Genomic DNA, 72,089 nt, shown 5'->3' on the forward strand with positions numbered 1-72,089 from the left:
GACACCATGTTTGAATGTTAAATGATGAGACAGAGGCATTGATGTGAGTAACCAGTCTTGTTCAGTACATCACAACACATCCGGGTATCTCAAGCACCCCAGTAAAACACAAGAGTTGCAGTAATGAACATTTACCAACAGATGGCAACACTGTGCCATCTTACACCCATAACAGTTAGCAAGTTTGGTGGGTTAATGACCATCAGCAGCACCAGAGCTTGGAGAAGCCTAATTACCGTGACCACAGTAAAAATTTAGCATGACCGTTGAGTCATAGTAATCTCCTTTTATGCACTCTGGACAGTAAATTGGTAGGACCCAACTTGCTAAAGACCATCGGGTCGCTAATGGACTGATACTCAGGGCTCCATTGTTCTTCTTAACCACTCCTGACATCAATTCAAATGCAATCGATAATCACAGCAAACAGTATCTTGCTTTTAAAACTCACCTCACTGTGATTGATCAATTTGAAGAAAGAAGTTTAACAGCAGGTTGAAACTAAGTGGAAAACATGGTCGTTGTGGGTGTTGTTTCAATGGCGAACACAACGACAGTGCTTTCTACGGTGATGATTAATTCAAAACACCCATACGCATATTTGAACTTATGCAAATGCATAGGCCTTTGAGCACTTCAAATCAAAGTTTATTTGTCACGTGCGCCGAATTCAACAGGTGTTGTACATGCTTACTTACAGGCTCTAACCAATAGTGCAAAAAAGGTATTAGGTGAACAATAGGTAGGTAAAGAAATAAAACAACAGTAAAAAGACAGGCTATATACAGTAGCGAGGCTATAAAAGTAGTGAGGCTACATACAGACACCGGTTAGTCAGGCTGATTGAGGTAGTATGTACATGTAGATATGGTTAAAGTGACTATGCATATATGATGAACAGAGAGTAGCAATGGCGTAAAAGAGGGGGTTGGCGGGTGGTGGGTGGGACACAATGCAGATAGCCCGGTTAGCCAATGTGCGGGAGCACTGGTTGGTCATTGAGGTAGTATGTACATGAATGTATAGTTAAAGTGACCATGCATATATGATAAACAGAGAGTAGCAGCAGCGTAAAATAAGAGGGGTTGAGGGGGCACACAATGCAAATATTCAGGGTAGCCATTTGATTTCCTGTTCATGAGTCTTATGGCTTGGGGGTAAAAACTGTTGAGAAGCCTTTTTGTCCTAGACTTGGCACTCCGGTACCGCTTGCCATGCGGTAGTAGAGAGAACAGTCTATGACTGGGGTGGCTTGGGTCTTTGACAAATTTTAGGGCCTTCCTCTCACCGCCTGGTGTAGAGGTCCTGGATGGCAGGCAGTTTAGCCCCAGTGATGTACTGGGCCGTACGCACTACCCTCTGTAGTGCCTTGCGGTCGGAGGCCGAGCTATTGCCGTACCAGGCAGTGATTATATCCAGTCAGGATGCTCTCGATGTTGCAGCTGTAGAACCTTTTGAGGATCTCAGGACCCATGCCAAATATTTTTAGTTTCCTGAGGGGGAATAGGCTTTGTCGTGCCCTCTTCACAACTGTCTTGGTGTGTTTGGACCATTCTAGTTTGTTGTTGATGTGGACACCAAGAAACTTGAAGCTCTCAACCTGCTCCACTACAGCCCTGTTGATGAGAATGGGGGCGTTCTCGGGCCTCCTTTTCCTGTAGTCCACAATCATCTCCCTAGTCTTGGTTATGTTGAGGGATAGGTTGTTATTCTGGCACCACCCGGCCAGGTCTCTGACCTCCTCCCTATAAGCTTTCTCGTCGTTATCGGTGATCAGGCCTACCATTGTTGTGTCGTCTGCAAACTTAATGATGGTGTTGGAGTCATGCCTGGCCATGCTGTCGTGGGTGAACAGGGAGTACAGGAGGCGACTGAGCATGCACCCCTGGGGAGCTCCAGTGTTGAGGATCAGCGTGACAGATGTGTTGCTACCTGCCCTCACCACCTGAGGGCGGCCCGTCAGGAAGTCCAGGATCCAGTTGCAGAGGGAGGTGTTTAGTCCCAGGATCCTTAGCTTAGTGATGAGCTTTGAGGGTACTATGGTGTTGAACGCTGAGCTGTAGTCAATGAATAGCATTCTCACATAAGTGGTCCTTTTGTCCAGGTGGGTAAGGGAAGTGTGGAGTGCAATAGAGATTGCATCATCTGTGCATCTGGTTGGGCGGTATGCAAATTGGAGTGGGTCTAGTGTTTCTGGGATAATGGTGTTGATGTGAGCCATTATCAACTTTTCAAAGCACTTCATGGCAACGGACGTGAGTGCTACGGGTCTGTACTCATTTAGGCAGGTTGCCTTTTTGTTCTAGGGCACAGGGACTATGGTGGTCTGCTTGAAACATGTTGGTGTTACAGACTCAATCAGGTCACTGGGCAGTGTCACTGGGCAGCTCGCGGCTGTGCTTCCCTTTGTAGTCTGTAATAGTTTGCAAGCCCTGCCACATAAGACGAGCATCGGAGCCGGTGTAGTATGATTCAATCTTAGCCCTGTATTGACGCTTTTCCTGTTTGATGGTTCGTCGCAGGGCATAGCAGAATTTCTTGTAAGCTTCTGGGTTAGAATCCCGCACCTTGAAAGCGGCAGCTCTACCCTTTAGCTCAGTGCGAATGTTGCCTGTAATCCATAGCTTGGTCGGGGTATGTACGTACGGTCACTGTGGGGACGACGTCATCAATACACTTACTAATAAAGCCAAAGACTGATGTGGTGTACTCCTCAATGCCATCAGCAGAATCATGGAACATGTTCCAGTCTGTGATAGCAAAACAGTCCTGTAGTTTAGCATCTGCTTCACCTGACCACTTATTCATAGACCAAGTCACTGGTGCTTCCTGCTTAAAGTTTTGCTTGTAAGCAGGAATCAGGAGGATAGAGTTGTGGTCATATTTACCAAATGGATGGGGAGGGAGAGCTTTGTAGGAGTCTCTGTGTGTGTAGTACAGGTGATCTAGAATTGTTTTCCCTCTGGTTGCACATTTAACATGTTGATGGAAATTTGGTAGAACCGATTTAAGTTTCTCTGCATTAAAGTTTCCGGCCACTAGGAGCGCCGCCTCTGGGTGAGTGGTTTCCTGTTTGCTTATTTCCTTATACAGCTGACTGAGTGCGGTCTTAGTGCCAGCATCTGTCTGAGGTGGTAACTAAACAGCCACGAAAAGTATAGCTGAAAACTCTCTAGGTAAGTAGTGTGGCATGCAATTTATCACAATATACTGTACTTCAGGCGAGCAAAATCTAGAGACTTCCTTAGATGTCATGCACCAGCTGTTGTTTACAAATATGCACAGACCGCCCCCCTTGTTGTTCTATCTTGACGGTGCAGCGTATATCCCGCTAGCTGAGGGGTGAGGGAGGAAGGAATACTTTTTAAATGGACCGCCCTTGCCTGGAAATCCGTCACTCGTTCATCCCGCAATGGTTGATTTATATGCTCTACAGTCAATTATAATTTATGTCTATTTATATTAACCCATGGAGTTGGTGGAATAATCCTTTAATTCATTGCCATGTTCTCAGCTGGGCCAGGGGCGCTTTAAATAGGTCAGGTGGAAATGTCTGACAGATCTCAACTCCATAAAAGGAGGAAATTGCCTTCGCCTGATCTCGCTGCTTTCTCTTCCTTAACTCCGTCTGATCCAGAAGTTCTGTGCGTCCATGAATCCACACTACTCAGTAAATATACCACTTTATGGTTAAAGGAATTCCTGCCTCAGTCTCATCCATTCCTCTGTCACCTGACACGTGACCAACTGTTCACCTTCACTGTCAGTCATCCTTCCTGTCCAGCTACCCACACAGATTCCACTAATCTTTCAATGGTCCTTCGAGCTGGATGATGACTGAACCAAAGAGAGAGAGAGAGAGAAAGAAAGAGAGAAAGAGAGAATTAGAGAGTGCACACTTAAATTCACACAGGACAACGAATAGGACATGAAGTACTCCAGATATAACAAACTGACCTTAGCCCCCCGACACATAAACTACTGAGGCATAAATACTGGAGGCTGAGACAGGAGGGGTCAGGAGACACTGTGGCCCCATCCGAGGACACCCCCAGACAGGGCCAAACAGGAAGGATATAACCCCAGACACTTTGCCAAAGCACAGCCCCCACACCACTAGAGGGATATCTTCAACCACCAACTTACCATCCTGAGACAAGGCCGAGAATAGCTCACAAAGATCTCCGCCACAGCACAACCCAAGGGGGGGCGCCAACCCAGACAGGAAGATCACATCAGTGACTCAACCCACTCAAGTGACGCACCCCTCCTAGGGACGGTATGAAAGAGCCCCAGTAAGCCAGTGACTCAGACCCTGTAATAGGGTTAGAGGCAGAGAATCCCAGTGGAAAGAGGGGAACCGGCCAAGCAGAGACAGCATGGGCGGTTCGTTGCTCCAGAGCCTTTCCGTTCACCTTCCCACTCCTGGGCCAGACTCCTGGGCCAGACAATCATATGACCCACTGAAGAGATGAGTCTTCAGTAAAGACTTAAAGGTTGAGACCGAGTTTGTGTCTCTTACATGGGTAGGCAGATCATTCCATAAAAATTTAGCTCTATAGGAGAAAGCCCTGCCTCCAGCTGTTTGCTTAGAAATTCTAGGGACAATTAGGAGGCCTGCGTCTTGTGACCGTAGCGTACGTGTAGGTATGTACGACAGGACCAAATCAGAGAGATAGGTAGGAGCAACCCCATGTAATGCTTTGTAGGTTAGCAGTAAAACCTTGAAATCAGCCCTTGCCTTGACAGGAACCCATTGTAGGGAGGCTAGCACTGGAGTAATATGATCAAATTTTTGGGTTCTAGTCAGGATTCTAGCAGCCGTATTTAGCACTAACTGGGTAGCCGGAAAGTAGAGCATTGCAGTAGTCTAACCTAGAAGTGACAAAGGCATTCAGATGGTTTTGTCTGGCTAATAGCCTACACAAACAGAGCACCACAGTATGAGTCATAATACCCATAAAACCTAGCGGTCAAACAGGGAAATGGTTCCAATCGTTTTTCCACCATTCATTTTCCCATATGGGATTTTAGAAACAGCTCAAATAAGGGCTGTGTTTCGTGTAGGCTTACCCTATAGTGACGTTTTGATAATCTCTCTCGGACAAGAGGACTTTTATCAATACATCAGTCTGTATTTACTCTCATGGTATGGGCAGACATAAGCTACGGACAACGAACACAATTGCATTTTATCCATGGCAATTTGAATGCACAAAAACACTGTGATGAGATCCTGAGGACCATTGTGAGGCCCATTTTTTTAAGGTATCTGTGACCAACAGATGCATATCTGTATTCCCAGTCATGTGAAATCCATAGATTAGGGCCTAATGAATTTATTTCAATTGACTGATTTCCTCACATGAACGGTTATTCAGTAAAATCAATGAAATTGTTGGATTTATACTTATATTTTATATTTTTATACCATTTTATACCATTTATATTTTTGTTCAGTATAATTCAATCCAATTTTTTATTATTATTATTTATTTTTGGGGGGAACGGTGTCCTGTCCACGGGACTGTTAAGCTAACGTAGGCTAATGTGATTAGCATGAGGTTTTAAGTAACAAAAACAATTCCCAGGACATAGACATATCTGATATTGGCAGAAAGCTTAAAGTATTGTTAATCTACAGAAATGCAATGGTTCATTGGATCAGTCTAAAAATTTGTACACACACTTCTGCCATCTAGGGGCCAAAATCTAAATTTCACATGGGCTGGAATAATACATTATGGATTTTCTCTTGCATTTCAAAGATGATGGTACAAAAAAAATACAAAAGAACGGTTGGTTTTGTCTTTGTATTTTCTTTTACCAGATCTATTGTGTTATATTCTCCTACATCCCTTTCACATTTCCACAAACATCAAAGTGTTTCCTTTCAAATGGTACCAAGAATATGCATATCCTTGCTTCAGGGCCTGAGCTACAGGCAGTTTGATTTAGGTATGTCATTTTAGGTGAAAATTGAACAAAGGTGGCGGATCCTTAAGAGTATTTCTAAGTTTTTTTTTCACTATTTCCTAGTAGTATCTATTTGGGTCTGTGATTCTCTCCATTTTTTGTCAATTTAGAGGCCTATTGCTACAGTATCAGAATGCATCGCCTTGCAGTTTTGTGTGCAAATGTTTTCACCGCAGCTTGTAGGTCCAGGTTGCGGGCCCAATTGTTTTCTGTACTGAGTATTGACAACCCAGACAGTCTTTCCTGAGACGTTGTGCTTCTGAGGTTGTTCATTATGAGTTTTAGTTTAGAGAACGATCTCTCTGCAGAAGTGACAGTTGTAGGGACGGTTAAAAATAGTTGGATTGCAGTAGCAACGTCAGGGAAACTGGGCAGAAGGGATTGGTGCTTCATCTCATATTCTCCTTAATTTCCAGCCTCAACACGTTACGGAAAGATAATAACTGTATAGGAAGTTCTGGGTACTAGTCGTCTGGATACTGGGCAGCCAATAAACTGGCAGATGCAAACAGATTATAATCTTTAGCGGACAACAGTTCTTGACGGCTCAATCAAAGAAAGAGGGTTGCGATTTCATTCATACTGGTGAACCGGCGTTTGAGATGTGTGGTTGCAATATCAAAGTAGCATTGAACACAGACACTGTAAAATGTTCCTCTGCATTCTGAAGCCTGTTTTTATGCATCACTTGGTCCTGCCTTTTGTTTATCCATCCCACTCTCTGTATCCGAGTTCGACTTGCTGATTCAACTTACTTTTTTGAACTTGATTGACAATTAAGTAAGTAGGCTGGGGCAGGCTGTCTCCTTCCGTTGAGCAATAGGCCAATTAGACGCATGACAATGATAGGCCTATTGTCTCTGACTGACCTACTACCAATGTAGATTATTGTAAATCACAAAACACAAAAGCTTCCTACATGTGGAAATTAAAAAGGTTGAGATGATTAGATTAGATTCTGGGTGTGCTGTTCCTACATTTTGTTTTCACTAGCAAAGTGCAAGCAATTGTTCATTCAGGTTATGGGTGTTTCCTCTTGAATTTGGTAAAAAGGGAAGTGAATTCGCTCATTTGCTTGATAGCAACCCTCTTGTGTGTATCAGACACACAGTTTTTCTCTTAGAGATTATATTTCTCACCCATCTACACACAATACCCCATAATGACAAAATGAAAACATTTCAAATTTAGAAATCTTTTAAAAAGTATTGAAAATTAAATAAAGAAACATCTATTTTAGCCTACATAAGTATTCACACCCCTGAGTCAATACAGTACATGTTAGAATCACCTTTGGCAGAGATTACAGCTGTGAGTATTTCTGGATGTCACGTTCTGACCATCGTTCTTGTGTGTTTTTCTTGTTTTAGTGTTGGTCAGGACTTGAGCTGGGTGGGCATTCTATGTTGTGTGTCTGGTTTGTCTATTTCTATGTTTGGCCTGATATGGTTCTCAATCAGAGGCAGGTGTTAGTCATTGTCTCTGATTGGGAATCATATTTAGGTAGCCTGTTTTGTGTTGGGTTTTGTGGGTGATTGTTCCTGTCTTTGTGTTTGTGGCACTAGATAGGACTGTTTCGGTTTTTCACGGTTCTTGTTTTTGTAGATTATTGTATTTTCATCTTTATTAAAGATGTACAAAAATAACCACGCTGCGTCTTGGTCCGATGCTTACTACACATCTTCTTCAGAGGAAGAAGAGAACCGTTACAGAATCACTCACCACAACAGGACCAAGCGGCGTGGTGACAGGCAGCGGCAGCAGGAGCAGCGAAAGGAGGAATGGACATGGGAAGATGTTTTGGACGGCAAGGGTTGTTACACTTGGGAGGAAATACTGTCTGGAAGAGATCGCCTCCCATGGGAACAGGTGGAGGCACTTAGGAGAGCAGAGGCAGCCGGAGAGAGGAGCTGACGACACGAGGGAACACGGTTGGCAAGGAAGCCCGAGAGTCAGCCCCAAAAATGTATTGGGGGGGCACACAGGGAGTATGGCGACGCCAGGTAGGAGACCTGCGCCAACTTCCTGTGCTTACCGGGGGGCTAGAGAGACCGGGCAGGCACCGTGTTATGCTGTGGAGCGCACGGTGTCTCCAGTGTGGGTGCATAGCCCAGTGCGGTACATACCAGCTCCTCGTATCGGCCGGGCTAGAGTAAGCATCAAGCCAAGTGTCATGAAGCCGGCACTACGCATCTGGTCTCCAGTGCGTCTCCTTGGGCCGGCTTACATGGCACCAGCCTTGCGCACGTTGTCCCCGGTTCGCCTGCATAGCCCAGTGTGGGCTATTCCACCTCGCCGCACTGGCAGGGCGACCGGGAGCATTCAACCGGGTAAGGTTGGGCAGGCTCGATGCTCAAGAGCTCCAGTGCGCCTGCACGGTCCGGTCTATCCAGTACCACCTCCACGCACCAGCCCTCCGGTGGCAGCTCCCCGCACCAGGCTTCCTGTGCATGTCCTCGGCCCAGTACCACCAGTGCCAGCACCACGCACCAGGCCTATAGTGCGCTTCGCCTGTCCGGCGCTGCCAGAGCTCCCGCCCCTCATTCCAGAGGCGCCAGAGCTCCTCAGTCTAGCGCTGCCAGAGCTTTCCTCTCCAGTGTTGCTGGAGCTTCCCGTCTGCACAGCGCCATCAGAGTCGCCAGTCTGCCCAGCGCCGCCTGAGCTACACGTCTGCCCAGCGCCATCAAAGCCGCCCGTCTGCCCAGCGCCGCCTGAGCCGCCCGTCTGCCCAGCGCCGCCTGAGCCGCCCGTCTGCCCAGCGCCGCCTGAGCCGCCAGTGCCGCCAGTCTGCAAGGAGCCGCCAGTGCCGCCAGTCTGCAAGGAGCCGCCAGTGCCGCCAGGAACCGCCAGTGCCGCCAGGAGCCGCCGGTCTGCCAGGAGCCTCCGGTCTGCCAGGAGCCGCCGGTCTGCCAGGATCTGCCAGATCCATCAACCTGCCTGAGCTACCCCTCAGTCCCGAGCTACCCCTCAGTCCCGAGCTACCCCTCAGTCCCGAGCTACCCCTCAGTCCCGAGCTACCTCAGTCCCGAGCTGCCCCTCAGTCCAGTGGGGCCCGTTGTTAGGGTTCCTAGGCCAAGGTTAGCGGCGAGGGTCGCCACTCAAGGGACGCTAAGGAGGTGGACTAAGACAATTATGGAGTGGGGTCCACGTCCAGCGCCAGAGCCGCCACCGTGGACAGATGCCCACCCAGATCCTCCCCTATAGGTTTAGATTGTGCGGTCAGAGTCCGCACCTTGGGGGGGGGGGGGTACACGTTCTGACCATCGTTCTTGTGTGTTTTCCTTGTTTTAGTGTTGGTCAGGACATGAGCTGGGTGGGCATTCTATGTTGTGTGTCTTGTTTGTCTATTTCTATGTTTGGCCTGATATGGTTCTCAATCAGAGGCAGGTGTTAGTCATTGTCTCTGATTGGGAACCATATTTAGGTAGCCTGTTTTGTGTTGGGTTTTGTGGGTGATTGTTCCTGTCTTTGTGTTTGTGGCACCAGATAGGACTGTTTTGGTTTTTCATGGTTCTTGTTTTGTAGATTGTTGTATTTTCATATTTATTAAAGATGTACAAAAATAACCACGCTGCATTTTGGTCCGCCTCTCTTTCACCAGAAGAAAACCGTTACACTGGGTAAGTTTCTAAGAGCTTTGCACACCTAGATTTTACAATATTACACATTATTATTTTTTTAATTCTTCAAGCTCTGTCAAGTTGGTTGTTGATCATTGTCTAGACAGCCAATTTCAAGTCTTGCCATAGATTTTTAAGCCAATTTAAGTCAAACTGTAAATAGGCTACTCGGGAACCAGTGGTGTAATATTTAAGTAAAACTTCTTTAAAGTCCTACTTAAGTAGTGTTTTGGGGGGTATCTGTACTTTACTATTTATATATTTGACAACTTACTTTTTACTCCATACATATACCCTGACACCCAATAAGTTCTCATTACATTTGGAATGCTTAGCAGGACAGGAAAATGGTCAAATAACTCAATTATCAAGAGAACATCCCTGGTCATTCCTACTGCCTTTGATCTGGCGGACTCACTAAACACACATGCTTAATTTGTCGGGGGTGTTGGAGTGTGCCCCTGGCTATCCATCTGGTTTGCTTAATATAAGGAATTTGACATTTTTACACTTTTACTTTTGACACTTAAGTATATTTAAAACCATACTTTTAAACGGTTACTCATAATATTTTACTTGGTGACTTTCACTTTTACTTGAGTCATTATTTATTAAGGCATTTTTACTTTTACTCAAGTATGACAAATTAGTACAATTTCCAGCACTGTCAGGAACATTCAATGTCGTGTTGGTAAGCAACTCCAGTGTATATTTGGCCTTGTTATAAATTATTGTCCTACTGAAAGGTACATTTGTCTCCCAGTCTTTTCCTCAAGGATTGTGTCTGTGCTTAGCTTTATTTAGTTTATTTTAATAAAAATAAAAACTCCCTATTCCTTGCCGATGACAAGCATACCCATAACATGATGCAGCCACCACCATGTTTGAAAATATGAAGAGTGGTACTCAGTGATGTGTTGTGTTGGATTTGCCCCAAACATAATGCTTTGTATTCAGGATATAATTTTTTTTTGTTCATTTAATTTTTTTTACAGTTTTACTTAAGTGCATTATTGTAAACAGGATGCATGTTTTGCAATATTTGTATTCTATGCATGCTTCCTTCTTTTCACTCTGTCTTTTAGATTAGTATTGTGGAGTAACTACAATGTTGTTGATCCATCCTCAGTTTTCTCCCATCACAGCCATTAAACTGTGTAACTGTTTTAAAGTCACCGTTTATCACGCCCCGACCTTAGAGTTCCTTATTATTTTCTATGTTTGGTTAGGTCAGGGTGTGACTCGGATGGGAAAGTCTATGTTTTCTATTTCTTTGGTTTTGGCCATGTGTGTTTCCCAATCAGAGGCAGTTGTCTCTGATTGGGGATCATATCTAAGTTGTTATTTTCCTTTTAGGTCTTGTGGGATCTTGTTTTCTGATTAGTGTTTTTTGCCTGACAGAACTGTTCGCTTTCGTTTTCACGTTTGTTATTTTGTTTGAGTGCTTTTTGAATATTAAAATCATGAATACTTTCCACGCTGCGTCTTGGTCCCCTCTTCCTACCACAAACGAGAACCGTAACACCGTTGGCCTCATGGTGAAATCCCTGAACAGTTTCCTTCCTCTACGGCAACTGAGTTAGGAAGGACTGTGTCTTTCTAGTTACTGGGTTTATTGATACACCATCCAAAGTGTAATTAATAACTTTACCATGCTCAAAGGGATATTCAACGTCTGCCTTTTTATCCTTTCTACCCATCCACCAGTAGGTGCCCTTCTTTGCGAGGCATCTGAAAACCTCCCTGGTCTTTGTGGTGAATCTGTGTTTGAAATTCACTGCTCGAATGAGGGAACTAGTAAATAGTTGTATGTGTGGGGTACAGAGATGAGGTGGTCATTCAAAAATCATGTTAAACACTATTATTGCACACATAATGAGTTCATGCAACTTGTGACTCCTAAACTTATTTAAGCTTGCCATAAGAGGTTGAATACTTGACTCAAGATTTCTCAATTTAATTCATTTTAAATTCAGGCTGTAACACAAAATGTTTTTAAAAAAACAAGGGTGTGAATACCTTCTGAAGGCATTGTAAAGTCTTTGCCTATTGGATGTAGTCATTTACTCTGAATTATTCTGTAAAAGTATAATGTGTTGTATGTAGCCTACACTGTAATCGTTTGTGTCAATTGTTTTGTGAGTAATACATCCTGTTAGTTGAATTGAGTAAATGCAGTCCTCGTTTTACAGAGCCATTCTTTGATTGAATATAAGCTCATAAATTAGTGGAGTCATTGGTAAACCGATCTTTTGATGTACATTTTATGTCATAGGGGTATATTTTCTAAGCTGTTACGACTACTGTGACGTACCATTTGATAATAGTATGCTTACTGTTTAAACTGTAACACGTCAGATTACTTTAAACTTGAGACTACAGTTGTGCTCATATTTAATGAAGTCTAATGGTAAATGTTATGTACACTATAGACATTAGATTACACATTGGTACTTTACATCTTGGTCTAAGATCAAGTAGATAAATTAAAGCTTGGACGATGGGTGCTATAGACAGCGCATAAGCCTCATAATAATCAGTTATCTTAGAACAAATGTAATTATAGCATCTGAGTGATAATGTGTAGACTCACAAGCGGGCTAGATTCACCAGTATACATTTATGATCTATAGCCGTTAGTCACATGATAATGGAGTCAGATTGATGAATGTAGTTTATTATTATTAAACACAATTTGAACTCATCTACATGTGTGTGTTAGAATGTTATACATCTCCTCTCACCACCCGGAGGCATATCAGTCTATGCATCACTAGGCTCTTGTCTAGACATTACCATTCAACACCTTTACTCAAACACTAGCTGCAGATAAAAAAAAGCAGTGGAGGAAACAAACCCAGGTGTACCGTTCTCTTTTTGTCCCTCACTTTGAGAAACAAACTCAGTCATTTCAGAGCTCTAGTCTTCCTCAATGTCTTATCATTCAGTGGTTGTTGCTCTCAGCTCCACAGAGAACGCGCCAGTTCTCAGTTCAAAAATAAACGGTATATCAACTGTACCTCAGGAATATATATATCCTGTGTCTACAACAGTGTTGTCAGTTTGTGCTTACTGTTTGTGTTTACATGTGCTAGAGAATGTAGTCTAGCTGGTCTCATCAAGTAAAGTTACAAATAAACGGAATGCTTAACTCAAATAGAACTACACACACACATACAATCGCACCGACACACATAAAATCAAGTATAAAACAAAATAGGTAGAATTTTCATAATTTCCCTAAAACAGCGTTTCTTTAAAACCCATGCAGCAGGTTTCTCTCGCGCATTTCACAGACTTAGTTAAGGCAGCACTGCAGTCCTCATTGCCCTTTTTTTCAGAACGTTCGTCAAACATCTCTAAAACTAAACCTCTGGGTCTAGTGTTCGAGAACTTACAGAACACTAGACCAGTGGGTAGCTGGCTGCCGTGGCGATGCCACAGTGGTTCTTCCTGTCTTTGGCCATGTAGATGTAGCCTTTGTCTCCCCATTTCTCGCTCCAGCTGAGGAAGAGACAAAACATGTTAGTCCCACAGTTCTAGTTAGTAGGAAATTATAGATGCACTGCTGCTTTAGAGAAACGTATGACTTAGACCATAGTATCAGGACAAGAGAGGCATATTCCCCGATGAGGAAATCAACACATCCCATAGTGGTGACGTAACAAACAAAAAACATCCTAGGAAGATACTATGTACTGTACCTGTTCTTGACAATCCAGAATTTCTTGCCATCTACATCCTCTCCTTCAAAACCGTATCCCACCACCAGAACTCCATGGTCAAGCTCCACACTGCTGCACTCCTGCTCATAATAGATCCCTACAGGGAGAGGACAGTTAAATTAGTGGGCTAAGTTACGGAGTTTACTTCAGTATGTAAAACCACCTGATCTCAAACCTAATAGTTGGTTACTTAGCTAGTAACTAGTTAGAAATATTGGTCACAATTTACTTCAAAGACAACACCATTTGTACACGGTGAACAGGACAATAGACCAGTACAGATCACTGCCACCTCAAAATTGTAGGTAGGGAATCCAATCCTTGCAAATAATGTTACACAAAATTGAAGTTGCACCGCTAACTGCTACTCACCAGACTGGTAGAACTGGAAGGATTCGTGGCTGGCATCGATGGCGACAGCGATGGGGCCGACAGACGCCACAGCCATCATCAGAGCGTGTTCTTTGCCACTGGGGATGTCCACAAAGCCAGTTTCATTGACAGCACTGAACTCTGGTCGGTAGTGGCAAATATCATCATCCTGAGTTAAGAGAGAAGAACAATGGCCATGATTAGTAAAAAACAACATATTCCAAATATTCAAACAAGTCGGTCATTCTTGGAGACAAATCCCACTGTAATGAAGTGGAAACTCAAATTTTCAAAGTTGAAGTTGTAAGTCATTCCAGATCGACAGCAAAAACTGCATGATCTGGGACCAGGCTAAAAGAATAGGGCCTTACTTTTAATAAATGCATCTTCATACCCTATTATATTTGAATTCAGACTAATAGAACACAGGGCCTTACCTTGCCCACATAGGGGTAGGACGCCTCTGTGTCCAGGCCGCCGTTGTCCTTTACATACTGGAACGCCAAGTCCATGAGACCCCCATTACAGCCCTCGTTGCCCTGGGGTCTGGAGCAGTCCATCAGGTTCTGTTCACTCAGAGACACCAGATTGCCAGTCTTCCTGAATTGCTGGCCCTCTATGGCTCCGGTGGAACTGAACGCCCAGCAAGACCCACATGAGCACTGAGGGGGTAAAGGTTGTTAAACATCTTGTTACTTTTTCATGCCAGAAAACACTGACGTGCATATTACGCCAGTAATAAATACATTAAATATATATATATATATATATATATAACAATATATATGGGCAATTTGCCGCCTTATCTTCCGGATACTGTAAATTACAATCATGGTAAACAGCAGGCAAACAAGCCAGATAGTTCTCTGGAAGTAAAACCTTATTTAGTGACACAGCAGTGTGTGGATGAGTCATGACTCATGAGTGATTCAGGTCTCACCTGGTCCTTGATGGGAGTGACGTAGCCCTTCTCTCTCCAGTCCACGGCTTCTGGGGCCTGCAGGTAATTGGGCTCCATGAACAGAGAGCCCTTGTACTTCCTCTCAGTCGCCTGCTTGTAGCCGTTCATGAGCTGCCTGAACTCTTCGTTGGTCTAGGGAGGAAAGAATCAGAACATGTTGAAACGTAATGTCTTCCCTGAAAAGATGTGGTTTGTAATTTACCATCTGAATGGGAAATGTAATATTTTTTTATGTCTTAGGACTGTTTTAAAAGTTGTGAACTTAGCCATAAATCCTGTGTGCATCTTTAAAAGACTACGAGTAAGTTTCAATTCTCTTCTCGGGATAACTATTCCATTCCTGCTTGATAGTTGAAGAAACCTAACCTACGAGTCTGAATACATTCCTGCTTTCATTGTCAACGCTGACACCTGTGCCTGTGAAATATTTCATACTGTATGTGCTTTAGCAAATCTATGGCATGACAACAAAAATATCCAGCTATAGCACACACACAGTATGGGAAAGAGCTGCTGAAAAGTAGCTCCTGCTCCACAGTAAAATGTCTCAGCAATAGACTTGGACAGAAGCTCACTGGAACTGATATCAGCACCTGAAACTTTCTACTGCTTTAGTTCCTGCACCTCATAGAATATTAGCTCAAAAGTCCTGCAGTGTTCCTGGATATAAATATATACAGTACAGGCATCCAGAATGCCTTTTCCTCCAGCACCCATTTCCTCCATGTCAAGCACTGCTCAGCAAGGTGATTCTTCTTACCATGTCACCAAAGTTGTTCATGCCCAGACGGTAGGAGTGTTTTCCCATAGAATGGTCCAGGTTATGCATCTCAATCTTCTTCAGGTTCTTTTCCCAAACCATCCTCCTCCAGCCCTCCTCGCCCTGTAACAATGAGTGAAAAACAGTGAGAAAATATACACAATCATATACTGTACCAGAACTATGTGCACAATCCATGCAATTAATGATAATAATGTAATAATGTAATTTACAGCTACATGTATGCACCAATTGATCAATTTGAGCCCCTTGTTGAGAGCAGTGGAGGATGGTGGGAGGAGTCAAAGGAGGACAGGCTCATTGCACTGGCTGTAATGGAACTGAGTCAAAAGTGGTTTCTAAATGTTTGATACCATTCCAATAATTCCATTCCAGTCTTTACAATAAGCCCATCCTCCAAATCTCATCCCACCAGCCTCCACTCGTTGGGAGCTACTGAGGGGTTCCTATGACGATGTGCTCCTCTACTTGTGCTGAAACACCCACCTCATGGTAGTTCTTGCTGTGCCAGTTCTTCCACAAGTGCCAGTGGCCCTCCAACTGAGAGTCAAACATAGGGCCCGCATACACAGCACTCATACAGAGCACCAACACTGCCAAGTACAGGGACATCATGGTCAAACAGCTGTGGAGAGAGAGAGCAGAGCTGAGTCAGCCTTGTATTTTCAGTGTAAAGAAGCTATATAGCATAAAATGTTGACTTTGTACCTTTGAAACAACGGCATATCTTCAACGTTATGTACAACAACAAAAAGTCTGGGCAGCACTTGATCTGGGCAGAGTTGATCAACAACTATCCATTTGGTCTCCCATCCAGTGTTTTAACCAAGGCCAGCTTAGCTTTGACATGTCACTGACTACTACCAATGTGGTATTGTGTGAATGATTGAAAAATCTCAATTGAATTTGTTTTTAAATTACATTTAATAAAAATGTTTTAAAAAATCGCTGTTACTAAGAAGTCATTACAAAGGGTAGCTTTAACAGAGAAAATTAAATTTAACCATCCTTTATAAGTCATATCAATTGTAATATTTACGCCAATAAAGCACTTGTGAAGTCATCAGCAGCTATTGTTTTAATTCAACCTAGGGTTCACAAACACATCACCTTGCACTTTCACCATCCTGTGAAGTTAATTCATCATAATTGATTTGATCTGCAGCCTAATAAACTGCATGCTTTCCCAACTAGTAGTAGAGTGAGGTCCACACTACTACTCCAAGTTTACTTCGATATGATGTGATTATACTCACCAACAATCACATAATTAATTTTACTGACACAAAAAGACTCCACCTAGTCTAGACTATTTTGTGTTGTCGACATTTGGAAAGTTAACTGAAAAATTGTTTCCATCAGGTGTGTCATTACTTTATTCCGACATGTATTTTACTTGCTATACCACCGTTGGGTGGAAATGTGGTTTGTGAGAACAACAAAAAAAAGCCCCCTTCCAAACTACCTTCCGCTCGACACCAAAATAAATTGATATCAATTACTTTATGTGATATCCAGAAATATTCGAGGAAAAGTTTGGTAACAACCGGCAGAAAAAAGCAACATCAGAAACGGTAGACTAATATTGTCTTTTTGTATCAATCAAATCAAAGAGCAAATGCCCCTGGTTAATGTCCATAACCCAAAATCCTAACACTGTGCAAAGAACAGAATGGAAAGCTGTACTTACTTTTTCCCGTCAATTTGCAGTAGCAGGGTGATGATATGTGCTGCTGTTGTTGTGTAGTCAGTGAACAAGACACGACACTTTATACAGCCAGCTAGCTATATGTCCTATAGTGGTGGGGGCTGGCTTGTGATTGGCTGAAAGGGGACCGTATATCACACTGCAGGCCCGCTGAAAGATAATTTAAAGATCTCAGGTCCCGCCCGGTGTAAATAGCCCAGCATGTGATTCCTGACCACTTGACCGTTTTCATCGACTCCGTAAAGATAAAACATCAAATTTGATTAAACTTCTTTAGTGGGTGGATTAGATTACTGGGAAGCAAAAGGGTAGAAAGACACGTTGTAACATCGAGTCAGTTTCCATTACCATTTTTTCATCTTCGGTTACTTTGTAACAGTTCTCTCATCATGTGCGGGCGCGGAGGAGATGAGAGCATGGCACGCTAATGCTTATACAGCAATGACAAAGAAATAACCAGAAAAAAATGCTAAACATGTTCATTGAACAGTAATGACATGAATTTAGGAAGAAATGTTACATGTAGTCTAGTACCTGAAACTGAGTGGCCAACAACAAACGCCATATGTCCCTGCTCTGTGAAGCATACAACAGCTTCAGTGTTTGTTCAACCATGTCCTAATATGATAGATTCAAATAATAGCCTGAAGTTGAGAGAATGAACAAATTAACCTACATTTATCTAGCTCAAATAAGATTATCTGCATTCTTTAGATACTGATTAATTATTGTGTGATACTCTGCTGTGTCAAGAAAGTTCTGATGGGCTTGTAAATCATTTGTTTGTGTAAATAATCATTCCAATTTCATTTGAAAGGTGTCTTACAAGCCTTTCAGTGTTTTCCTACCTCTTCTGCACATGTTTTATTTTTAAACATTGATAATACATTTTAAACCCACTAAATCAAAACACACAGAAAACACACTAATCAATACATTGTTTCTAAACAATTGTGTAATGTCACTTTTGCCTTGTCAGCTTTGGGAATTTCTGCCTGTCAACCAAACATTCACACAGGAAAAAGGGGAGGGATTCTCTTCTTGGGCTGCTGCTGAATCTGTTGTTACTGATAGGACACACACACACACACACACACACACACACACACACACACACACACACACACACACCCTGTAGATGTGTGGTTAGTAAAATGATTCCTTGATTGGTATTGGTGTGTCTACAAAAACAATTCAGGGAAATCAATGAATGGATGGGTATTGAATAATTCATTAGGTTTGTTTAAGATTTCCTAGTATTGATCGATCATACTAAGAAGTATGTTTTGATAACAATGCAGTAATGTATCTGTGTAACTTCAAACTTTTGCTGACGCTGATTACAATCTAACAGAAACAGATGCACTTACTCCCCCTGTCAGACATGAAGTGTACTGCAGGTAATGTAACAGTCATGACCATTGAGTTCAATACAGAGTTGAAAACCGTGCATTTGGAAAGTATTCAGACCCCTTCACATTTTCCACATTTTGTTACGTTACAATCATAGTTTTTCCTCATCAATCTACACACAATACCCGATAATGACAAAGCAAAAACAGCTTTAGAGAAATGTTTGAAAATGCATTACAAATAAATAACTGAAATATCACATTTACATAAGTTTTCAGACCATTTACTCAGTACTTTGTAGAAGCCCCTATGGCAGTGATTACAGCCTCGAGTAGTCAAACGTTCATAGATGACCAGCAGGGTCAAATAATAATCACAGTGGTTGTATAGTGTGCAACAGGTCAGTCAGTACCTCAGGAGTAAATGTCAGTTGGCTTTTCATAGCCGAACATTCAGAGGTCGAGACAGCAGATCCACTTATTTTTCAGCTTCTCCTCTTCTTTCCGACTAGAGAGCGACTTCTAACGGTTAGTCAGCTCAGAAGTAGATCAGCAGGCCTACCATGAACAGAAATAGTGTACAATCACACACTAATTGCAAGTTTAGCCTACTCTGACAAATGATAAGTTGACTTAATGAAAGAGAACTAAAGGCAGGTAAACTTGTGTGTGTGGTAGAAAACCCTATGTTAACCTTACACTTCTCTCTGTCAGTTTCAACTAAATGGACTCTAGAGTGTGTAAAATAAAAACACAGGGATAATATCGCTCTAAATAAAAATCAAACTTTATTGGTTGTGTAGACAGATTTGCAGGTGTTCTAGCAGGTGGCGCGAAAGGCTTATGTTACTAGCTCCCACAGTGCAGTAGAATGTCTAGCAAATACAATAAAAATACACAAATAAATACACAAATGACAGAACAAGTCCAATTAACAATCCAGAATAGATATACGCATTAGCATGAGCATGTGTCAGAATATATATATATGTGGTGTGCATGAACCGTATATTATGGAAGAGTATGTACAGTAGTAGCTAGCTATATTAGGATCAGCTATGTCGAGAATACAGTATATACACTACCAGTCAAAAGTCTGGAAACACCTACTCAAAGGAGGCTGAGTTTCATATCTTCTCTCCGCCCGCTCAGTCTTCTCAAATGAACACGAGCTGAAACACACTGCTCAATGCACACACGAAGGGGACTAAAACACTCGACCATGACTAGGGCTGTTGCCGTGAATGTATTACCGCCACACCAGTTGTCATGAGTCATGACTAGGGCTGTGGTGGTCATGAAAATTTGTCAGCCGGTGATTGTCAAGCAAATAACTGCCGGTCTCACGGTAATTGACCGTTAATTAACATAAACACACTTAGCATCTCCTGGCTTCCACGTATAGCCTAAAAGACACCGATGCAGACCTTTGGAACTTTTTCATTTTAAAAAGTCGAATGTAATGTAATATTGTATGTAATATTGCCTACACCATCACAATAATTCCATTATTTATTTTCCACAGGTCTAAAGACACATGAGAGGAAGAAAATGTAGTCTATTTCAGAAGAACGGAATAGCATACTCTGAGGTATCCTTATGTTAGTCCCTGATCTGGCTATGCCAAATGGCTGTGAGCTACACTAGTTCACTTAGCAGACAAGATTTGCTTAGAATTCTGTGCCATTATTTTATAGCATGAAGAATGCAATTGAACATAGCTGAATAAAATAGGAAGAATGTTTCTCCAAACGATTTGAGGGAGTGCTCACATGGGGCTATTCTGTGTTGAGGGGTTAACAAAGAAACAGGTCCTCCTATTTGTTTAATTTAGAGTTATTTATGCAACTGTGGTTGTGATACAAACGTTGGGCTATATGTTTAGATGTTTTATACATTCTAATGCTGCATGATGCAACTCTAATGATGATTTGAAAAAAGTTGCATTGAAGGCATGAGCTCTGCTTTGTTTCGTGTACACTTTTCATCAGTCTCTCATTCACAATTTGACAAGCACTTAATAATGCCTCGAATTTCCTGCCGGCATCCTCCTAGTGTGGACATAATGCCCCCTAAAGAAATCCATGCCGTAGTGCCCTTGGGCTGAATATAATATGTATAATTCCCTTCTCCCAGTTCCATGTTCCAAAGCACCTCACTCACATGGCTCTCAGATATCTAAATTCTTATTAACCAATGCTTCTCACGTGATCAGATTCATCTCACAGAGGCATCTGACAGGCACATCGGGGACTCAACTGATTGGGTCCTTCTTATGGAGTTCCCGAGGTGCATATTGAAGATATTGGAAGAACTGTCCACATTTACTTTCGTCAGCCAACAAGATGAGTAGGCCTAACAAACAGAAAAAGCACTAGCCTATATCAATCTACTATCCCCCATAGTACAAAGTTGACCTATTCTATCGGTCAAATTATCCTTCAGTGTGAGAACGAAATATTCAAAACCCAAATTAATAGAACCACTCGCATCAAAAAAACATTTCAAAAGCAATGAGGCTGATGCAACAGATCATAATCTTTAGCTTAAAATGTTCATAAACGATTAGGCTTTTTCTTCACATTATAAGCGCAGTAATGCACAAACGGCAGTAGGCTATGTGCGAATGTTCCTAAATGCAATCAATTAGCGGGACACCACCATTCTCAAAAGTGACCACAAATGCTATTATGCATGTAATGCTTTATTATAAAGCTGCATTTTTATGGTCAAAATGGTCTTCCTCAAAACCTAAAACTCACGCGCCGCCTAAGGATGCCAGTTAGGCTCTGTACCGGTTGTAAAACAGATGAATGTTCTTAATTTCAATTAGTTATTTGGCCACTTAGTTGTGATATAAACTTTATCAAAAACATATAGGCCTGTGGACTAGGCTACATGAGGTGTGAGACTATGACGTGAATACGTCGTAAGAAAAAGGCATGCGCTGTTTCTTGCCTTACTTGCCTACACAAGCTGGGAATCACTCACAAATGATAATATATCATTGACAAGTGATAGGCGAATATAGTCATCCATCAGACAGTTCTTGGCCAACAGCTCTGACCCCCCCGCAGCTACTCGCCCAAGCCTCCCCAGCTTCTCCTTTACCCAAATCCAGATAGCAGATGTTCTGAAAGAGCTGCAAAACCTGGACCCGTACAAATCAGCTGGTCTTGACAATCTGGACCCTCTATTTCTGAAACTATCCACCGCCATTGTCGCAACCCCTATTACCAGCCTGTTCAACCTCTCTTTCATATCGTCTGAGATCCCCAAGGATTGGAAAGCTGCCGCAGTCATCCCCCTCTTCAAAGGGGGAGACACCCTGGACCCAAACTGTTTCAGACCTATATCCATCCTGCCCTGCCTATCGGAGGTCTTCGAAAGCCTGGTCAACAAACAGATCACAGACCATCTCGAATCCCACCGTACCTTCTCCGCTGTGCAATCTGGTTTCCGAGCCGGTCACGGGTGCACCTCAGCCACGCTCAAGGTACTAAATGATAAAAGACAGTACTGTGCAGCCATCTTCATCGACCTGGCCAAGGCTTTCGACTCTGTCAATCACCATATTCTTATCGGCAGACTGAGTAGCCTCGGTTTTTCTAATGACAGCCTTGCCTGGTTCACCAACTACTTTGAAGACAGAGTTCAGTGTGTCAAATTGGAGGGCATGTTGTCCGGTCCTCTGGCAGTCTCTATGGGGGTGCCACAGGGTTAAATTCTCGGGCCGACTCTTTTCTCTGTATATATCAATGATGTTGCTCTTGCTGCGGGCGATTCCCTGATTCACCTCTACGCAGACGACACCATTCTGTATACTTCTGGCCCTTCCTTGGACACTGTGCTATCTAACCTCCAAACGAGCTTCAAAGCCATACAACACTCCTTCCGTGGCCTCCAACTGCTCTTAAACGCTAGTAAAACCAAATGCATGCTTTTCAACCGTTCGCTGCAAAATAAATAAAAAAATACAAAATAGCTTCCAATACTCTTCTTAGCAAACTGGATGCAGTTTATCACAGTGCCATCCATTTTGTTACTAAAGCCCCTTATACCACCCACCACTGCGAGCTGTATGCTCTAGTCGGCTGGTCCTCGCTACATATTCGTCTCCAGACCCACTGGCTCCAGATAATCTACAAGTCCATGATAGGTAAAGCTCCGCCTTATCTCAGTTCACTGGTCACGATGGCAACACCCACCCGTAGCACGCACTCCAGCAGGTGTATCTCACTGATCATCCCTAAAGCCAACACCTCATTTGGCCGCCTTTCCTTCCAGTTCTCTGCTGCTTGTGACTGGAACGAATTGCAAAAATCGCTGAAGTTGGAGACTTTTATCTCCCTCACCAACTTTAAACATCTGCTATCTGAGCAGCTAACCGATCGCTGCAGCTGTACATAGTCTAGTGGTAAATGACCCACCCAATTTACCTACCTCATCTCCATACTGTTTTCATTTATTTACTTTTCTGCTCTTTTGCACTCCAGTATATCTTCCTGCACATGACCATCTGATCATTTATCACTCCAGTGTTAATCTGCTAAATTGTAATTATTCGCCTACCTCCTCATGCCTTTTGCACACAATGTATATAGACTCTTTTCTTTTTTTCTACTGTGTTATTGACTTGTTTATTGTTTACTCCATGTGTAACTCTGTGTTGTCTGTTCACACTGCTATACTTCATCTTGGCCAGGTCGCAATTGTAAATGAGAACTTGTTCTCAACTAGCCTACCTGGTTAAATGAAGGTGAAAAATATATATATATAAAAAAAAAAATCTTGTCTTAAAATATACTAAATAATACGTGAGAATTTTGTTTTGATTTAGAATGGACTATTATCATGCACCGGTTTCAGAACAGGGGAAAAATACAAGTCATCTATGCACTTAAATAGCGAATGGAGGACTTAATTGTCATGCTAGCCAGGTAGGCTATATTCCTGTTGTAAAGCAAAACAATGTGCTTAATATTAGGGAAGTTGAGAAATATAGTCAGCCTAAAGGAAGCTGAAGATCCTATTTTTAATAGAAGCCATCACTGTTTCCTCACGCAATTCCATAGCCTGTAGAAATGTTGCGCAACATGAGCTCATGGGCTCTCATGAAGTGTTTGATTAGATTTTTATACACATTTGCATTGATGTCAGAGAGGATTAGAGGGACAATAGAGTGCTGAGTACAAGGCAGTTAGCAAGTTTGGTGGGCTAATGACCATCAGCAGCACCAGAGCTTGGAAAAGCCTAATTACCATGACCACAGTAAAAATTTAGCATGACCGTTGAGTCATAGTAATCTCCTTTTATGCACTCTGGACAGTAAATTGGTAGTACCCAACTTGCTAAAGACCATCGGGTCGCTAATGGACTGATACTCAGGGCTCCATTGTTCATCTTAACCACTCCTGACATCAATTCAAATGCAATCGATAATCACAGCAAACAGTATCTTGCTTTTAAAACTCACCTCACTGTGATTGATCAATTTGAAGAAAGAAGTTTAACAGCAGGTTGAAACTAAGTGGAAAACATGGTCGTTGTGGGTGTTGTTTCAACGGCGAACACAACGACAGTGCTTTCTACGGTGATGATTAATTCAAAACACCCATACGCATATTTGAACTTATGCAAATGCTTGGCCTCTGAGCACTTCAAATCAAAGTTTATTTGTCACGTGCGCCGAATTCAACAGGTGTTGTACATGCTTACTTACAGGCTCTAACCAATAGTGAAAAAAAGGTATTAGGTGAACAATAGGTAGGTAAAGAAATAAAACAACAATAAAAAGACAGGCTATATACAGTAGCGAGGCTATAAAAGTAGTGAGGCTACATACAGACACCGGTTAGTCAGGCTGATTGAGGTAGTATGTACATGTAGATATGGTTAAAGTGACTATGCATATATGATGAACAGAGAGTATCAATGGCGTAAAAGAGGGGGTTGGCGGGTGGTGGGTGGGACACAATGCAGATAGCCCGGTTAGCCAATGTGCGGGAGCACTGGTTGGTCATTGAGGTAGTATGTACATGAATGTATAGTTAAAGTGACCATGCATATATGATAAACAGAGAGTAGCAGCAGCGTAAAATAAGAGGGGTTGAGGGGGCACACAATGCAAATATTCAGGGTAGCCATTTGATTACCTGTTCATGAGTCTTATGGCTTGGGGGTAAAAACTGTTGAGAAGCCTTTTTGTCCTAGACTTGGCACTCCGGTACCGCTTGCCATGCGGTAGTAGAGAGAACAGTCTATGACTGGGGTGGCTTGGGTCTTTGACAAATTTTAGGGCCTTCCTCTCACCGCCTGGTGTAGAGGTCCTGGATGGCAGGCAGTTTAGCCCCAGTGATGTACTGGGCCGTACGCACTACCCTCTGTAGTGCCTTGCGGTCGGAGGCCGAGCTATTGCCGTACCAGGCAGTGATTGCATCCAGTCAGGATGCTCTCGATGTTGCAGCTGTAGAACCTTTTGAGGATCTCAGGACCCATGCCAAATATTTTTAGTTTCCTGAGGGGGAATAGGCTTTGTCGTGCCCTCTTCACAACTGTCTTGGTGTGTTTGGACCATTCTAGTTTGTTGTTGATGTGGACACCAAGAAACTTGAAGCTCTCAACCTGCTCCACTACAGCCCTGTTGATGAGAATGGGGGCGTTCTCGGGCCTCCTTTTCCTGTAGTCCACAATCATCTCCCTAGTCTTGGTCATGTTGAGGGATAGGTTGTTATTCTGGCACCACCCGGCAAGGTCTCTGACCTCCTCCCTATAAGCTTTCTCGTCGTTATCGGTGATCAGGCCTACCATTGTTGTGTCGTCTGCAAACTTAATGATGGTGTTGGAGTCGTGCCTGGCCATGCAGTCGTGGGTGAACAGGGAGTACAGGAGGCGACTGAGCATGCACCCCTGGGGAGCTCCAGTGTTGAGGATCAGCGTGACAGATGTGTTGGTACCTGCCCTCACCACCTGAGAGCGGCCCGTCAGGAAGTCCAGGATCCAGTTGCAGAGGGAGGTGTTTAGTCCCAGGATCCTTAGCTTAGTGATGAGCTTTGAGGGTACTATGGTGTTGAACGCTGAGCTGTAGTCAATGAATAGCATTCTCACATAAGTGGTCCTTTTGTCCAGGTGGGTAAGGGAAGTGTGGAGTGCAATAGAGATTGCATCATCTGTGCATCTGGTTGGGCGGTATGCAAATTGGAGTGGGTCTAGTGTTTCTGGGATAATGGTGTTGATGTGAGCCATTATCAACTTTTCAAAGCACTTCATGGCAACGGACGTGAGTGCTACGGGTGCTACTCATTTACATTTAGGCAGGTTGCCTTTTTGTTCTTGGGCACAGGGACTATGGTGGTCTGCTTGAAACATGTTGGTGTTACAGACTCAATCAGGTCACTGGGCAGTGTCACTGGGCAGCTCGCGGCTGTGCTTCCCTTTGTAGTCTGTAATAGTTTGCAAGCTCTGCCACATAAGACGAGCGTCGGAGGCGGTGTAGTATGATTCAATCTTAGCCCTGTATTGACGCTTTTACTGTTTGATGGTTCGTCGCAGGGCATAGCAGAATTTCTTGTAAGCTTCTGGGTTAGAATCCCGCACCTTGAAAGCGGCAGCTCTACCCTTTAGCTCAGTGCGAATGTTGCCTGTAATCCATAGCTTGGTCGGGGTATGTACGTACGGTCACTGTGGGGACGACGTCATCAATACACTTACTAATAAAGCCAAAGACTGATGTGGTGTACTCCTCAATGCCATCAGCAGAATCCTGGAACATGTTCCAGTCTGTGATAGCAAAACAGTCCTGTAGTTTAGCATCTTCTTCACCTGACCACTTATTCAGACCAAGTCACTGGTGCTTCCTGCTTAAAGTTTTGCTTGTAAGCAGGAATCAGGAGGATAGAGTTGTGGTCATATTTACCAAATGGATGGGGAGGGAGAGCTTTGTAGGAGTCTCTGTGTGTGTAGTACAGGTGATCTAGAATTGTTTTCCCTCTGGTTGCACATTTAACATGTTGATGGAAATTTGGTAGAACTGATTTAAGTTTCTCTGCATTAAAGTTTCCGGCCACTAGGAGCGCCGCCTCTGGGTGAGTGGTTTCCTGTTTGCTTATTTCCTTATACAGCTGACTGAGTGCGGTCTTAGTGCCAGCATCTGTCTGAGGTGGTAAATAAACAGCCACGAAAAGTATAGCTGAAAACTCTCTAGGCAAGTAGTGTGGCCTGCAATTTATCACAATATACTGTACTTCAGGCGAGCAAAATCAAGAGACTTCCTTAGATGTCATGCACCAGCTGTTGTTTACAAATATGCACAGACCGCCCCCCTCGTTGTTCTATCTTGACGGTGCAGCGTATATCCCGCTAGCTGAGGGGTGAGGGAGGAAGGAATGCTTTTTAAATGGACCGCCCTTGCCTGGAAATCCGTCACTCGTTCATCCCGCAATGGTTGATTTATATGCTCTACAGTCAATTATGATTTATGTCTATTTATATTAACTATATCATTATTAATATACGCCTACTGTATGATAGCTAGCAAATTAATTAGCTAACTAATGTAAACTCACTCATTTTTGTACATTGCCTTGGTCCGTACAATTGACCTTATTTTAGCGCTCAAAATATGTAATACTTCCAGATCAACTGTAATGTCAATACCATTGTAAAGTACAATTTCTCCCCTTTACAACAGAATTCATGCCGAGACCTGCACGCTGCCCGTTTCTGCATAATTCAACAAGACTCCGTTGGGTCTTTTAAAAAATGGCGGGTGGGGAAGCAAAACTAATGCGTGGTAGTGAGAAGGAGAGGAGATGTGTGGGAAAACTGCTTTTTTCAATCGATCTGTACAACTTATCACCTTATCGCCTCTAAAATGTCAATAAAATACTATAAAGAGTTTATATAATGTGTCATTACATACCTATTTGAATGTTTATGTCGAATTTGAATCGTGTTTTTAGGGCGGTCCTAAAGTGACCTTCAGAAGTCAACAGCGGCTTTGAGAATCATGATCGCTTGCAGTGATGACGCAAAAAATGACTAGGTATCCCCCCCTTACCCCCGTCACTGTCCATTTCTTGTTTTTAAACGATGAGAGAAGTGCTACACCTGGTGGAGAGAGATTGTAAGACAGAAATAGTTTCTTTATGCGTGCTGTACGTTACGGCATGACACGTCACGATGTAACGGAGGGTCAGTTTTTTCAACTTTTCTCCAATACTATAGAGCCATTACCATGTCGATCAATGCTTGAATAGAAACGTAGTTCATACCCCAGATTTTGACGTCAACACAGTCGCTACAATCCCATTAGTTTTCTTTGCAGCCTCGTTTGAATGTCGCGGTTGCACACATTTGTACGGACTGGGGTGAGTTTACGTTAGCCTACCTAGCTACTAGGAAAATGTTTGATTTCTACAATTTCCAAAAGCTAACCAAATAAAAACATAATTCATTTAATGAGAGGTGTTTGAGGCACAATTTCTAACTTATTTACATTCGTTTTTACTCACACTTGTATGTTGACTCCATATTGACGTTGAGGTTTTAAGTTTCACCAAAAGTGTATTAAAGTGTATTTTAGGCTACTGTTGGGGTTTGTTTCCTTGTTCCTTGTCAATCATTGGCTCCTTTGTTGAAATTAGCATTATGACAATATCTTGAATAAATCATTCAAAACCCGTTATTAATGTAATTGCAGACAGAGGTTGACAACAGGAATATAACGCATGTTTCCGAGTAAGTTCTGCATAAAAGAAAAGGTCCCATGTTATTTTATTAAACTCGAAGTCCAGCCCTAGTGATGTCACTGCCTACGTCATTATCTTTTACTCATGAGACCAAAACCATGCCTACTCAACACTAAAACTGTTGTTTATATAGCTATCTGAAAGCTTAGCAGTAAATGTCCAAGTTGATTTATAGTGGAATGTCTGACTAATCTCTTATCCCTTACACTCCCGTGCAGAGTTCTGTCTTCACAGTCACACATTTCTCAGAGGGGTCTCTTTATAAGAGGCAAAGAGACCAGAAAACCACTGTGAAACCTCTATAATGAATATATATTGTTCATCTGTAGTCTAGGACCCTATAAATGTAAGGAGGGCAGGGTCTTATTACCCCCCTTCTATTAATACAACATAAGCATAATCAATTTGTAGAAAAGGCCCATGGAGTTGGTGGAATAATCCTTTAATTCATTGCCATGTTCTCAGCTGGACCAGGGGCGCTTTAATTAGGTCAGGTGGAAATGTCTGACAGATCTCAACTCCATAAAAGGAGGAAATTGCCTTCGCCTGATCTCGCTGCTTTCTCTTCCTTAACTCCGTCTGATCCAGAAGTTCTGTGCGTCCATGAATCCACACTACTCAGTAAATATACCACTTTATGGTTAAAGGAATTCCTGCCTCAGTCTCATCCATTCCTCTGTCACCTGACACGTGACCAACTGTTCACCTTCACTGTCAGTCATCCTTCCTGTCCAGCTACGCACACAGATTCCACTAATCTTTCAATGGTCCTTCGAGGCGGATAATGACTGAACCAAAGATAGGTGAAAAGGAAATGGAGGCGGAGAGGGAAGAATTGTCTCCACAGGAAGGAAGAAGAGAGGCAGAGAGAGCAGCTGAGGGAAGGGTCTTGGAACAAAGGAAATATCCAGGAGCTAATCCTAAAGCAACAAAGGCTTCATCCTCAACCACCAGCAGCACCAGAAGAACCAGGTAAGCACCTGGTTATCTTAAGGATTATATTATCTTAAGTTTCCGATATCAAAGGGCAAGCCCACCAGAGCTCAAAGTGTTGATGGATCAACTATACGTTTCAGCCATCAACCATCTCCTTTGAGCCAAGGACCGGAAACTGCTTTGGAGCAGGAAAGTGGTCTACATGAAGAACCTATGGAGGAGATAACTCCCACCGCACAGGTCGACCAGCTTCCTGAGGCAGGCTCCGCTCACCCCTTAAAAACCTCTTGAGGATAGGGGAGACGCTAGTGTCTCAACTGGCCAATTGCCAGGGGAAATGCAGAGCGCCAGATTCAAATAAAATGCTATAAAATTCAAACTTTCATTAAATCACACATAAATTAAAGCGACACTCGTTGTGAATCCAGCCAACATGTCAGATTTTAAAAATGCTTTTCGGCGAAAGCATATAAAGCGATTATCTGATAACCTGCAGCCATCCTTACCAGCAGTAAACATAGGAGCTAGCGTAGCAGGCGGTACACAAAACACTGAAATAAAATATAAGATATGCATTACTTTTGACGAGCTTCTTTTGTTGGCACTCCAATATGTCCCATAAACATCACAATTGGTCCTTTTGTACGATTAATTCCGTCCATATATATCGAAAATGTCCATTTATAAAGCGCGTTTGATCCATAAAAAAACAGCTTAGAAAAATGCAACGTCACTACAAAATATTTCAAAAGTTGCCTATAAACTTTGCCAAAATATTTAAAACTACTTTTGTAATACAACGTTAGGTATTTTTAAACGTTAATAATCGATCAAATTGTAGACGGGGCAATCTTTATTCAATACATGAACGAAAAGAAAAAAGCTCTGCTCTTCACGTCTTGTGCAACTCACAAAAGTGTCCCCTGTTCCGAGTTGGCCTACTTCCTGATAAGACAAAGGAATAACCTCAGCCATATTCCAAACACTGGCGACATCGTGTGGAAGCGGTAGGAACTGAAAGTAGATTCTTATTACATTTCCAATGGCAAAGACAATATAGGGAAGAGAGATGGGAAGAAAAAAATAATTCTGAACAGTTAGTCCTCGGTATTTTGCCTGCTACATAAGTTCTGTTATACTCACAGACATGATTCAAACAGTTTTAGAAACTTCAGAGTGTTGTCTATCCAAATCTATGATATATAATATGCATATCTTATATTCTTGGCATGAGTAGCAGGAAGTTGAAATTGGGCATGCTATTTATCCAAAAGTGAAAATTCTGCCCCCTAGCTTTAAGAGGATTTATGGGAAATCGTCGAAGCACTCTAGACGGAGTGGGAGTTTGACCAGTGGATACCCCTTTGGAAGTGGCCATGGCAGCCGCCATTCACTAGCCCTCAGTGATTCACAGACCGCTGTCCTACAAGAGAGGATGAAACTATTAGCATTGGAGGAAATTGAGAGTCAGATTGAGGAGGAACGACAGGCTGACGAACGATGTCACCAATTGGATGTGCAGGCCCGTAGAGCTCTACAGGAACGGGAATTCATTGCCAAGGACCTGGCACAGCAGCGACGGCACCGTCAAGCCAGAAGGGAATTGGAGGAGGCACGGATGGTCTCATCCTTCCTGGGGGGAACGAACAGGGAGTTGACCTGACCACCCCTCCACATGGACCTGACCTGTCTGCCTTTCTTTCCCAAATCTGCCCCTCTGGTACAGCATGGCACACAAATCAAATCAAATCAAATGTATTTATATAGCCCTTCGTACATCAGCTGATATCTCAAAGTGCTGTACAGAAACCCAGCCTAAAACCCCAAACAGCAAGCAATGCATGTGTAGAAGCACGGTGGCTAGGAAAAACTCCCTAGAAAGGCCAAAACCTAGGAAGAAACCTAGAGAGGAACCAGGCTATGTGGGGTGGCCAGTCCTCTTCTGGCTGTGCCGAGTGGAGATTATAACAGAACATGGCCAAGATGTTCAAATGTTCATAAATAACCAGCATGGTCGAATAATAATATTCACAGGCAGAACAGTTGAAACTGGAGCAACAGCACGGCCAGGTGGACTGGGGACAGCAAGGAGTCATCATGTCAGGTAGTCCTGAGGCATGGTCCTAGGGCTCAGGTCCTCCGAGAGAGAGAAAGAAAGAGAGAATTAGAGAGAGCATACTTAAATTCACACAGGACACCGGATAGGACAGGAGAAGTACTCCAGATATAACAAACTGACCCTAGCCCCCCGACACAAACTACTGCAGCATAAATACTGGAGGCTGAGAAAGGAGGGGTCAGGAGACACTGTGGCCACATCCGATGACACCCCCAGACAGGGCCAAACAGGAAGGATATAACCCCACCCACTTTGCCAAAGCACAGCCCCCACACCACTAGAGGGATATCTTCAACCACCAACTTACCATCCTGAGACAAGGCCGAGTATAGCCCACAAAGATCTCCGCCACGGCACAACCCAAAGGGGGGCGCCAACCCAGAAAGGAAGATCACATTAGTGACTCAACCCACTCAAGTGACGCACCCCTCCTAGGGACGGTATGAAAGAGCCCCAGTAAGCCAGTGACTCAGCCCCTGTAATAGGGTTAGAGGCAGAGAATCCCAGTGGAAAGATGGGAACTGTCCAGGCAGAGACAGCAAGGGTGGTTCGTTGCTCCAGAGCCTTTTCGTTCACCTTCACACTCCTGGGCCAGACTACACTCAATCATATGACCCACTGAAGAGATGAGTCTTCAGTAAAGACTTAAAGGTTGAGACCGAGTTTGCGTCTCTCACATGGGTAGGCAGACCATTCCATAAAAATGGAGCTCTATAGGAGAAAGCCCTGCCTCCAGCTGTTTGCTTAGAAATTCTAGGGACAATTAGGAGGCCTGCGTCTTGTGACCGTAGCGTACGTGTAGGTATGTACAGCAGGACCAAATCAGAGAGATAGGTAGGAGCAAGCCCATGTATTGCTTTGTAGGTTAGCAGTAAAAACCTTGAAATCAGCCCTTGTAGGGAGGCTAGCACTGGAGTAATATGTTCAATTTTTTTGGTTCTAGTCAGGATTCTAGCAGCCGTGTTTAGCACTAACTGAAGTTTATTTAATGCTTTATCCAGGTAGCCGGAAAGTAGAGCATTGCAGTAGTCTAACCTAGAAGTGACAAAAGCATGGATAAATTTTTCTGCATCATTTTTGGGCAGAAAGTTTCTGATTTTTGCAATGTTACGTAGATGGAAAAAAGCTGCCCTTGAAACAGTCTTGACATGTTTTATTTGAGATGACTGTACAAACATTAAGATTAATTGTCAGATTCAACAGAAGATCTCTTAGAAAGTTTGTAGCCATCCACTTACTTATGTCTGAAACACATGCTTCTAGCGAGTGCAATTTTGGGGCTTCACCATGTTTCATTGAAATGTACAGCTGTGTGTCATCCGCATAGCAGTGACAGTTAAGATTATGTTTTCGAATGACATCCCCAAGAGGTAAAATATATAGTGAAAACAATAGTGGTCCTAAAACGGAACCTTGAGGAACACCGAAATTTACAGTTGATTTGTCAGAGGACAAACCATTCACAGAGACAAACTGATATCTTTCCGACAGATAAGATTTAAACCAGGCCAGAACACTTGTCCGTGTAGACCAATTTGGGCTTCCAATCTCTCCAAAAGAATGTGGTGATCGATGATATCAAAAGCAGCACTAAGGTCTAGGAGCACGAGGACAGATGCAGAGCCTCGGTCTGATGCCATTAACCACCTTCACAAGTGCAGTCTCAGTGCTATTATGGGGTCTAAAACCAGACTGAAGCATTTTGTATACATTGTTTGTCTTCAGGAAGGCAGTGAGTTGCTGCGCAATAGCCTTTCTAACATTTTTGAGAGGAAAGGAAGATTCGATATAGGCCGATAGTTTTTTATATTTTCTGGGTCAAGGTTTGGCTTTTCAAGAGAGGCTTTATTACTGCCACTTTTAGTGAGTTTGGTACACATCCGGTGGATAGAGAGACGTTTATTATGTTCAACATAGGAGGGCCAAGCACAGGAAGCAGCTCTTTCAATAGTTTAGTTGGAATAGGGTCCAGTATGCAGCTTGAAGGTTTAGAGGCCATGATTATTTTCATCATTGTGTCAAGAGATATAGTACTAAAACATTTGAGCGTCTCTCTTGATCCTAGGTCCTGGCAGAGTTGTGCAGACTCAGGACAACTGAGCTTTGAAGGAATACGCAGATTTAAAGAATAGTCCGTAATTTGCTATCTAATAATCATGATCTTTTCCTCAAAGAAGTTCATGAATTTATTACTGCTGAAGTGAAAGCCATCCTCTTTTGGGGAATGCTGCTTTTTAGTTAGCTTTGCGACAATATCAAAAAGGAATTTCGGATTGTTCTTAATTTCCTCAATTAACTTGAAAAAATAGGATGATCGAGCAGCAGTAAGGGCTCTTCTTTCCAAGCTAGTCGTAAGACTTCCAGTTTGGTGTGGCGCCATCTCCTTTCCAATTTTCTGGAAGCTTGCTTCAGAGCTCGGGTATTTTCTGTGTACCAGGGAGCTAGTTTCTTATGAGAAATGTTTTTTTTAGGGGTGCAACAACTGGTATTGCGCAATGTTAAATTGAGTTCCTCAGTTAGGTGGTTAACTGATTTTTGTCCTCTTGCGTACTTGGGTAGACAGAGGGAGTCTGGAAGGACATGAAGGAATCTTTGTGTTGTCTGTGAATTTATAGCATGGCTTTTGATGTTCCTTGGTTGGGGTCTGAGCAGATTATTTGTTGCAATAGCAAACGTAATAAAATGGTGGTCCGATAGTCCAGGATTATGAGGAAAAACATTAAGATCCACAACATTTATTCCATGGGACAAAACTAGGTCCAGAGTATGACTGTGACAGTGAGTGGGTCCAGAGACATGTTGGACAAAACCCACTGAGTCGATGATGGCTCCGAAAGCCTTTTGGAGTGGGTCTGTGGACTTTTCCATGTGAATATTAAAGTCACCAAAGATTAGAATATTATCTGCTATGACTACAAGGTCTGATAGGAATTCAGGGAACTCAATAAGGAATGCTGTATATGGCCCAGGCGGCCTGTAAACAGTAGCTTTAGAAAGTGATTGAGTAGGCTGCATAGGTTTCATGACTAGAAGCTCAAAAGACGAAAACGTCTTTTTTTTTGTTGTAAATTTAAATTTGCTATCGTAAATGTTAGCAACACCTCCGCCATTGCGGGATGCGCGGGGGATATGGTCACTAGTGTAGCCCAGGAGGTGAGGCCTCATTTAACACAGTAAATTCATCAGGCTTAAGCCATGTTTCAGTCAGGCCAATCACAACAAGATTATGATCAGTGATTAGTTCATTGACTATAATTGCCTTTGAAGTAAGGGATCTAACATTAAGTAGCCCTATTTTGAGATGTGAGGTATCATGATCTCTTTCAATAATGACAGGAATGGAGGAGGTCTTTATCCTAGTGAGATTGCTAAGGCGAACACCGCCATGTTTAGTTCTGCCCAACCTAGGTCGAGGCACAGACACGGTCCCCGGAGGCTCCGGGGTCAACAGCCAACACGGAGCACGGGAGACAGGCCGCTCCGCTAACACCCTTTATGCCAGTGACATAAGTTAGCCTTTCTGATCTCCCCATCCCGGATCCGGGTTCGTGAATACAGACTCAAGCTCATTACCATAACGCAACGTTAACTATTCATGAAAATCGCAAATGAAATGAAATAAATATGCTAGCTCTCAAGCTTAGCCTTTTGTTAACAACACTGTCATCTCAGATTTTCAAAATATGCTTCTCAACCATTGCAAAACAAGCATTTGTGTAACAGTATTGATGGCTAACGTAGCATTTAGCATTAGCATTCAGCTGGCAACATTTACACAAAAAAACAGAAAAGCATTCAAAAAAATCATTTACCTTTGAAGAACTTCAGATGTTTTCAATGAGGAGACTCTCAGATAGCAAATGTTCAGTTTTTCCTGAAAGATTATTTGTTTAGGACAAATCGCTCCGTTTTCTGCGTCACGTTTAGCTATGAAAAAACCCCTGTATCCAGGATTGTGTAAATCTATCAGCAAGCTCATTAGCATAACACAACGTTAACTATTTATGAAAATCGCAAATGAAATGAAATAAATATGCCATCTCTCAAGCTTAGCCTTTTGTAAACAACACTGTCATCTCAGATTTTCAAAATATGCTTCTCAACCATAGGAAAACAATAATTTGTGTAAAAGTAGCTAGCTAGAGTTAGCATTTCGCGTTAGCATTTAGCGTTAGCATTAGCGTTAGCATCCAGCACGCAACATTAACAAAAACATAAAAGCCTTCAAATAAAATAATTTACCTTTGAAGAACTTCTGATGTTTTCAATGAGGATACTCTCAGTTAGATAGCAGATGCTCAGTTTTTCCAAAAAGATTCCTTGTGTATTAGAAATAGCTCCGTTTTATACATCACATTTGGCTACCAAAAAAAATCCATAAATTCAGTCCTCAAAACGCAAACTTTTTTCCAAATTAACTCCATAATATCGACTGAAAACATGGCAAACGTTGTTTAGAATCAATCATCAAGGTGTTTTTCACATATCTCTTCATTGATACATCGTTCTTGGACACATGCTTTCTCCCCTGAATCAAATGGTAAAGTACAAGCAGCTGGCAATTGCGCACCGAATTCGACGCAGGACACCAGGCGGACACTTGGAAAATGTAGTCTCTTATGGCCAATCTTCCAATGATATGCCTACAAATACGTCACAATGCTGCTAAGACCTTGGGCGAACGACAGAAAGTGTAGGCTCATTCGTTGCGCAATCACAGCCATATAAGGAGAGAATGGAAAACAGAGCTTCAGAAATTCTGCTAATTCCTGGGTGATGCATCATCTTGGTAGAATGAGTTCTGGGGCACTTACAGACAAAATCTTTGCAGATTCTGAAACTTCAGAGTGTTTTCTTTCCAAAACTGTCAAGAATATGCATAGTCGAGCATCTTTTCGTGACAAAATATCGCGCTTAAAACGGGAACGTTTTTTATCCAAAAATGAAATAGCGCCCCTAGAGCTCTAACAGGTTTTAACATTCCTCCATCTGGACAAAGCATCACTCCTTCGCCTTTCCGCCAATTACCAACCACGGCAAATCGTTCTTTTCGTCAAGGGCCAGGCCAGTCCTCAAACATCAGGTCGGAGGGCTCTCACCCAATTCCGGCTGCCACAAATGGAGGGCCTGGGACAGGCCCAATGACAGCCCCAATGAGGCCACAGTGGGCTCATCAGAAGTCCCGGGTTTATCCTTCACGCAACCAGAAGAGGGAGCCAACATTATGAAACTTCTAGTAGCCTCAGCATATGGAATTCCCAGACCCAAACTGCCATACTTTGAAAGCGGAAAGGAGAGTGAATTTATCCTTTTGGAAATGGCATTGGAGAGCCTACTGGGTATTCACAGTCATCTGTCAGAACGCTACAAATACCAAGTACTAATGGATCATTTGCGGTTTCCCAGTGCATACAGGCTGGCCCAAACCTTTATGCATGCCGCAACACCATACGCTGCAGCTCTCCAGGCCCTGAAGGCGAGATATGGTGAGCCACGCCAGCTAGTCCAGAATGAACTAAACAACATCCTGAACACGTCTCCAATTAAAATGGGAGACCATGCTGCCTTCCAAGAATTCTCCCTGGCTGTCCAATCCCTGACCTTGATGCTCCAATCCGTTGAAGAAGAAGACGAGAACGAGCTGAAATGTGGCTCCCACGTGGACAGGCTTCTTAGCAAACTTCCAGTGTACCTGAGACAGTTTCATTGAACATTGTTTGAATAAGGGCATCCTGAAAGAGGGCTCGAGAAGCACCTATGCTCTCAGAGACCTGGCCGCAAGGTTGGAGGTGAAGGCAAAGGCGAAGAGCATCGCTCACCAGGCCACAATCTCAGCCATAGCCACCGGGGGAAGGAAGGAGTTTAAATGCCAGGAGGGACAGAAAAGGCCAAATCCCACTACCATGTACTTAAATAGTGAAGCCGGGGAGGAACCCGGGAAGAAGACCCCTCTCAAGAGCAAGAACATCAAATTCCAGCCTTACTGCCCATATTGCAATAGTAAGGGGCACTTCCTTGGCTCATGCCTCAGGGTAAAAAAGCTCACTCAAACGCAATTGAAGGCCTGGATCACTTCAGGCGAGTGATGCTACAAGTGTGCCCGTAGCCATAAGGCGGAGACCTGCACATTGAGGATACCCTGCAACCGCTGTAAAGAAATCCATCTCACCGTGTTGCATGATGTAATTCCCCAAGCACAGAAGGAGCAGAGTATGCTCATGGTAGGAGCTGCAAAGGAGCTGTACCTCGACCAGCAGAACCGGTCTCCAAGGGTCATGTTGAAGGTGGTCAAGGTCACTCTGCAAAGTGAAGGGAGAAGCATTGATACATTCACCGTTCTAGATGATGGTCAGAAAGAACAATCATTCTCATGGCGGCCACCCGTCAGCTTAACCTGGAGGGGACCCCCAAGAGCCTTAATCTCAGAACGGTGCGACATGATGTTATCCAAATGAAAGGCTCTGCTGTGACCTTTAGCATTTCACCTTCAGGAAACAGGGACGTGGCCTATAACATCACCAATGCCTTCACGGCAGATGGCTTGAATCTCGCAGAGCACTCCTGCCCGGTAAGTGTTCTACAGAAACAATATCCTCATCTACGAGTATTGCCTCTTCCTAACCTGGCCAGAGTAGCGCCACTTATCCTGATTGGGTCAGACCACCCACATCTCATCACCCCAACTGAGCCTATACGAGCTGGACCAGAAGGAGGGCCATTGCTGTCCATACATCCTTGGGTTAGGCTGTGCAAGGTCCATCCCATCTACTTCTCTCCACTCAAGCTGTACAGTCCCAGCAAGTCCTCTTCACCAGAAGCAATCCAGATCCATTCCCCTGTGCAGCCACTGACCTCCTTCGTAATGTTGAGATGCTCTGGAAGATGGACATCTTCTCCAACCGAAAGCTACAGGAGGTCACTCGCTCGAAACATGACTCCTATGCATTAGACCTCCTGGAGAAGAGCACCACCACCACTGAAATGGATGGCGTTCGCAGGTATGCGACCCCACTGCTATGGGTGCCCAAACATCCTCCTCTAGCAACCACAACACGGGCTGTACTCCCAATACTGTGTGGAACGGAGCGACGCCTGGTGAAGAATCCTGAGCTTGCAGAAGTTCATAACCGAGAGATTCATAACCTTGTGAAGGCAGGCTACGTCACTGAAATGACAGCTCATGAAGAGGGAAACGCACTCCGTGAATCCTGGTATCTCCCTCACCATGTTATCCAGCAACATGGTGGGAAGTATAGACTTGTCTTCAACTGTTTATTCCAAGCTGCTGGTCAAAGCCTGAATGACTGTCTACTCCCCGGACCAACCTTAGGTCCTTCCTTGCTCGGTGTCCTTCTCCGGTTCCAGCAGCACTCTACAGCAATCAGTGGAGACATCAAAGCCATGTTTCATCAGATTCGTTTACTGCCTTCCGACACCACACTGCTCCGGTTCATATGGCGAGATATGGAACGAGACGCAGAGCCCACCATCTATGAATGGCAAGTACTCCCATTTGGCACCACCTGCAGTCCTTGTTGTGCCGTATACGCTCTGCAGAGACATGCACGGGAGCACCCAGACAGTGACCCAGAGGTATTGGATTCAGTGGAAAATGCCTTCTATTTGGATAACTGCTTACAGAGCATCCCATCCACGGCTGAAGCGAAAGCACTCCTTGATAAAGTACGGAATCTCCTGTCTAAAGGGGGATTTGAGGTCCAACAGTGGGCTAGTAACAGAGCGGAGGTTATCCAGCACCTCCCGCCACAAGCTAGGTCCAGTAGCAGTGAACTATGGCTATCGCAGTCTGGCGCTAACCCACAAGAGCCCACTCTAGGACTGAGATGGGGCTGCATACAGGATACCCTTGGGTACAAGCACCGCTCAGCCATGAGTACCGAAACCCCCACTCTGCGCACCATCTATCGGACCCTGGCCAGTCAATACGATCCCCTTGGGTATATCCTGCCACACACAACCCGGGCCAAAGTCTTAGTCCAGGACCTGTGGCAGACCAAGAGGGACTGGGATGAACCGATCCACCCGGCTGACCTAGTGGAACGATGGATCTGTTGGGAAACAGAGTTATCGGAGCTCTCTGAAGTCCAAATGCCAAGATGTTATGTACCACCATGTGCTGACCAACTGGAATCATGCCTGCAACTGCATGTGTTCTGTGATGCTTCGGAGCGAGCTTATGGGGCGGTTTCCTATCTAAGAGTGGAGGATAAGGCAGGCCACACTCATGTCTCCTTTGTCATGGCCAGGTCCAGGGTCGCACCCAAGAAGCAGTTGTCAATGCCTAGGCTAGAACTCAGTGTTGCCCTTTCCGGAGCCCAGTTGGCCTCTAGCTTGCGAGCCGAGCTCACCTTCCCAATCCAAAGGGTCATCTACTGGAGTGATTCGACCACTGTATTGACCTGGCTCAAGTCGGAGTCCTGCAGGTATAAGGTGTTCGTCGGAACTCGCATTGCGGAAATCCAAGACCTGTGACGACCCTCCCACTCTGTCTGCCGTATTCTCTCTTTGTTGTTTCCTTATTAGGATGCTGGTGGGCGGAGTTGGGAGGGTCGTCAGCTACATGGGAAACACCTGGGCCCGGTGTCTCCCAGGATAAATACACCACTTCCCCATTCATGGAGGAGACTCTCTCCATGCAGACACCTTTATAGACTTTGTTGTGTTTCTTGGTGTTTTTTTTGGTTGTTTGCTTTAGCATCTTTCAACACCCTGCATTATCACATTCATGCATGCAAAACACTCACTTACACTACTGATTACACACACCATTGTATATTATACTTAGTTACTTATTTAATAAATATATATTTTGTTACTCCTCCTTTTGTTACTCCTTTGGGCTTTGAGCCGGTTCGTGACAGACCTAACAGAAGTACAGGACTGGAGGTATGTTGATAGCATAAACAATCCTGCTGATGACGTTACTCGCGGTAAAACCCTTAAGGAACTGGCTCAACCCCATCGCTGGTGCTTGGGACCACCATTCTTGTCCCAACCAGAGAACGAGTGGCCGACAGCCCCCAGGCGTGCGGCCCCTCCGCAACCAACTGAAGCTCATGAGTTAAGGAAATCCACCCAATGCTACAGCATCTCTACGGAACCAACAACAGCTCTCCCTGACCTAGCACAATCCCAAACACTGCCGGATCTGATCGCCTCCACAAACCAGACCTCAGATGGGGTGGCTTCGATACCCACCTCCCTTGCGGCAGAGACACTACTCTTCCAGCAAGCACAAGCAGTTAGCTTCCATGAGGAGTTAAAAGCTATGAAAGTCGGTAGGGAAGTGGCTAAGGACAGCCGTCTTCTCTCTCTCGCCCCAGAATATGATCCAATCCTTGGAGTGATCAGAGTCGGAGGGAGGCCCAGATGCTATCCACCCAATTATCCTTGACTCCAGACACCCTCTTACCAGGCTCCTCATCAAGAGTTATGATGAGAGACTTCTCCACCCAGGGCCAGAGAGGGTCTATGGGGAGATGAGGCAGAAGTACTGAATAATTGGAGGATGAGGAGCCATTCGTAAGCACCAATACGCCTGCGTAGAATGTCAGAGATGGCGGGCCGGAGCCAAGGTGCCCAAAATGGCAGATTTACCCCCTGCTCGCTTGCGCCTCCTTAAACCACCCTTCTGGTCAACAGGAGTAGATTGCTTTGGCCCCTTGATGATCAAGCTAGGTCGTCATGTGGAAAAGCCCTGGGGCATTCTATTCAAGTGTTTGACAACCAGATGTGTCCACCTGGACCTACTGGAGAGTTTTGATACTGAGGCATTCCTCATGGCCCTACGGTGGTTTATCTCCGAGGGGGAAACCCTACGAGATCCTGGCTGACAGAGGTACGGACTTCAAGGCAGGAGATGCCAGGTTGGAGGAAGCCTTCCAAGCCATGGAACCCAGCCTCCAGGATCAGCTGATGGACCAACAAATCTCATTCAAATTTAACCCTCCAGGAGATCTTCATTTTGGAGGAACATGGGAGCAAGAGATCAAATCTGTAAAGACGGCCTTACGAGTCGTACTAGGGGACCAAACTGTCACTGAAACTGTCTTAAGGACCGTCCTGATAGAGGTGGAAGGGATTCTAAACTCCAAACCCTTGGGATATGTCTCTGCAGACATCGCTGACCCCGATCCGGTTACACCGAATATGCTCTTGATGGGATGCCGAGATGCGTCACTTCCTCAAGCCATGTATGCTGATACCAACCTCGTAGGCAGACGCCGGTGGCGACACAGCCAGATCTTAGCTGACCATTTTTGGGCCCGATTCATTCGGGATTACCTACCAAGTCTACAGCACAGAGGGAAATGGCGGAGAGAAATGGCCAGCCTGGAAACTGGCCAAGTAGTAATGATGGTGGACCCTCAGCTGCCTCGAGCCTCCTGGCCGGTGGGCCGTATAACTAAGACCATGCCTGGGACCAATGGTCGTGTTAGAGCAGTGGAGATACAGGTGAAGAACCTGACATACAGTGCCTTGCGAAAGTATTCGGCCCCCTTGAACTTTGCGACCTTTTGCCACATTTCAGGCTTCAAACATAAAGATATAAAACTGTATATTTTTGTGAAGAATCAACAACAAGTGGGACACAATCATGAAGTGGAACGACATTTATTGGATATTTCAAACTTTTTTAACAAATCAAAAACTGAAAAATTGGGCGTGCAAAATGATGCAGCCCCTTTACTTTCAATGCAGCAAACTCTCTCCAGAAGTTCAGTGAGGATCTCTGAATGATCCAATGTTGACCTAAATGACTAATGATGATAAATACAATCCACCTGTGTGTAATCAAGTCTCCATATAAATGCACCTGCACTGTGATAGTCTCAGAGGTCCGTTAAAAGCGCAGAGAGCATCATGAAGAACAAGGAACACACCAGGCAGGTCCGAGATACTGTTGTGAAGAAGTTTAAAGCCGGATTTGGATACAAAAAGATTTCCCAAGCTTTAAACATCCCAAGGAGCACTGTGCAAGCAATAATATTGAAATGGAAGGAGTATCAGACCACTGCAAATCTACCAAGACCTGGCCGTCCCTCTAAACTTTCAGCTCATACAAGGAGAAGACTGATCAGAGATGCAGCCAAGAGGCCCATGATCACTCTGGATGAACTGCAGAGATCTACAGCTGAGGTGGGAGACTCTGTCCATAGGACAACAATCAGTCGTATATTTCACAAATCTGGCCTTTATGGAAGAGTGGCAAGAAGAAAGCCATTTCTTAAAGATATCCATAAAAAGTGTTGTTTAAAGTTTGCCACAAGCCACCTGGGAGACACACCAAACATGTGGAAGAAGGTGCTCTGGTCAGATGAAACCAAAATTGAACTTTTTGGCAACAATGCAAAACGTTATGTTTGGCGTAAAAGCAACACAGCTGAACACACCATCCCCACTGTCAAACATGGTGGTGGCAGCATCATGGTTTGGGCCTGCTTTTCTTCAGCAGGGACAGGGAAGATGGTTAAAATTGATGGGAAGATGGACGGAGCCAAATACAGGACCATTCTGGAAGAAAACCTTATGGAGTCTGCAAAAGACCTGAGACTGGGACGGAGATTTGTCTTCCAACAAGACAATGATCCAAAACATAAAGCAAAATCTACAATGGAATGGTTCAAAAATAAACATATCCAGGTGTTAGAATGGCCAAGTCAAAGTCCAGACCTGAATCCAATCGAGAATCTGTGGAAAGAACTGAAAACTGCTGTTCACAAATGCTCTCCATCCAACCTCACTGAGCTCGAGCTGTTTTGCAAGGAGGAATGGGAAAAAATGTCAGTCTCTCGATGTGCAAAATTGATAGAGACATACCCCAAGCGACTTACAGCTGTAATCGCAGCAAAAGGTGGCGCTGCAAAGTATTAACTTAAGGGGGCTGAATAATTTTGCACGCCCAATTTTTCAGTTTTTGATTTGTTAAAAAAGTTTGAAATATCCAATAAATGTCGTTCCACTTCATGATTGTGTCCCACTTGTTGTTGATTCTTCACAAAAAAATACAGTTTTATATGTTTATGTTTGAAGCCTGAAATGTGGCAAAAGGTCGCAAAGTTCAAGGGGGCCGAATACTTTCGCAAGGCACTGTATATCCGGCCAGTTGCCCGACTAATTCCTCTCCCTGAGATGGCAGAGGACGGGGTGGCTGTAGAACACATTTCACACATTTCCGGGGTGGCTGTAGAAAAGGCCCATTGAGTTGGTGGAATAATCCTTTAATTCATTGTCATTTACTCAGCTTGGCCAGGGGCGCTTTAATTAGGTCAGGTGGAAATGTCCGACAGATCTCAACTCCATAAAAGGAGGAAATTGCCTTCGCCTGATCTCGCTGCTTTCTCTTTCTTAACTCCGTCTGATCCAGAAGTTCTGTTTATCCATGAATCCACACTACTCAGTAAATATACCACTTTATGGTTAAGGGAATTCCTGCCTCAGTCTCATCCATTCCTCTGTCACCTGACACGTGACCAACTGTTCACCTTTCCTGTCAGTCATTCTACCTGTCCAGCTACCCACACAGATTCCACTAATCTTTCACAATTATTATAATATATCAAACATGTGGTACAGCCCCTATCATGACCCCTAGGTGAACCCCTTTCACTACCAATGAGTGTGGCTAAGATATTCTACATTGTGCCAGTGAATTAAAGTTGAGAATCACTAAATGCGTCAGTTTTATTAATTAATCACAATTTCATTGTGAGAGACAATAATTTCACCATTTTAATAATATGTTTTTTAAACAAACACTTGCATAACCTATAATGAAATAACTGACATGAGCCAAGCATGTTAACCTGTAGAATGTAATAGGTTATAAGACCTCTATGATTCATTTCATTTGGTCAGTTCTACCACTATTGCTAATTTTAACCTTCTCTAGTTGCGCCATGATTGGCTCAGTGTTCCTTCACTCATGGGGACAATACGTCATTGCAGAATCTACAGGGAGAGCTAGGCAGTCAAGCCTACTTGGGTGTTGCCATAGAATTACATTAAGTGCCCATCCAAGAAGGCTCAAGGGCATTGGTCACAGATAAAATTATGTCAAATCACGTTGTGTCTACCGTAGCTTTGATTGGACTGATCATGTCAACATCGTACTTTCAAAATCTTAGCTAGCAAGCTAGACAAGCAGTCATCATTACCAATCACATCAACAATCTACTGGCAAATCCTTTTCAATCCTTGTCATATGAAGACAAATGATAGATAAAATGTATCGGTGCTCATTGGCCATTGGACATAAACATTACACAACAAGTTGGAAATTGACAACAATGAGTGGTTTGGAAGGAATCAGTGACTAACTGCAAGCATTACAAATGTAATTAAATTGAAGATACATTAAGCCACTCTTTAATGTTGAATCAAAATCAAATCAAATGTATTTATATAGCCCTTCGTACATCAGCTGATATCTCAAAGTGCTGTACAGAAACCCAGCCTAAAACCCCAAACAGCAAGCAATGCAGGTGTAGAAGCACGGTGGCTAGGAAAAACTCCCTAGAAAGGCCAAAACCTAGGAAGAAACCTAGAGAGGAACCAGGCTATGTGGGGTGGCCAGTCCTCTTCTGGCTGTGCCGAGTGGAGATTATAACAGAACATGACCAAGATCTTCAAATGTTCATAAATGACCAGCATGGTCCAATAATAATGAGGCAGAACAGTTGAAACTGGAGCAGCAGCACGGCCAGGTGGACTGGGGACAGCAAGGAGCCATCATGTCAGGTAGTCCTGAGGCATGGTCCTAGGGCTCAGGTCCTCCGAGAGAGAGAAAGAAAGAGAGAAAGAGAGAATTAGAGAGAGCACACTTAAATTCACACAGGACAACGAATAGGACATGAGAAGTACTCCCGATATAACAAACTGACCCTAGCCCCCCGACACATAAACTACTGAGGCATAAATACTGGAGGCTGAGACAGGAGGGGTCAGGAGACACTGTGGCCCCATCCGAGGACACCCCCGGACAGGGCCAAACAGGAAGGATATAACCCCACCCACTTTGCCAAAGCACAGCCCCCACACCACTAGAGGGATATCTTCAACCACCAACTTACCATCCTGAGACAAGGCCGAGTATAGCTCACAAAGATCTCCGCCACGGCACAACCCAAGGGGGGGCGCCAACCCAGACAGGAAGATCACATCAGTGACTCAACCCACTCAAGTGACGCACCCCTCCTAGGGACGGTATGAAAGAGCCCCAGTAAGCCAGTGACTCAGACCCTGTAATAGGGTTAGAGGCAGAGAATCCCAGTAGAAAGAGGGGAACCGGCCAGGCAGAGACAGCATGGGCGGTTCGTTTCTCCAGAGCCTTTCCGTTCACCTTCCCACTCCTGGGCCAGACTCCTGGGCCAGACAATCATATGACCCACTGAAAAGATGAGTCTTCAGTAAAGACTTAAAGGTTGAGACCGAGTTTGCGTCTCTTACATGGGTAGGCAGACCATTCCATAAAAATGGAGCTCTATAGGAGAAAGCCCTGCCTCCAGCTGTTTGCTTAGAAATTCTAGGGACAATTAGGAGGCCTGCGTCTTGTGACCGTAGCGTACGTGTAGGTATGTACGACAGGACCAAATCAGAGAGATAGGTAGGAGCAACCCCATGTAATGCTTTGTAGGTTAGCAGTAAAACCTTAATCAGCCCTTTCCTTGACAGGAAGCCAGTGTAGGGAGAGTAATATGATCAAATTTTTTGGTTCTAGTCAGGATTCTAGCAGCCGTATTTAGCACTAACTGGGTAGCCGGAAAGTAGAGCATTGCAGTAGTCTAACCTAGAAGTGACAAAGGCACTCAGATGGTTTTGTCTGGCTAATAGCCTACACAAACAGAGCACCACAGTATGAGTCATAATACCTAGCGGTCAAACAGGGAAATGGTTCCAATCGTTTTTCCACCATTCATTTTCCCATATGGGATTTTATAAACAGCTCAAATAAGGGCTGTGTTTCGTGTAGGCTTACCCTAGAGTGACGTTTTGATAATCTCTCTCGGACAAGAGGACTTATCAATACATCAGTCTGTATTTACTCTCATGGTATGGGCAGACATAAGCTACGGACAACGAACACAATTGCATTTTATCCATGGCAATTTGAATGCACAAAAACACTGTGATGAGATCCTGAGGCCCATTTTTTTAAGGTATCTGTGACCAACAGATCTGTATTCCCAGTCATGTGAAATCCATAGATTAGGGCCTAATGAATTTATTTCAATTGACTGATTTCCTCACATGAACGGTTATTCAGTAAAATCAAAGAAATTGTTGGATTTATACTTATATTTTATATTTTTATGCCATTTTATACCATTTATATTTTTGTTCAGTATAATTCAATCCAATTTTTTATTATTATTATTTATTTTGGGGGCGAACGGTGTCCTGTCCACGGGACTGTTAAGCTAACGTAGGCTAATGTGATTAGCATGAGGTTTTAAGTAACAAAAACAATTCCCAGGACATAGACATATCTGATATTGTCAGAAAGCTTAAAGTCTTGTTAATCTAACTGCACTGTCCAATTTACAGTAGCTATTACAGTGAAAGAATTCCATGCAATTGTTTGAGGAGAATGCAGATTTTTGAACATGATAATAAACAAATTAGGCACATTTGGGCAGTCTTGATACAAAATGTTGAACAGAAATGCAATGGTTCATTGGATCAGTCTAAAATGTTGTACACACACTGCTGCCATCTAGGGGCCAAAATCTAAATTTCACATGGGCTGGAATAATACATTATGGATTTTCTCTTGCATTTCAAAGATGATGGTACAAAAAAAATACAAAAGAACGGTTGGTTTTGTCTTTGTATTATCTTTTACCAGATCTATTGTGTTATATTCTCCTACATCCCTTTCACATTTCCACAAACTTCAAAGTGTTTCCTTTCAAATGGTACCAAGAATATGCAAATCCTTGCTTCAGGGCCTGAGCTACAGGCAGTTTGATTTGGGTATGTCATTTTAGGTGAAAATTGAAAAAAGGTGGCGGATCCTTAAGAGTATTTCTAAGTTGTTGTTTTTTTCACCATTTCCTTATTTTAGAAAAAAGTATCTCTTTGGGTCTGTGATTCTCTCCATTTTTTTGTCAATTTAGAGGCCTATTGCTACAGTATCAGAATGCATCGCCTTGCAGTTTTGTGTGCAAATGTTTTCACCGCAGCTTGTAGGTCCAGGTTGCGGGCCCAATTGTTTTATGTACTGAGTATTGACAACCCAGACAGTCTTTCCTGAGACGTTGTGCTTCTGAGGTTGTTCATTATGAGTTTTAGTTTAGAGAACGATCTCTCTGCAGAAGTGACAGTTGCAGGGATGGTTAAAAATAGTTGGATTGCAGTAGCAACGTCAGGGAAACTGGGCAGAAGGGATTGGTGCTTCATCTCATATTCTCCTTGATTTCCAGCCTCAACACGTTACGGAAAGATATTAACTGTATATGAAGCTCTGGGCACAAGTCGTCTGGATACTGGGCAGCCAATAAACTGGCAGATGCAAACAGATTATACTTTTTAGCGGACAACAGTTCTTGACGGCTCAATCAAAGAAAGAGGGTTGCGATTTCATTCATACTGGTGAACCGGCGTTTGAGTTGTGTGGTTGCAATATCAAAGTAACATTGAACACAGACACTGTAAAATGTTCCTCTGCATTCTGAAGCCTGTTTTTGTGCATCACTTGGTCCTGCCTTTTGTTTATCCATCCCACTCTCTGTATCCAAGTTCGACCTGCTGATTCAACTTACTTTTTTGAACTTGATTGCCAATTAAGTAAGTAGGCTGGGGCAGGCTGTCTCCTTCCGTTGAGCAATAGACCAATTAGATGCATGACAATGATAGGCCTATTGTCTCTGACTGACCTACTACCAATGTAGATTATTGTAAATCACAAAACACAAAAGCTTCCTACATGTGGAAATTAAAAAGGTTGAGATGATTAGATTAGATTCTGGGTATGCTGTTCCTACATTTTGTTTTCACTAGCAAAGTGCAAGCAATTGTTCATTCAGGTTATGGGTGTTTCCTCTTGAATTTGGTAAAAAGGGAAGTGAATTCGCTCATTTGCTTGATAGCAACCCTCTTGTGTGTATCAGACACACAGTTTTTTTCTTAGAGAATATATTTCTCACCGATCTACACACAATACTCCATAATGACAAAATGAAAACATTTCAAATTTAGAAATCTTTTTAAAAGTATTGAAAATTAAATAAAGAAACATCTATTTTAGCCTATATAAGTATTCACACCGCTGAGTCAATACAGTACATGTTAGAATCACCTTAGGCAGAGATTACAGCTGTGAGTATTTCTGGGTGTCACGTTCTGACCATCGTTCTTGTGTGTTTTCCTTGTTTTAGTGTTGGTCAGGACTTGAGCTGGGTGGGCATTCTATGTTGTGTGTCTGGTTTGTCTATTTCTATGTTTGGCCTGATATGGTTCTCAATCAGAGGCAGGTGTTAGTCATTGTCTCAGATTGGGAACCATATTTAGGTAGCCTGTTTTGTGGGTGATTGTTCCTGTCTTTGTTTGTGGCACCAGATAGGACAGTTTCGGTTTTTAATGCAGTTTTACTTAAGTGCATTTGTAACAGGATGCATGTTTTGCAATATTTGTATTCTATGCATGCTCCCTTCTTTTCACTCTGTCAATTAGATTAGTATTGTGGAGTAACTACAATGTTGTTGATCCATCCTCAGTTTTCTCCCATCACAGCCATTAAACTGTGTAACTATTTTAAAGTCACCGTTTATCACGCCCCGACCTTAGAGTTCCTTATTATTTTCTATGTTTGGTTAGGTCAGGGTGTGACTCGGATGGGAAAGTCTATGTTTTCTATTTCTTTGGTTTTGGCCGTGTGTGTTTCCCAATCAGAGGCAGTTGTCTATCGTTGTCTCTGATTGGGGATCATATCTAAGTTGTCATTTTCCTTTTAGGTTTTGTGGGATCTTGTTTTCTGATTAGTGTTTTCTGCCTGACAGAACTGTTCGCTTTCGTTTTCACGTTTGTTATTTTGTTTGAGTGCTTTTTGAATATTAAAATCATGAATACTTTCCACGCTGCGTCTTGGTCCACTCTTTCTACCACAAACAAGAGCCGTAACACTGGCCTCATGGTGAAATCCCTGAACAGTTTCCTTCCTCTACGGCAACTGAGTTAGGAAGGACTGTGTCTTTCTAGTTACTGGTTTTATTGATACACCATCCAAAGTGTAATTAATAACTTTACCATGCTCAAAGGGATATTCAACGTCTGCCTTTTTTTTCCTTTCTACCCATCCACCAGTAGGTGCCCTTCTTTGCGAGGCATCTGAAAACCTCCCTGATCTTTGTGGTGAATCTGTGTTTGAAATTCACTGCTCGAATGAGGGAACTAGTAAATAGTTGTATGTGTGGGGTACAGAGATGAGGTGGTCATTCAAAAATCATGTTAAACACTATTATTGCACACATAATGAGTTCATGCAACTTGTGACTCCTAAACTTATTTAAGCTTGCCATAAGAGGTTGAATACTTGACTCAAGATAGCTCAATTTAATTCGTTTTAAATTCAGGCTGTAACACAAAATGTTTTAAAAAACCAAGGGTGTGAATACCTTCTGAAGGCATTGTAAGTCTTTGCCTATTGGATGTAGTCATTTACCCGTAAAAGTATCATGTGTTGCATGTAGCCTACACTGTAATCGTTTGTGTCAATTGTTTTGTGAGTAATACATCCTGTTAGTTGAATTAGGTAATGCAGTCCTCATTTTACAGAGCCATTCTTTGATTTAATATAAGCTCATAAATTAGTGGAGTCATTGGTAAACCGATCTTTTGATGTACATTTTATGTCATAGGGGTATATTTTCTAAGCTGTTACGACTACTGTGACGTACCATTTGATAATAGTATGCTTACTGTTTAAACTGTAACACGTCAGATTACTTTAAACTTGAGACTACAGTTGTGCTCATATTTAATGAAGTCTAATGGTAAATGTTATGTACACTATAGACATTAGATTACACATTGGTACTTTACATCTTGGTCTAAGATCAAGTAGATAAATTAAAGCTTGGACGATGGGTGCTATAGACAGCGCATAAGCCTCATAATAATCAGTTATCTTAGAACAAATGTAATTATAGCATCTGAGTGATAATGTGTAGACTCACAAGCGGGCTAGATTCACCAGTATACATTTATGATCTATAGCCGTTAGTCACATGATAATGGAGTCAGATTGATGAATGTAGTTTATTATTATTAAACACAATTTGAACTCATCTACATGTGTGTGTTAGAATGTTATACATCTCCTCTCACCACCCGGAGGCGTATCAGTCTCTGCATCACTAGGCTCTTGTCTAGACATTACCATTCAACACCTTTACTCAAACACTAGCTGCAGATAAAAAAAGCAGTGGAGGAAACAAACCCAGGTGTACCGTTCTCTTTTTGTCCCTCACTTTCAGAAACAAACTCAGTCATTTCAGAGCTCTAGTCTTCCTCAATGTCTTATCATTCAGTGGTTGTTGCTCTCAGCTCCACAGAGAACGCGCCAGTTAAAAATAGACGGTATATCAACTGTACCTCAGGAATATATATCTCCTGTGTCTACAACAATGTTGTAAACACAAACAGTAAGCACAAACTGACATGTGCTAGAGAATGTAGTCTAGCTGGTCTCATCAAGTAAAGTTACAAATAAACGGAATGCTTAACTCAAATAGAACTACACACACACATAAAATCAAGTATAAAACAAAATAGGTAGAATTTTCATAATTTCCCTAAAACAGCGTTTCTTTAAAACCCATGCAGCAGGTTTCTCTCGCGCATTTCACAGACTTAGTTAAGGCAGCACTGCAGTCCTCATTGCCCTTTTTTTCAGAACGTTCGTCAAACATCTCTAAAACTAAACCTCTGGGTCTAGTGTTCGAGAACTTACAGAACACTAGACCAGTGGGTAGCTGGCTGCCGTGGCGATGCCACAGTGGTTCTTCCTGTCTTTGGCCATGTAGATGTAGCCTTTGTCTCCCCATTTCTCGCTCCAGCTGAGGAAGAGACAAAACATGTTAGTCCCACAGTTCTAGTTAGTAGGAAATTATAGATGCACTGCTGCTTTAGAGAAACGTATGACTTAGACCATAGTATCAGGACAAGAGAGGCATATTCCCCGATGAGGAAATCAACACATCCCATAGTGGTGACGTAACAAACAAAAAACATCCTAGGAAGATACTATGTACTGTACCTGTTCTTGACAATCCAGAATTTCTTGCCATCTACATCCTCTCCTTCAAAACCGTATCCCACCACCAGAACTCCATGGTCAAGCTCCACACTGCTGCACTTCTCGTCATAATAGATCCCTACAGGGAGAGGACATAGTTAAATTAGTGGGCTAAGATACAGAGTTTACTTTACACACTAATCAAAAACCACCTGATCTCAAACCTAATAGTTGGTTACTTAGCTAGTAATTAGTTAGAAATATTGGTCACAATTTACTTCAAAGACAACACCATTTGTACACGGTGAACAGGACAATAGACCAGTACAGATCACTGCTACCTCAAAATTGTAGGTAGGGAATCCAATCCTTGCAAATAATGTTACACAAAATTGAAGTTGCACCGCTAACTGCTACTCACCAGACTGGTAGAACTGGAAGGATTCGTGGCTGGCATCGATGGCGACAGCGATGGGGCCGACAGACGCCACAGCCATCATCAGAGCGTGTTCTTTGCCACTGGGGATGTCCACAAAGCCAGTTTCATTGACAGCACTGAACTCTGGTCGGTAGTGGCAAATATCATCATCCTGAGTTAAGAGAGAAGAACAATGGCCATGATTAGTAAAAAACAACATATTCCAAATATTCAAACAAGTCGGTCATTCTTGGAGACAAATCCCACTGTAATGAAGTGGAAACTCAAATTTTCAAAGTTGAAGTTGTAAGTCATTCCAGATCGACAGCAAAAACTGCATGATCTGGGACCAGGCTAAAAGAACAGGGCCTTACGTTTAATAAATGCTTCTTCATACCCTATTATATTTGAATTCAGACTAATAGTACACAGGGCCTTACCTTGCCCACATAGGGGTAGGACGCCTCTGTGTCCAGGCCGCCGTTGTCCTTTACATACTGGAACGCCAAGTCCATGAGACCCCCATTACAGCCCTCGTTGCCCTGGGGTCTGGAGCAGTCCATCAGGTTCTGTTCACTCAGAGACACCAGATTGCCAGTCTTCCTGAATTGCTGACCCTCTATGGCTCCGGTGGAACTGAACGCCCAGCAAGACCCACATGAGCACTGAGGGGGTAAAGGTTGTTAAACATCTTGTTACTTTTTCATGCCAGAAAACACTGACGTGCATATTACGCCAGTAATAAATACATTATATATATATATATATATATATATATATATATATATATAACAATATATAACAATATATATGGGCAATTTGCCGCCTTATCTTCTGGATACTGTAAATTACAATCATGGTAAACAGCAGGCAAACAAGCCAGATAGTTCTCTGGAAGTAAAACCTTATTTAGTGACACAGCAGTGTGTGGATGAGTCATGACTCATGAGTGATTCAGGTCTCACCTGGTCCTTGATGGGAGTAACGTAGCCCTTCTCTCTCCAGTCCACGGCTTCAGGGGCCTGCAGGTAATTGGGTTCCATGAACAGAGAGCCCTTGTACTTCCTCTCAGTCGTCTGCTTGTAGCCGTTCATGAGCTGCCTGAACTCTTCGTTGGTCTAGGGAGGAAATAATCAGAACACGTTGAAACGTAATGTCTTCCCTGAAAAGATGTGGTTTGTAATTTACCATCTGAATGGGAAATGTATTTTTTTTTACGTCTTAGGACTGTTTTAAAAGTTGTGCACTTAGCCATAAATTATGTGTGCATCTTTAAAAGACTATGACTAAGTTTCAATTCTCTTCTCGGGATAACTATTCCATTCCTGCTTGATAGTTGAAGAAACCTAACCTACGAGTCTGAATACATTCCTGCTTTCATTGTCAACGCTGACACCTGTGCCTGTGAAATATTTCATACTGTATGTGCTTTAGCAAATCTATGGCATGACAACAAAAAGATCCAGCTACATCACACACACAGTATGGGAAAGAGCTGCTGAAAGGTAGCTCCTGCTCCACAGTAAAATGTCTCAGCAACAGACTTGGACAGAAGTTCACTGGAACTGATATCAGCACCTGAAAATGTCCACTGCTTTAGTTCCTGCATATTATTCCTGAATATTAGCTCAAAAGTCCTGCAGTGTACCTGGATATAAATATATACAGTACAGGCCACCAGAATGAGTAGCGGCACCCATTTCATCCATGTCAAGCACTGCTCAGCAAGGTGATTCTTCTTACCATGTCACCAAAGTGGTTCATGCCCAGACGATAGGAGAGTTTTCCCATAGAGTGGTCCAGGTTGTGCATCTCAATCTTTTTCAGGTTCTTTTCCCAAACTATCCTTCTCCAGCCCTCCTCGCTCTGTAACAATGAGTGAAAAACAGTGAGAAAATATACACAATCATATACTGTCTCAGAACTATGGGCACAATCCATGCAATTAATGATATATAGGTGTAATTTACAGCCACATGTATGCACCAATTGATAAATTTGAGCCCCTTGTTGAGAGCAGTGCAGGATGGTGGGAGGAGTCAAAGGAGGACAGGCTCATTGTACTGGCTGTAATGGAACTGAGTCAAACGTAGTTTCTAAATGTTTGATACCATTCCAATAATTCCATTCCAGCCTTTACAATAAGCCCATCCTCCAAATCTCATCCCACCAGCCTCCACTCGTTGGGAGCTACCGAGGGGTTCCTATGAGGATGTGCTCCTCTACTTGTGCTTAAACACCCACCTCATGGTAGTTCTTGCTGTGCCAGTTCTTCCACAAGTGCCAGTGGCCCTCCAACTGAGAGTCAAACATAGGGGCCGCATACACAGCACTCATACAGAGCACCAACACTGCCAAGTACAGGGACATCATGGTCAAACAGCTGTGGAGAGAGAGAGAGAGAGAGAGAGCAGAGCTCAGTCAGCCTTGTATTTTCAGTGTAAAGAAGCTATATAGCATAAAATGTTGAATTTGTACCTTTGAAACAACGGCATATCTTCAACGTTATATACAACAAAAAGTCTGAAACGGTAGACTAATATTGTCTTTCTGTATCAATCAAATCAAAGAGCAAATGCCCCTGGTAAATGTGTATAACCCAAGATCCTAACACTGTACAAAGAACATAATGGAAAGCTGTACTTACTTTTCCCCGTCAATTTGCAGTAGCAGGGTGATGATTTCTGTTGCTGTTGCTGTGTAGTCAGTGAACAAGACACAACACTTTATACAGCCAGCTATATGTCCTATAGTGGTGGGGGCTGGCTTGTGATTGGCTGAAAGGGGACGGTATCTCCCACTGCCGGCCCGCTGAAAGATAATTTAAAGATCTCAGGTCCCGCCCGGTGTAAATAGCCCAGCATGTGATTCCTGACCACTTGACCGTTTTCATCGACTCCGTAAAGATAAAACATCAAATTTGATTAAACATCTTTAGTGGGTGGATTAGATTACTGGGAAGCAAAAGGGTAGAAAGACACATTGTAACATCGAGTCAGTTTCCATTACCATTTTTTCATCTTCGGTTACTTTGTAACAGTTCTCTAATCATGTGCGGGCGCGGAGGAGATGAGAGCATGACACGCTGATGCTTATACAGCAATGACAAAGAAATAACCAGAAAAAAATGCTAAACATGTTCATTGAACAGTAATGACATGAATTTAGGAAGAAATGTTACATGTAGTCTAGTACCTGAAACTGAGTGGCCAACAACAAACGCCACATGTGTTCCTGCTCTGTGAAGCATACAACAGCTTCAGTGTTTGTTCAACCATGTCCTAATATGATAGATTCAAATAATAGCCTGAAGTTGAGAGAATGAACAAATTAACCTACATTTATCTAGCTCAAATATTAAGATGATCTGCATTCTTTAGATACTGATGAGTTATTGTGTGATACTCTGCTGTGTCAAGAAAGTTCTGATGGGCTTGTAAATCATTTGTTTGTGTAAATAATCATTCCAATTTCATTTGAAAGGTGTCTTACAAGCCTTTCAGTGTTTTCCTACCTCTTCTGCACATTTTTTTTTTCTTTTTAAACATTGATAATACATTTTAAACCCACTAAATCAAAACACACAGAAAACACACTAATCAATACATTGTTTCTAAACAATTGTGTAATGTCACTTTTGCCTTGTCAGCTTTAGGAATTTCTGCCTGTCAACCAAACATTCACACAGGAAGAAGGGGAGGGATTATCTTCTTGGGCTGCTGCTGAATCTGTTGCTACAGATAGGAGACACACACACACACACACACACACACACACACACACACACACACACACACACAATAGATGTGTGGTTAGTAAAATGATTCCTTGATTGGTATTGGTGTGTCTACAAAAACACTACAGGGAAATCAATGATTGGATGGGTATTGAATAATTCAATAGGTTTGTTTAAGATTTCCTAGTATTCCAAATAAGAAGTATGTTTTGATAACAATGCAGTAATGTATCTGTGTAACTTAAAACTTTTGCTGACACTGATTACAATCTAGCAGGAACAGATGCACTTACTCCCCCTGTCAGACATGAAGTGTACTACAGGTAATGTAACAGTCATGACCATGTGTAATTAATTCCCTTCTCCCAGTTGCATGTTCCAAAGCACCTCTCACTCACATGGCTCTCAGATATCTAAATTCTTATTAACCAATGCTTCTCACGTGATCAGATTCTTCTCACAGGCATCTGACAGGCACATCGGGGACTCAACTGATTGGGTCCTTCTTATCGAGTTCCAGAGGTGCATATTGAAGATATTGGAAGAACTGTCCACATTTACTTTCGTCAGCCAACAAGATGAGTAGGCCTAACAAACAGAAAAAGCACTAGCCTATGTCAATCTACTATCCCCCATAGTACAAAGTTGACCTATTCTATTGGTCAATTTATCCTTCAGTGTGAGAACGAAATATTCAAAACCCAAATTAATAGAACCACTCGCATCAAAAAAAAACATTTCAAAAGCAATGAGGCTGATGCAACAGATCATAATATTTAGCTTAAAATGTTCATAAACGATTAGGCTTTTTCTTCACATTATAAGCGCAGTAATGCACAAACGGCAGTAGGCTATGTGCGAATGTTCCTAAATGCAATCAATTAACGGGACACCACCATTCTCAAAAGTGACCACAAATGCTATTATGCATGTAATGCTTTATTATAAAGCTGCATTTTTATGGTGAAAATGATCTTCCTCAAAACCTGAAACTCACGCGCCGCCTAAGGATGCCAGTTAGACCGGTTGTAAAGCAGATTAATGTTCTTAATTTCAATTAGTTATTTGGCCACTTAGTTGTGATACAAACTTTATCAAAAACATATAGACCTGTGGACTAGGCTACATGAGGTGTGAGACTATGACGTGAATACGTCGTAAGAAAAAGGCATGCGCTGTTTCTTGCCTTACTTGCCTACACAAGCTGGGCATCACTCACAAATGATAATATATAATTGACAGGTGATAGGCTAATATAGTCATCCATCAGACTATTCTTGATTTAATATTGTCTTAAAATATACTAAATAATACGTGAGAATGTTGTTTTGATTTAGAATGGACTATTATCATGCACCGGTTTCAGAACAGGGGAAAAATACAAGTCATCATGCACTTAAATAGCGAATGGAGGACTTAATTGTCATGCTAGCCAGGTAGACTATATTCCTGTTGTAAAGCAAAACAATGTGCTTAATATTAGGGAAGTTGAGAAATATAGTCAGCCTAAAGGAAGCTGAAGATCTATTTTTAATAGAAGCCATCACTGTTTCCTCACGCAATTCCATAGCCTGTAGAAATTTTGCGCAACATGAGCTCATGGGCTCTCATGAAGTGTTTGATTAGATTTTATACACATTTGCATTGATGTCAGAGAGGATTAGAGGGACAATATAGTGCTGAGTACAAGGCAGTTAGCAAGTTTGGTGGGCTAATGACCATCAGCAGCACCAGAGCTTGGAAAAGCCTAATTACCATGACCACAGTAAAAATTTAGCATGACCGTTGAGTCATAGTAATCTCCTTTTATGCACTCTGGACAGTAAATTGGTAGGACCCAACTTGCTAAAGACCATCGGGTCGCTAATGGACTGATACTCAGGGCTCCATTGTTCTTCTTAACCACTCCTGACATCAATTCAAATGCAATCGATAATCACAGCAAACAGTATCTTGCTTTTAAAACTCACCTCACTGTGATTGATCAATTTGAAGAAATAAGTTTACAGCAAGTTGAAACTGAGTGGAAAACATGGTCGTTGTGGGTATTGTTTCAACGCTGAACACAACGACAGTGCTTTCTACGGTAATGATTCATTCAAAACACCCATACGCATATTGGAACATGCAAATGCTTGGCCTCTGAGCACTTCAAATCAAAGTTTATTTGTCACGTGCGCCGAATACAACAGGTGTTGTACATGCTTACTTACAGGCTCTAACCAATAGTGCAAAAAAGGTATTAGGTGAACAATGGGTAGGTAAAGAAATTAAACAACAGTAAAAAGACAGGCTATATACAGTAGCGAGGCTATAAAAGTAGCGAGGCTACATACAAACACCGGTTAGTCAGGCTGATTGAGGTAGTATGTATATGTAGATATGGTTAAAGTGACTATGCATATATGATGAACAAAGAGTAGCAATAGCGTAAAAGAGGGGGTTGGCAGGTGGTGGGTGGGACACAATGCTGTTAGCCCGGTTAGCCAATGTGTGGGAGCACTGGTTGGTCATTGAGGTAGTATGTACATGAATGTATAGTTAAAGTGACTATGCATACATACAGTGGGGCAAACAAGTATTTAGTCAGCCACCAATTGTGCAAGTTTTCCCACTTAAAAAGATGAGAGGCCTGTAATTGTCATCATAGGTACACTTCAACTATGACAGACAAAATGAGAGAGAAAAAATCCAGGAAATCACATTGTAGGATTTTTAATGAATTTATTTGCAAATTATGATGCTATTTGTATTTGGTCACCTACAAACAAGCAAGATGTCTGGCTCTCACAGACCTGTAACTTCTTCTTTAAGAGACTCCTCTGTCCTCCACTCATTACCTGTATTAATGGCACCTGTTTGAATTTGTTATCAGTATAAAAGACACCTGTCCACAACCTCAAACACTCACACTCCAAACTCCACTATGGCCAAGGCCAAAGAGCTGTCAAAGGACACCAGAAACAAAATTGTAGACCTGCACCAGGCTGGAAAGACTGAATCTGCAATAGGTAAGGAGCTTGGTTTGAAGAAATCAACTGTGGGAGCAAGTATTAGGAAATGGAAGACATACTAGACCACTGATAATCTCCCTCGATCTGGGGCTCCACGCAAGATCTCACCCCATGGGGTCAAAATGATCACAAGAACGGTGAGCAAAAATCCCAGAACCACACGGGGGGACCTAGTGAATGACCTGCAGAGAGCTGGGACCAAAGTAACAAAGCCTACCATCAGTAACACACTACGCCGCCAGGGACTCAAATCCTGCAGTGCCAGACGTGTCCCCCTGCTTAAGCCAGTACATGTCCAGGCCCGTCTGAAGTTTGCTAGAGAGCATTTGGATGATCCAGAATAAGATTGGGAGAATGTCATATGGTCAGATGAAACCAAAATATAACTTTTTGGTAAAAACTCAACTCCTCGTGTTTGGAGGACAAAGAATGCTGAGTTGCATCCAAAGAACACCATACCTACTGTGAAGCATGGGGGTGGAAACATCATGCTGTGTGGCTCCCTTCTGCAAAGGGACCTGGACGACTGATCCGTATAAAGGAAAGAATGAATGGGGCCATGTATCGTGAGATTTTGATTGAAAACCTCCTTCCATCAGCAAGGACATTGAAGATGAAACGTGGCTGGGTCTTTCAGCATGACAATGATCCCATGCACACCGCCTGGGCCTAGCCAGTCTCCAGATCTCAATCCCATAGAAAATCTTTGGAGGGAGTTGAAAGTCCGTGTTGCCCAGCAACAGCCCCAAAACATCACTGCTCTAGAGGCGATCTGCATGGAGGAATGGGCCAAAATACCAGCAACTGTGTGTGAAAACCTTGTGAAGACTTACAGAAAACGTTTGACCTCTGTCATTGCCAATAAAGGGTATATAACAAAGTATTGAGATAAACTTTTGTAATTGACCAAATACTTATTTTCCACCATAATCTGCAAATAAATTCATAAAAAATCCTACAATGTGATTTTCTGGATTTTTTTTTCATCTAATTTTGTCTGTCATAATTACAGGCCACTCTCATCTTTTTAAGTGGGAGAATTTGCACAATTGGTGGCTGACTAAATACTTTTTTTGCCCCACTGTATATATTTAACAGCCAAGCAAGAATTATCGGTGTAGCCTATTATCGTCTAGACATGACGTTGAGAATAAATGTAAAGGCTGTTGGTGGAAGAAGGTGAGGACCAAGGTGCAGCGTGGTACATGTTCATACTTTTAATAATGGAACTGAACACTGATTAACAAAAACAACAATGAGAACAACCGAAACAGTTCTGTCTGGTGCAGACACAAAAACAGAAAGCAAATACCCACAAACACAGGTGGGAACAGGCTACTAAAGTATGGTTCTCAATCAGAGACAACGATTGACAGCTGCCTCTGATTGGGAACCATACCAGGCCAAACACATAGAAGTACAAAACCTAGAACAAAACCTAGAATACCCACCCCAACTCACGCCCTGACCAAACCAAAATAGATAAATAAAAAAGGAACTAAGGTCAGGACGTGACAATAAAAACCTCCACTCCAAGCTTCCATCAACAGAGTCAATTGAATTAAAAAAAATTTAGAACTACAGGGGCCCGTTTGGAAAAACGAATCCCATTCGAATCGTCTCCTGCAATAACCTACATGCTTTGTTAATTACTTAACCAACTTCTTTAGTAATACTAGTCCCATCCGAATAGGGCTAGCATGTAGACCTATAACAGTGGAGGCTGCTCAGAAGAGGAAGGGGAGGACCATCCTCCTCAGTGAATTTCATAAAAATAAACATAGTGAAACATTTAAAAAAATCATTTTTAGATAAAACTATACTAAATATATTCAAGTCACCAAATAACTGATTAAAACACACTGTTTTGCAATGAAGGTCCACAGTAGCCTCAGCAGCACTCTGTAGGGTAGCACCATGGTGTTAGCTAGCTTCTGTCCTCCTTTGTGTACATTGACTTCAATAGAAAACCGAGGAGGCCAATGGTTCTCACCCATTCCATAGACTTACATAATAATTATGACAACTTCCGGAGGATGTCCTCCAACCGATCAGAGCTCTTGCAGCATGAACTGACATGTTGTCCACCCAATCAAAGAATCAGATAATTAATTTAGCACTGAAAGAGTAAGCTACAGCTAGCTAGCATTGCAGTGCATAACATGTGGTGAGTAGTTGACTGAAAGTGAGAGAAAGAGACTGGTTGAACAGTTTTGAACATATTAATTTCTTCCAAATGTAAGAAAAAGGAAGAGAAAGAGAGAGGTATTTTTTTAAACCTTCACTTAGCTAGTGAATGTAGCTAGCTAGTTTAGTCTCCTCAAACAACCGTTTCGAAGTAACACAAGTTTATTACAAAAACAGGGGGGGGGGCAGGCAAACAACAGGTCAAGGGCAGGCAGAGGTCAGTAATCCAGAGCAGAGTCTGAAAGGTACAGAATGGCAGAAAGGGTCAGGGCAGGCAGAGGTCAGAAATCCAGGGTGGTTTGACAGGGTACAGAATGGCAGGCATACTCAGGGTCAGGGCAGACAGAATGGTCAAAACTGGGAAAACTAGAAAACATGAACTAGAAAATAACAGGAGCACAGAAAACCGCTGGTAGGCTTGACGAAACAAAACGAACTGGCAACAGACAGAGAACACAGGTATAAATACACTTGGGACAATGGGGAAGATGTACACATCTTTAGAGGGGTGGAGACAAGCACAAAGACAGGTGAAACAGATCAGGGTGTGACTGGGTCAAACAGAGAAGGATGATATGTTAGCTAGCTGGCTATCCTACAGTGAAACTCTTCCAAGTCAAGGTATGTTTTTTCACCTGGTCACAGACAGCTGATTTGTTATGCACTAAAGCACACAAGCGAAGAGAAAAGTTGAGAGGATGACAGCGCGTAGATAGTTGTGAGAATGAATTATATAAACAGTACCAGTCAAAAGATTGGACACACCTACTCATTCAAGGTACATCGTAGAATAATAGTGAAGATATCAAAACTATTAAATAACACATATGGAATCATGTAGTAACCCAAAACGTTTTAAAACAAATCATAATATATTTTCTATTTTAGATTCTTCAAAGTAGCCACCCTGTAACGATTCTCGTTGGTGGAAGGAGAGGAGGACCAAAATGCAGCGTTCGTCATATTTTAATTGAAAAACTGAACACTACACAAAATAACGAAGAGAAAACGAAAGAGTTCTGCCAGGTGAACAGACACTAAACAGAAATTAAACACCCACAACCCAAATGTACCCCCCCCCCCCCCCCCCCCCCCCCAAAGGTGCGGACTCTGGCCGCAAAACCTGAACCTATAGGGGAGAGTCTGGGTGGGCGTCTGTCCGCGGTGGCGGCTCTTGCGCGGGACGTGGAAGACTCCACCATAGTCTGTGGCAGCGCCGGAGTGACGGGCGGCTCTGGCAGCTCCTGACTGATGGGCTGCTCTGGCAGCTCCTTACTGACGGGCGGCTCTGGCAGCTCAGGACAGACGGGCGGCTCTGGCAGCTCAGGACAGACGGGCGGCTCTGGCAGCTCAGGACAGACGGATGAACCTGGAGGGAGGAGACGGAGAGACAGCCTGGTGCGTGGAGGAGGCACCAGATGGACCGGGCTGTGGGGGAGCACTGGAGCACTGGTGCGCAGCCTTGGCACCACTCCTCCAGGCTGGATGACCACTTTAGCCTGGACCATCCAGAGTGCAGGCACAGGTTGAACCGAGCTGTGGGTGAGCACTGGAGATCTGGTGCATACTACTCGCACCTCTTCATTGGGTTCAATGCCCACATTCGCCTGGCACGGGAGGAGCGCAGGCATAGTACGCACTGCACCCTCCCAGCGCCCCGGAGACACAGCACGCAGAGCCGGCGCAGGATACCCCGGGTCGAAACGGCGTACCGGAGACCAGACATGCTGAGCCGGCACAACACGCCCTGGCTGGATGCCCACACTCGCATGGCACTTGCAGGGGGCTGGCCTATAGCACACGCTATGAGCGCATACTGGCGACACCGTGCGCTTGACCGCACCAAAATATTTTTTGGGCTGCCTCTCGTGCCTGTCGCTGTCGTGCTACCTCCTCATATCGCCGCCTCTCAGCGCTCGCTGCCTCCAGTTCTTCCTTGGGGCTGCGATATTCCCCAGCCTGTGCCCAGGGTCCCTTACCGTCTAAAATCTCCTCCCATGTCCATGAGTCCAGAGAACGCTGCTGATCGATACCACGCTGCTTGGTCCTTGGTTGGTGGGTGTTTCTGTAACGCTTCTCGTTGGTGGAAGGACCAAAATTCAGCGTGGTAAGTGTTCGTCATATTTTAATTGAAAAACTGAACAGTACACAAAATAACAGCGAAGAGAAAACGAAACAGTTCTGCCAGGTGAACAGACACTAAATATAAATTAAACACCCACAACCAAAATGGGGAAAACAAGCTACCTAAGTATGATTCTCAATCAGAGACAACGAACGACACCTGCTTCTGACTGAGAACCATACTAGGCCAAACACATAGAAATATAACAACCTAGAAAAAGGACATAGACTACCCACCCCAACTCACACCCTGACCAACCTAACACAAAGACATAAAAAAGGAACTAAGGTCAGAATGTGACACACCCTTTGCCTTGATAACAGCTTTGCACACTCTTAGCATTCTCTCAACCAGCTTCACCTGGAATGCTTTTCCAACAGTCTTGAAGGAGTTGCCACATATGGTGAGCATTTGTTGGCTGGTTTTCCTTCTCTCTGCGTTCCAACTCATCACAAACCATCTAAATTGGTTTGAGGTTGGGAGAATGTGGAGGCCAGGTCATCTGATTGAGCACTCCATCACTCCTTCTTGGTCAAAAAGCACTTACAGTGCCTTGCGAAAGTATTCGGCCCCCTTGAACTTTGCGACCTTTTGCCACATTTCAGGCTTCAAACATAAAGATATAAAACTGTATTTTTTTTGTGAAGAATCAACAACAAGTGGGACACAATCATGAAGTGGAACGACATTTATTGGATATTTCAAACTTTTTTAACAAATCAAAAACGTAAAAATTGGGCGTGCAAAATTATTCAGCCCCTTTACTTTCAGTGCAGCAAACTCTCTCCAGAAGTTCAGTGAGGATCTCGGAATGATCCAATGTTGACCTAAATGACTAATGATGATAAATACAATCCACCTGTGTGTAATCAAGTCTTCGTATAAATGCACCTGCACTGTGATAGTCTCAGAGGTCCGTTAAAAGCGCAGAGAGCATCATGAAGAACAAGGAACACAACAGGCAGGTCCGAGATACTGTTGTGAAGAAGTTTAAAGCCGGATTTGGATACAAAAAGATTTCCCAAGCTTTAAACATCCCAAGGAGCACTGTGCAAGCGATAATATTGAAATGGAAGGAGTATCAGACCACTGCAAATCTACCAAGACCTGGCCGTCCCTCTAAACTTTCAGCTCATACAAGGAGAAGACTGATCAGAGATGCAGCCAAGAGGCCCATGATCACTCTGGATGAACTGCAGAGATCTACAGCTCAGGTGGGAGACTCTGTCCATAGGACAACAATCAGTCGTATATTGCACAAATCTGGCCTTTATGGAAGAGTGGCAAGAAGAAAGCCATTTCTTAAAGATATCCATAAAAAGTGTCGTTTAAAGTTTGCCACAAGCCACCTGGGAGACACACCAAACATGTGGAAGAAGGTGCTCTGGTCAGATGAAACCAAAATTGAACTTTTTGGCAACAATGCAAAACGTTATGTTTGGCGTAAAAGCAACACAGCTGAACACACCATCCCCACTGTCAAACATGGTGGTGCCAGCATCATGGTTTGGGCCTGCTTTTCTTCAGCAGGGACAGGGAAGATGGTTAAAATTGATGGGAAGATGGATGGAGCCAAATACAGGACCATTCTGGAAGAAAACCTGATGGAGTCTGCAAAAGACCTGAGACTGGGACGGAGATTTGTCTTCCAACAAGACAATGATCCAAAACATAAAGCAAAATCTACAATGGAATGGTTCAAAAATAAACATATCCAGGTGTTAGAATGGCCAAGTCAAAGTCCAGACCTGAATCCAATCGAGAATCTGTGGAAAGAACTGAAAACTGCTGTTCACAAATGCTCTCCATCCAACCTCACTGAGCTCGAGCTGTTTTGCAAGGAGGAATGGGAAAACATTTCAGTCTCTCGATGTGCAAAACTGATAGAGTCATACCCCAAGCGACTTACAGCTGTAATTGCAGCAAAAGGTGGCGCTACAAAGTATTAACTTAAGGGGGCTGAATAATTTAGCACGCCCAATTTTTCAGTTTTTGATTTGTTAAAAAAGTTTGAACTATCCAATAAATGTCGTTCCACTTCATGATTGTGTCCCACTTGTTGTTGATTCTCCACAAAAAAATACAGTTTTATATCTTTATGTTTGAAGTCTGAAATGTGGCAAAAGGTCGCAAAGTTCAAGGGGGCCGAATACTTTCGCAAGGCACTGTACACAAACTGGAGGTGTGTTCAATCATTATCCTGTAGAAAAACAAATGATAGTCCCACTAAGCGCAAACCAGTAAAGCACCCCCACACCATCACACCATGCTTCACTATGGAAATCACACATGCAGAGATAATCCGTTCACCTACTCTGGATCTCACATAGACACGGCGGTAGGAACCAAAAATCTCAAATTTGACCAAGGGACAGATTTCCAATGGTCTAATCCATTGCTCATGTTTCTTAGCCCAAGCAAGTCTCTTCTTATTATTGGTATCCTTTAGTAGTGGTTTCTTTGCAGCAATTAGACCATGAAGGCCTGATTCATGCAGTCTCCTCTGAACAGTTGACATTAAGATGTGTCTGTTGAAATAAATGTGAAGCATTTATTTGGGCTGCAATTTCTGAGGCTGGTAACTCTAATGATCCTCTGCAGCAGAGGTGACTCTGGGTCTTCTTTTCCTGTGGCTGTCCTCATGAGAGCCAGTTTGTTTTTGAGACTGCACTTGAAGAAACATTAAGAGTTCTTGACATTTTCCAGATTGACTGACCTTCATGTCTTAAAGTAATGATGGACTGTTGTTTCTCTTTGCTTATTTGAGCTGTTCTTGCCATAATATGGACTTAGCCCTATTTGGTAAAATACCATCTTCTGTATACCACCCGACCTGGTCATAACACAACTGATTGTCTCAAAAACATTAAGAAGGAAAGAAATTCCACAAATTAACTTTTAACAAGGCACACCTGTTAATTGAAATGCATTCCAGGTGACTACCTCATGAAGCTGGTTGAGAGAATGCCAAGAGTGTGCAAAGCTGTCATCAAGGCAAATGGTGTCTACTTTGAAGAATTTCAAATGATTCCATATGTGTTATTTCATAGTTTTGATGTCTTCACTATTATTATACACTGTAGAAAATAGTACAAATAAAGAAAACCCTTGAATTAGTAGGTTTCCAAATATACCAACAAATATATGGGGGATTGGAAATTATGCAGACAATTAATTAAATTGATGGAAGCTACAATCTATCTGCGGTATTAAAGCTGATCTACCCTCTAAACATTTTTATTCAATAATAATAATATCTAACTCTCTCTAACAGTACATCAACTGGTGAAAGCTAGCCAAGTTGATTTACTTCTGTTGAAATGGGACAAAACAAAGAATACAAAACATTTCCATACAAACAACAGCTGTTATATAGTAATAATAGCCACCTAAAGCTGAACCGGCTGTGGTAAATTAGCTACTAGCTAGCTAATTTATTCACTTCAGTCTGAGAGGGATTAAGCATTAGCTAACGTTACATGGTAGTTACTCTAGCTAAAAACTTGTGCACTGGGATTAAACACTAGTTTAGTATTTTTCTGTTAAGTTAAACAGCAGTTACCTTGCCAGCTACATCACTGATGATGATCAGTCAACTAAAGAGTAGCCAGTTTCTACTCTACTTGCTTTTACAACTTGGAGAAAGAGAGCAACACACTGACAACAGCTGCCTTTTTTTAACTCTCCCTTGCTGGTCCAGCCAGCCTTCCGGAAGCTTGCTTTCACACAGCCTGTCCGGCCTGTCCGCCTGCTCTGTGGTGTCCTCTGTGGTGTCCGCATTGTCCTAAATCCAGCAAGCTGAGGTGTCCTCATGGTCCTAAATTACACCGGGGATGCTTTTTGTCTCACATTGCATGACCCCATGTCCTCAGTGAAAGTTGCATCCCAGGTCATGATTGGCATTCATGTAGTGCTGAGCAATCGCATAGTAGATATTTGTGGTGTGGTTAGCTGTTTTGTGTTCAGCTATTCTTAATTTAAGTGTGCGTTTCCTCTGACCAATGTAAACAAGCCCAAATGGGCATTTGAGCATGTAAACAACAGCTTTAGTCTCAAAATCAATTGATTTGCTGCAGTTTCACCTTAGTCTAAGGAATTGACCAGTAGGAATATTACGTGTTAGAGGTTTATGCCTCATATCCACCGGATGCATCAAACTCTTTGCGTTCTGGCAGAAGTCATTCAGTGTCAATGGAGCAGTCGGGAACGCTACGTGGGGGGTTCCCCACTAGGCTGCAGTGCGTTCTGTGTTTAATATTTTAAGTTGAGCTTTGCTTTACCATGCAGTGGTACAAACGGAAGTACACACAGACTCCAACTAGCTAGCTTTTAGCTAGCAAAAATAGTAGTTTCAAGCATATCACCGTTGCTTTTTAAAATAGCTAGGTCGAGGAAATTGACAGAGGAAGTGCAATGTTCTTCTGTAAATGATAAATGGGGATTAGTATGAAAAATCGACAAATTGGGATAGGGGTTCTGTAAGGCTATAATTACCAGAGACTTTAGGCCTCAGAGGAGTTTCAGATAGTTTCTTGTGAATCTTAGGTAGGCCACAGTAAGCTGCACATACTGGGTGAAGGGTGATGAGGAAATCAGTAATCCAACCTTAGCCTAAAGGACTGCTAGTATATGCATCAATTTCACTGTTAATACAATCCGTAGAGTTTGCACGTAAGGGTTCATAGAATTCTCTTTTGTGATATTGTTCATAGCTTTGTACAGCAACAGCACCCCCCTTATCAGCAGGGAGAACTACAAGATTACCGTTGTTTTGTAGACCTTTGAGTGCTACAATCTCTTCTGCCCTGAGGTTACCTTAAGAGGATTCATACTTTTCTGTCTCTTTTTAAGTCACAGTGACACTGTTTTTGGAAAGTCAGGAGGGATCATTCCTACCCCTTTCAAAAAGAAGTCTACCTTTTCACCATTCTCTAATCTGAGCCCCTCTATTACCACACAATGTACAATCACCTGGTTGAAAATGACCTTAGAGAAGATGCCAGTAAGCATAAATACTCTAAAGGTAACCTCAGTGCAGAAGATCTCAGTGCAAAGGTCTACAAAGGTCTACAAAACAACTGTAATCTTGTCATTCTCCCTGCTGATAAGGGGGGCACTGTTGTTGTACAAAGCTATGAACAATATCACAAGGGCATTCTGAGTCATCTGAACAAAAGAGAATTCTATGACCCTTTATGTGCAAACTCTACGGATTGTATTAAGAGTGAAATTGATGCATATATTAACAGTGCTTTAGACCAAGGTTGGATTACTGATTTCCTCATCACCCCTCACCCAGTATGTGCAGCTTACTGTGGCCTACCTAAGATTCACAATAAACTATCTGACCCTCCTCTGAGGCCTAAAGTCTTTGGTAATGATTGCCTCATGGAACCCCTATCCCAATTTGTCATTCTTTTAATTAAAAAGTTGGTTCCTTCCTTCCCAGCATTGTTGTGTGACACCACTGATGTGATAGAGATCCTTGAGAATGTCAAAGTTGAATCTAATGATATACACTACATTACCAAAAGTATGTGGACACCTCATTCCAAATTCACGGGCATTAATATGGAGTTGGTCCCCCCTTTGCTGCTATAACATCCTCCACTCTTCTGGGAAGGCTTTCCACTATATGTAGTAACATTGCTGTGGAGACTTGATTCCATTCTGCCACAAGAGCATTAGTGAGATTACAGAATAGCATTACACTTCGTCTACCAATATCCTAGATCTCACTATTTTTAAAGGCGATGGTGATAGGCCACGCTTAAACATTTCATTTTTTTGCAAACCTCTCAGTAGGAACATTCTCCTAGGTATGATAGTAATCATCCTAAATCTCTAAAACGCAACATTCCTACCGGTCAATTCCTTAGATTAAGGCAAAACTGCAGCAAATCAATCGATTTTATTTGTCTAAAGCTGAATAATGAAAAAGAGTTTCCTCGAACGTGACTACAGGTCTCCTCAACGTGGCACATAAGCGATCACCAGAGACCGATAGAGTCGCCCTCTTCACCAAAAAAGACCAACGCGAGAAATCTGATATTTTTAAATATTTTTTTACCACTTAATGCAACCCGTCTCCTTCCCTTTTTCCAAATGTTGTTACGTTACAGCCTTATTCTGAAATGGATTAAATACATTTTAAAAACTCAGCAATCTATACACAATAAGGACAAAGGGAAAACCAGTTTTTAGAACTTTTGCTAATTCATTCAAAATAAAAAAAATAGAATCCAATATATTTTTAAAATACATTAGTCACATGCGCCAAATGCTTACTTTACGAGCCCTTAACCAACAATGCAGTTTTAAAAAATACAGATAAGAAAAAGAGATAAAAGTAACAAGTAATTAAGGAGCAGCTGTGAAATTACAAAAGTGAGACTATATACAGGGGGGGGTACCGATTCAGAATCCATGTGCAGGGTCACCGGTTATTTGAGGTAGTATAAACATGTAGGTAGAGTTATGAAAGTGACTATGTATAGATGATAACAGAGAGTAGCAGTGGTGTAAAAGAGGGAGTGAGATGGGGTGGGGGGGGCACTGCAAATAGTCTGGGTAGCCATTTGACTAGATGTTCAGGAGTCTTATGGCTTGGGGGTAGAAGCTGTTTAGAAGCCTCTTGGACCGAGACTTGGCGCTCCGATACCTCTTTCCGTGTGGTAGCAGAGAGAACAGTCTATGACTAGGGTGGCTGGAGTCTTTGACAATTGTAGGGCCTTCCTCTGACACCGCCTGGTATAGAGGTCCTAGATGGCAGGAAGCTTGGCCCCAGTGATGAATTGGAACGCTCGCACTACCCTCTGTAGTGCCTTGCGGTCGGAGGCCGAGCAGTTGCCATACCAGGCAGTAATGCACCCAGTGGTGCAGCTGTAGAACCTTTTGAGGTTCTGAGGACCCATGCCATTTCAGTCATGGCCAGGTCGCTGACCTCCTCTCTGTAGGTTGTCTCGTCGTTGTTGTGATCAGGCTGTTGTGTCATCTGCAAATTTAATGATGGTGCTGGAGTGCCTGGCCGTGCTGTCATGAGTGATCAAGGAGTACAGGGGACTGAGCGTGCACCCCTGAGGGGCCCCTGTGTTGAGGATCAGTGTGGCGGATGTGTTGTTACCTACCCTTACCACCTGGGGACGGCCCGTCAGGAAGTCCAGGATCCAGTTGCAGAGGGAGGTGTTTAGTCCCAGGGTCCTTAGCTTAGTGATGAGCTTTGAGGGCACTATGGTGTTGAACGCTGAGCTGTGGTCTATGAATTGCATTCTCACATAGGTGTTCCTTTTGTCCAGGTGGAAAAGGGCAGTGTGGAGTGCAATAGAGATTGCATCATCTGTGGATCTGTTTGTGCGGTATGCAAAATGGAGTGGGTCTAGGGTTTCTGTTATGATGGTGTTGATGTGAGCCATGACCAGCCTTACAAAGCACTTCATGGCTACAGACGTCGGTAGTCATTTAGGCAGGTTACCTTAGTGTTCTTGGGCACAGGGACTATGGTGGTTACTTAAAACATGTTGGTATTACAGACTCGGACAGGGAGAGGTTGAAAATGTCAGTGAAAACACAGGATTGTGTCGAGGAACAGATCTGTGGAAGGGTACAAAAAATGTCTGCAGCACTGAAGGTCCCCAAGAACACAGTGGCCTCCATCATTCTTAAATGGAAGAAGATTAAAACCATGAAGACAATTCATAGAGCTGGCAGCCTTGGTCAGGGATGTGACCAAGAACCCAATAACCTAGCCATGTTGTCGAAGGAATTATCCGTAGAGCTCCGAGACATTGAAGGTCCCCAAGGACACAGTCATACCCTCATTCTTAAATGGAAGAAGTTTGGAACCACCAAGACTTCCTAGTTCTGGTTGCCTGGCCAAACTGAGAGATCGGAGGAGAAGGGCCTTGGTCAGGCAGGTAAACAGGAACCCAATGGTCACTCTGACAGAGCTCCAGAGTTCCTCTGTGGAGATGGGAGAACCTTCTAGAAGGAGAGCCATCTCTTCAGCACTCCACCAATCAGGCCTCTATGGTAGAGTGGCCAGACGGATGCCACTCCTCGGTAAAAGGCACATGACAGCCTGCTTGGAGTTTGCCAAAAGGCACCTAAAGGACTCTCAGACCATGAGAAACAAGATTCTCTGGAAGGTTCTGCAAGACTCAATGGCATGGTTCCCCTTCCAACAAACAACGACCCTAAGCACAAAGCCAAGACAACGCAGGAGTGGCTTCAGGACAAGTCTCTGAATGTCCTTGAGTGGCCCAGCAAGAGACCGGACTTGAACCCGATCAAACATCTCTGGAGAGATCTGAATATAGTTGTGCAGCGATGCTCCCCATCCAACCTGACAGAGCTTGAGAGGATCTGCAGAGAAAAATGGGAGAAACTACAAAAAAAAATGTGTGCCAAGCTTGTAGCGTCATACCCAAGAAGACTCTAAGCTGTAATCGCTGCCAAAGGTGCTTCAACAAAGTACTGAGTAAAGGGTCTGAATACTTATGTAAATGTGATATTATTTTTAATACATTTGAACAAAATTCAAAAAATGTGTTTTTGGTTTGTAATGATGGGGTGTTATGTGTAGATTGATGAGAAGAAAATAAAACAATTTAATCCATCCTAGAATAAGGCTGTAACGTAATAATATGTGGAAAAGGTCAAGGGGTCTGAATTTTTTCCTGAATGTATTGTATATCATGCCCAGTTGTTTAGAGGTTGAGGTGATTTGTTGATCAGATAATCGGTGCAGTGCTTTCTTCCGGCTGATCCTTGTGAACAAGCAGAATAGTATTTTACCTTCACCATCAGATCTGACCATCCGACCAACCAGGCCTGTGACCAAAGACACTGGAGGGGGAAAGAGAGGGGTAGTCAGTCAGAGTCTGTGTCACGGCCGTTGAATGAAGAGGACCAAGGTGCAGTGTGATGAGCGTACATATTCTCTTTATAGAATGCCCACCCCAAATCACACCCTGACCAAACCAAATAGAGACATTAAAAGGCTCTCTAAGGTCAGGGCGTGACAGTCTGAAGTGGCTTTTGCTTATATTTTTCTC

General features: G+C 43.0%; 2 protein-coding genes and 1 long non-coding RNA gene across 3 annotated transcripts; all 3 read right to left on the minus strand.

The window, feature by feature from the left end:
• Positions 1–12,257: 12,257 nt before the first annotated feature.
• Positions 12,258–17,563, minus strand: LOC110515925 (procathepsin L). The gene is made up of 8 exons (XM_036977608.2): positions 17,126–17,563; positions 15,922–16,060; positions 15,415–15,537; positions 14,634–14,786; positions 14,131–14,355; positions 13,694–13,862; positions 13,301–13,418; positions 12,258–13,100 (listed from the first exon to the last, which is right to left on the minus strand). Exons 2-8 carry the CDS (start codon positions 16,048–16,050, stop codon positions 13,001–13,003), a joined length of 1,017 nt encoding a protein of 338 aa, XP_036833503.1. The 5' UTR covers positions 16,051–16,060; positions 17,126–17,563; the 3' UTR covers positions 12,258–13,000.
• A 10,596-nt stretch (positions 17,564–28,159) lies between these two features.
• LOC149983289 (uncharacterized) lies at positions 28,160–36,087 on the minus strand. Its single transcript, XR_016496062.1, has 3 exons — positions 35,542–36,087; positions 35,112–35,173; positions 28,160–31,317 (listed from the first exon to the last, which is right to left on the minus strand). It is a non-coding gene; the product is annotated as an uncharacterized LOC149983289 (long non-coding RNA).
• A 14,476-nt stretch (positions 36,088–50,563) lies between these two features.
• Positions 50,564–54,768, minus strand: LOC110522950 (procathepsin L-like). The gene is made up of 8 exons (XM_036977602.2): positions 54,622–54,768; positions 54,219–54,357; positions 53,718–53,840; positions 52,940–53,092; positions 52,415–52,639; positions 51,978–52,146; positions 51,578–51,695; positions 50,564–51,377 (listed from the first exon to the last, which is right to left on the minus strand). Exons 2-8 carry the CDS (start codon positions 54,345–54,347, stop codon positions 51,278–51,280), a joined length of 1,017 nt encoding a protein of 338 aa, XP_036833497.1. The 5' UTR covers positions 54,348–54,357; positions 54,622–54,768; the 3' UTR covers positions 50,564–51,277.
• Between the last annotated feature and the right edge of the window lie 17,321 nt (positions 54,769–72,089).

The sequence above is a fragment of the Oncorhynchus mykiss genome, chromosome 5 (assembly GCF_057628025.1).
Source record: "Oncorhynchus mykiss isolate SJ-2025 chromosome 5, ASM5762802v1, whole genome shotgun sequence".
In the NCBI taxonomy this organism is placed as follows: domain Eukaryota; kingdom Metazoa; phylum Chordata; class Actinopteri; order Salmoniformes; family Salmonidae; genus Oncorhynchus; species Oncorhynchus mykiss.

Excerpts from the sequence above, each read along its gene's own strand:
- LOC110515925 (XM_036977608.2), bottom strand. The coding sequence starts at position 16,050 with ATGATGTCCCTGTACTTGGCAGTGTTGGTGCTCTGTATGAGTGCTGTG. Across the intron at positions 15,538-15,921 it reads ACAGCAAGAACTACCATGAG|GGCGAGGAGGGCTGGAGGAG; the intron begins GTGGGTGTTTCA and ends TCATTGTTACAG. Across the intron at positions 13,419-13,693 it reads CTTCCAGTTCTACCAGTCTG|GGATCTATTATGAGCAGGAG; the intron begins GTGAGTAGCAGT and ends CTCTCCCTGTAG.
- LOC110522950 (XM_036977602.2), bottom strand. The coding sequence starts at position 54,347 with ATGATGTCCCTGTACTTGGCAGTGTTGGTGCTCTGTATGAGTGCTGTG. Across the intron at positions 52,147-52,414 it reads CCTACCCCTATGTGGGCAAG|GATGATGATATTTGCCACTA; the intron begins GTAAGGCCCTGT and ends CTCTTAACTCAG. Across the intron at positions 51,378-51,577 it reads TTCTGGATTGTCAAGAACAG|CTGGAGCGAGAAATGGGGAG; the intron begins GTACAGTACATA and ends TCTCTTCCTCAG.